This window comes from Arvicanthis niloticus, chromosome 18, assembly GCF_011762505.2.
Source record: "Arvicanthis niloticus isolate mArvNil1 chromosome 18, mArvNil1.pat.X, whole genome shotgun sequence".
In the NCBI taxonomy this organism is placed as follows: Eukaryota; Metazoa; Chordata; class Mammalia; order Rodentia; family Muridae; genus Arvicanthis; species Arvicanthis niloticus.
The window spans coordinates 17,827,221-17,899,309 of NC_047675.1; positions in this window are offsets into that span (position 1 = coordinate 17,827,221).

Sequence of the window (72,089 nt, forward strand, 5' to 3'; positions counted from 1 at the left end):
ATAGGTCTCAGGCATCAGGGTCCTTGGCACGGCTGTGCGCATGTCAACAACTCACTTCATTCAGAACTTCCTCTGCTCTTCATTCACTCAGGGCTTCTTCTGTCCCTCTGCTGAACCTTGAGCTCATTAACTAAACAGAGACTAGTGTGGTGAGTCCTAGGAGCCACCTGTTTCTACCTTCCCAGGGCCAGGATTACAGACATTGCTACCACATCCAGCATTTTACACGGGTACTGAGGACCCGGTACTTATGCTTGTACAGGAAGTATGATACCTGGTGAGTCCTCTCTCCAGCCTCTGTATGTATCATTCCAAATTGCAATCCTCCATGTTTAGTTGCTTTTGAGTAAGAGGATTTTCGAATTACTACCTTTGTTGCCCACACCCTCCTCATCACATAGACACATTCTGTATTTTTATTTGAAGTTGTTCACATAGTCTTTATTCAATTAGCTAATTCAATAAGTATTTATGCGGTGACTTCCTGTGGCAAGTATTGGGTTGGGTGCTAGGGAGGGGTCAAGGAACTGTAGAGCATCTCCTGTTTGTGGATCTCAGACCCTTTGGGAGTGGAATGACCCTTTTATAGGGTCATCTAAGACCATCAGAAGACAGATTCTTATGTTACAATTCATAACAGTAGCAAAATCACAATTATGAAGTAGCAATGAAATTAACTTTATGGTTGGGGGTCACCACAGCATGAGGAACTATATTAGAGGGTCACAGCATTAGGAAGGTTGTGAACCACTGCTGCAGAGCCTTATGGCACCTCAAATCATCACAGAATCCTTAACTGATCAAGATGGGATGCCCTGCAGATGGCCAGGACTCACTGTTTCTCTATGTAACTCAGATTGGGGATGATTTCCTTCTTCTGACTATGAGCCAGGCAGTCTCTTCCTTGGGTCCCACATACCCAAAGTTCCTAGGGATAACTGGCTACTTTCATCCTGAAAGACCTGGGACTGAAATTTTGTAAGTGGCTGGAGCTACTTGGGGAAAGTTCCACCATCAACTTGTATCCGTCCATATTCTTCTCTCTTTTGCTTCTGGGATGCTCTTTCCTCCATTCCCCACCCGAGTCTGTCCATGCCGTGGACTCTATGACTTCCTTCCCTCTCCCTGTGACCTCAAGTGAATGAGGAGGGTGAGGGCTTTGGAGGAGGCAAGAGACTAAATTTGTAGTTGCTGTCCCTCATCTCCATATCTGCAGATATGTGTTGGTGTCTAGACCACTCCAGCAAGGACCAGAAAATCAGGCCCATACTTGAGGAAGCATGCAAGCTAGCAGGATTGGAGGACATGCACACTCTCAGAGCTAAGAGTATTTCCTTAAGCTTTGTGCTCGTCCCAGTCCTGAAGCGTATGTCTTTTGTAAAGGATAGACCATGAATGTCTTCGCTTCATAAGCTGTGTGATCTCTGTTGCTATATTCAGTGCTGCCTTTGAACTATGCACGACGATATTGTAATAAAGCTGTATTTTCACAGACCAGTAGTACACATGATCTGGTGCATGGCCTGCAGGTTGCCATCCCTAACTCTAAGGGAAACAGTTGCTGACTCTGGGGCACAGCATCATCCTCCTTGTTTATTGTAACCTTATACACATCCTCACAAAAAGTCCCTTTGCTAAACTCCTCTCGAATTACTCACACGGAATGTGCCATCTGGTTTTTGCTAGGACTTAATTGATGCACTTGGCTTTGCATTTCTCCAGGCTTTAAATGCAAAGTAACAACAATAACAAAAAAAAAACAAGGAAGACAGACTGCGACCAATTACTGTGTGATAGGGACACAGTGCTTATCATGCATGTATCCACTCCCAGATAGGACAGAACATTTCACCAACCATAACACACTCATAGAGTAGACCAGAGATGAGATGAGCACACCTCCTTTCTTGGAGCCCGTAGTCTCTGCCATCCTGCTGCTCTGTTTGTCTTATAAAGGAAGCAAGGTCTATTCTAATTAAACAAGAAAACACATCTTTTCACAAGGAGAGATGGGGTCCATTGTACTCTGTGCCTCAAAGAAAGCTTGCTTTAATAAGAATTCTTTTGTAATCCCTGCTGTTATTTGTAGCTTCCCCAGGCTTTTGCTGCTAATAAAAGGATTGTAAAGTTGACAAATATAAGCAGGGACAAAGAAGTTTGGGGAGATAATGCCTTGGTGAATGGGCAAGGCTTTGGAAGTATATTGATTCCCCAACACCGAGATGATCATGAGAAGCCAAGGCTGCCATCGGTTAGTGTGATATTTCTATTACAAAGTAAAAGTCTCTCTAGAAAGCATCATGTCTTTATTATATCATGTCAAATTGTGCTCTGTGTTGAGGAAAATAGTTTAGTCCAAACATATCTAAAGATCTGTTTTCACATCTGGATTCATAGCCCCTCCCACAACCTACCATGTTATCACATGTACTTGGCAAATGGAATTCCAGCCACTATTGTGCATTCTTTTATGTGTGCCATGGGTATCTGTTGTCCTTCCACACCTATGACCAGTCACTGTAGCTGCTTCTTCTTCCAGTAAGAGCTCCAAGTCTTACCCGGAGATTTCCTTTAATCCTACACATAAAGCTTTAATATTTCCTGTTGAGACTCCATCTGGGTGCATGTTCTGGACAGTTCATGTACTGTGTGCCCCTGGCTATAGAGATTGGTTTGATCGTGTAGTGTTGTGGGAAATATTTAAAAAAAAAAAAATGTGGCATCATCCTGCACTAACCAGGCTACTCTCTGTCTTGGCAGGCTGGCTAGCCATGCACTGTCAGGCAAAGACCGGCCTGTTCTTACCGAGTGGAAATGCTGACTCAGAGCTCCAAAATCTTCCCACCTAGCTCACTAAGTTTCCACTGAGGTAGCTAATGTGGAGTGAAAAATTATAAAGACTGTTTTATAAAATATATGTAGACTTTTTCTTTGCCCTTAGACCTGGGCAGAAAAATGCAGGTCCCAGAATGCGGAACTGAAAATAAGATTTCAGGCCTTCACTACCCCTGGACACATTCCAGGTGAAGGACATTATGGATTACATTCCTCAAGCCTCAGGCAGTAGGCCCACCTATGGGTGGGAGAGGCCCAAGGCAGGAAGACACATTCCTGACCACAGATCAAGATGCAAGCCACCTAGGTGGGGCTATAGCTGGAAGAAGTGAAGATAGTTAATCTGAAATAGTTGGTAAATGACAGGGTGGGACACAACGACATGGTAAAACCACATTTTTGAGAAAAATGATTGTACTGAGTAATTTACATGGCTATTAACTTTTCAGGGTGGGTTTCTCTGGAATGTTTCGCTATTCTTATGTTATGTATCCTTGGCAACCCCTCACCCCTTTCCCACTCCCGTGGTTTATGGTTTTTCCCTTTAAAACCCTCCTCAGACCGGCGGGTGGGGTCAAACTCTACTCCTGCACGAGTATGTAGTCAGACCACTGGCTGCCAGCTCTCTTCCCCAATAAACCTCTGCTGATTGCATCCAGGTATGGTTTCTTGTGATTCTTGGGTGGTCGTGATTTCATGAGACTTGAGGAAGGGTCTCCCGAGTATGGGGGTCTTCACTACCACACCAGCCCTATGCTTCAAAACTCCCACAGCCTTTTGTGGTGCACATCAGGCAAACCCACACTTTGCCCCTATACCTTTCTCTCTGGAACGAAGTCAAACTGCTGGATGAAGGAAAACACCACACAAACTTAGTTCAGAAACAATGGTAACTCAATCACTGGGCACAACAACTAGAATTCTAATCTTGTAAGCCATATTAAATCTAAATCCTCCAGTGGCAAATCCTGGCATATCTGCCATTGAAACTGGGAGACATTAGTAGCTACATCTTGTACTCTGGCTATCCCTGTCCAAAAGTTCCAATCTCTCCCCTGCTCACTCTTTCTCTTCCCCTGTCCAACCCGGAAGTCCTGCCTACTCGCCCAGTGATTGGCTCCTTTATTCATTATGGGATGGTTCACAAGAAGTCACCTGAGTACGTGACTCTTTCCTCGGTCCAGACAACCCATCCTGGGAAAGAGGAATTAACATCAAAATACAAACAACACCAGGGCCATCCACAACAGTATAGCTATATGATCTAGTTACAGGCAGGAAGGTTCTTAGGGAAGTGAACAGACGGATGTTCCTTCCCTACTAACCTTGACTGTGGGGCTAGAACTGTTGGAGCCATTGTAGTGACACATGAAATCTGAGGCTGAAGTCAACAGAGTATGATAGTGACACTGGTCAAGCTGCAAATACAGATTTGACTAAAATCAGTCATGGGAAATAGATAAACATACAGACACTGTTCTACACTTTCCTCCTGTAAATCCTTGCAGATGCATCTTTTCAGATTCTTTACCAAGAGAACTAAGAGAGGAAAATCATTCCTTGTCCCTTAAATATGTCCAACTCCCAGATATGACAAAACATTTCACCAACCACAACACACTCATAGTGTTGGGCAATGCAGTGAACTGGTGAAATGCATTTTGTTTTTTTCTTGGAATCCAACAACCATACAGAAAAACCTGGACTAACCTTGTAGGAGCCCAAGACAGCATGAAAAAGGAGTAGGTCATGCTGGTAGGCAGCCAGCAAGCTGTAGGAAGTAGGGTTGCCCAGCTTACCCACAGGTTTTTTTTTGGGGGGTGGGGGGTGGGGAGGGATAAAGAGGACCCAGAAGAGATGTTTAAGTGAGTATATCTTAAATTGCTAACTCACAGACTTTGAGAAAAAAATAAAAGAAAGGAAGAAAAGAAAAAGAAAAACCCAGCTGTTTTAAAGTATTTCATGTTTGGCAAACACTATCTGATACCTGCCCCAGCCCTGGCAGTTTTATATCTATGAGCTAACAATGTAGCCTTCGTTTTGGTAGGAATTGGATTTTCTCTCATTTGAATTAAAAAGCATGTTCCCCACCCAGGCAACACTTGAAGGGGTCTTGGTTTGTCTGTATCCCCAAATAAGCGATAAATCAATAAATATTAGGCAATTATATAATATTGGTAGATTCACAGGCCACATGTTGAAGAGCAAGGAATATGTTTATTTGAGTCTCCAAGACTATCTCTTGGAGGATATAGTTCATAAAGCTTAGCTCGTTGTTTTAGACCATTGTCTGTTACTATAACAAAATACCCATGGAAGGGCTAACTTACAAAGGAAAAAATAAGGTTTTAGTTCACAGTTCTAGAGGACCAAGACTACAGCCTCACATTCTGTTTGAGTTTTTGTGATGTCTTCGTTCTCCATTGTTTTGCTGTAGAGCAATAGACAGAGGACCTGGGCATTTATGAAAGAGATATGCTTTGTGAAAAACATCGGGACTTGCTTTCTAGCAATTCTCTGTTCTGAGAACTCTTCCATTCCAACTAGAACTAATCCAGTCTCAAGAGGACTGTGCTAGTCTCAAGAGAAAGACACTAGCCCGGTGTGAGGGTGATGCTCTTGTGAGCTTCCTTCCTCTTACGGGCCCTACCACTGTTCAGGCTCATGAACCTGGGGACTTCATCTCTAGAACAGAGATTGGAGTGGGAGGGGACAAACCAGACACAAGCCATCAAACTTCTAAACAAACTTAGAAGACACAAACCACCTCTCTGATCCACACAATAGCTGAAAACAGGTGCATCTACAATCCATATTCAAGGGAGCACACTCAGCCATCTCCCTTAAGGGAGTCCAGAAAGATCCAAGTCTGGATTTTTAAGGCCTAAAACCTGAAACTAGGAATAATCCTTTTTTTATTTCTAAAATGAAATAGACAAGCAAGAAGCCCAGCTCTGTCTGCCCTCTGGTCTCCCAGACACTAGCTATTTATTGCTGTAACATACAGCTGCGTTCCTATTAATTACATCCTTACTTATTTTTTTTAAAGGCCTGAAGCCAAGTAACCACGGGGTCATGTGCTGTCTGACCTATCTTCTGTATCAGAATGAAAACCAGTAACCTGTTCTCATGAACTGTTGACAAATTGTGTGTTTATGTGTGGGAAAAGGGGAAGGGTATGCACTTTTATTTTTATTCTTAGAGGGTTATTCACGCTGTCTCCACCTGTTGGCTTATACTGTAAGTTCTTAAGTATCTCCTCTCCTCCTCTCCGCAGGTGAAGGTCATTAACCTTTGCGGAAGACTGAAAGGACGGATGTCCTTGGTGGACAGAACACACCCCAATTCTAACCATGCATTTTACAGATATCCTCTGTACATCCTATGTACACTCATCCCTCTCTGGAGAAGATGCCTAGCAACCTGTTAGCAACCAAAGCCCCCCATTCCCCACGTGCATCAGGCTACATGAACACCCTCTCTGAAAAGTGGACCAGTTTCTTTTCCTCTAAGTGACCATCATACTTAGCTTCTATTTAAAGTGTTTCCAATACATCCTGGTACAGGGTAGGGGAGCAGTTCCAGCTAGGACTCGTTTTGTTTACATATGTAATAAAGCAAAAATGTGTTCTCAAAGGAACTTCTAACGAGAATTCCCTATTTAACATTTTCTACTTATGCATAATCGGGTGTACATGTGATTAAAATTAGATTTGTCATGGAAATGATATGTGATGATGGTCTAGTCTATTGATCAAAACAGAAACATTCTCATTGCAACCCTTAGAAACTAAACTCCTTCTCTTGAACCCCATAAGGGGAAGACCCACACAATAATCAGGAGCATTAAGTAGCTTCACTCATGTGACCCTCTGCCCTCCCACAGTGAATTCTGATCATTTTTATTGCTATGCTTGAAACAGAGTTTTCTTGCTTTGTTTGAAAATCTGTGTGGCCCTTTCTGTTGGGGGCCGACTTTTAGCAGAAAGCGGCTATCAGCTTTGCAGCCATCTTGAGCCATATACCCTGACATGAGACTTGGTTTTCAACAGCCTACAACAGCTGAGCACACTCTGATAAATATCTTGTTTATCCCACATATCTTGTTTTGCTGGGTAGTGCCCCCAGCTGCAAGGCGCACATGCTATCCATGCTATACAAGCCTGTGAGGCATATGTCATATCCACACCTGGAAGGCACGTGGTATCCACGCGCCTACAAGGCACGTGACAAAGTGTATAAATACCCCAGACTTCCCTTCAAGGAAGGAGAGCCAATAAATAAGGGAAACAATGAGAGAGAAAAGGAGAGACATGAAGAGACAATAAACGAGAAACGAGACTTGATCAGAACCTCTGTCTTGTCTCCATTCTTCGAGTCTCTCCCCCTTTATCCCCATTCTCTCTCTCACTAGACCCTGACCCGCAGACCAAATCGGCAGAGCGATCCGGGACATTTTGGCCTCCAAGCGTGGAACAGAGAGGGCCACAACACCTTTCATTCTTTAAATTAAAAGCTAAGGATCTGGCAAGACCCAGCCTTCCGACCCCAACCCCAAGACCACAGGTAATACTGCCATTGTCTCTCTTGTATACTATTGGGTACCTGCTACCCTTCCCGACACCTGCTTGCTACATAGTAGACATCCAGGACTTTCTTAATGGAAACAAACGGAACAAAAGCATGTTTGAGAAAAAAAAAACCCAACTGCAAAACTACTAATTTAATGAAATATGATTTTATTTTATTAGCCATTAACTTGTTTCTTAAAATAAAATATTAATTATCCTTATAACAATTACGTCTTTAGTTTTTGAGTTTGTGCCTCATGAATTTTCACATTCCCCAGGACTCATAATAAAAGGTGACAGCGTGAGAAAGCTCATAGGAAGCTACGAGGGTCACTTGCCTGACAGTCCAGCAAATACAGACCCCAGTGTGTCTTCAGTGGCAGAGCTAGGTATGTGGAGTGCCTTGGAATTGCTGCAATATAGATATAAAATAAAAGCCACTGTGATGGTTAATCTTGATTGTCAATTTGATGGGCTTTAAAATCACCATAGCAATAAATCTCCGGACATGTCTGTGACAGATAATCTAGGGTGGTTGACGTGAGAAAACCTACCCTAAGTGTTGGTGGTTGGGTTCCATGGGCTGGGGCCCCAGACTGAACGAAAAGGAGACAGAAGCACATATAGGTCATTTTCCTGTAGCTGTGATGAATCACCATAACCAAGACAAGACAACACGGAGAAGAAAGGACTTATCTGGGTTTATGGTTCCACAGGGAGGGTTCACAATGGCAGGGGAGGCATGGCAGCAGGTAGCTGGGGAAGGAAGCTAGAAACTCACATCTTTAACCACAAATAAGCAAGGGGTGACCTGGAAGTGGGGTGAGACTGTAAACTCTTGAAGCCTGCTCCCACCAAAACACTTCCACCACCAAGGCTGCACCTTCTAAAGGTTCCATAACATCCTCCAAATGGCACCACAATTTAGGGGCCCTGTGTTTAAATACCTGAGCCTACTCAAACCACGGCAGGAGCTAAACTGCAGACATGATACGACCAGCTATCTAAAGCTCCTGCTGCTACCATACCTTCCCAACTGTGATGGACTGTATCACCTGGAATTGTAAGCCCAAGTAAGTCCTTCTCAGCTTACATTGCTTCTGTCAGTTACTTTATCACTGTAACGAGAGAAGGAGCAACTACAAGCACTACAGCTTAGTTGCTGATTTTGCACAAACATTACACCTCTCGCTCCTCCAAGCTGGGCAGGTGGACCGCTTGCTCGCGCCTTCCCTTCATGTCCACGTAGCACTAGATTAATCTCTGTTTTGAGTGCATTTGCTATGAGAGCAGGTATCCTGAAGGCAAGAGAGCCAGCCCCATGCCAGCCAGCAAATGCTCACAAACACATGCAGAGGAGACACAACAATGAGGATCCTCACTCTGATTGCTGTGAATCTGTGTGAGGCCACTGAAGCACCTTGGTAGTTTGTCTACTGACTCCACCTTTTCCTGACTCAGACAGGTGTTCTTCCCCTTGCCCATAACTCTGAAGGGCAGGCAGCTCTGTTAATGTCCAAGAGCCCGGCTAACCCAGAGGGCAGAGCAACCCACTTCCACAGAGTGGACAAGGATGAAGATGGGGTAAGTCACAGAGAGGACATGAGCTAGACTCCATCAGCACTATGAGCCCCATGATGGTGGGACTCCAGTGTTAATAGTATGTTCTTCTCACTTGCGTTTCAGCTCTTTCCACATCGAGCAAACCCGGGCCACCAGTGCATTATAGCAATGCACCGGGGACCTGTCATCTGGCTTCTGACCTTTGCTCACTCATGTTCCAACCCCGATAGCATGTCTTAGTAACAGAAAAAAATTCCCGCTATGTGCTACCATATTTCCTTGGTTTCTTCCTCTATATTCCCCTTCCTTTGACAATAAGCCTTTTAGAAGCTTTGTAAGGACTCACAGGGGCCTGTGCACAGATGCATGTCATGCTTCCCGAGCCTCGGCACTTAATCTATGCTGCTTTGCAAAGACCGTGTTGATCACTTTCATCCTTGGCTACAGTCTTTGTTCTTTAAAGGGCTCACCATATGTACTCAATCCATATTGTCCATTTTCTCAGCCAGAGTGTACAAGAAGCAGAAGGCTCTCATTTGTGGTTGTTGTTGTTGTTGTTCTTCTTCTTCTTTTTGTTTTTTGTGCCAAGTCACCTTGACTCATAGGAGTATATGGCTGCCTTCATTTATTCCACCATAGCCCACCAGACAAAGCGATGGGCCCTTCACTTAAGTGATGAAGTCAACGGAACATCACTTCAACCAGAGGAAGAGATGCTTACAGGGAGTGAAGTTCTTCATGACCCAGAGTCATATTAATGACCTCACATCGGTACTTATCAGTGAATATAATCCCTTTCCCAGAATTACATGCTGGCTGGTTCAGATAAATAACAGAGATCCCTAACACTCATAATCCCAGCTGTTAACAATTAATTTCCAAAATCCATCCTGAAAAACCCAGACAGGCCTTACTTAGTGAGTTTCTCACTAGTCACCATTTAAACCTCAAAACTTGAAACTGTTGTCAAGACACGGCTGACTTGGGCAATCAAGATAACAATATGCAGCAATAACCCGGGTGAAGCAGGGACTAAGTGTGAATTAATACATCGGCTGACACCGGGTCCCAGATGTTTCCAACACAGGCAGTATGCTCGAAGTGATGCTGAGCAGATTTACGTACTTAACTAATATGTTTATTTAAAGGAAATTTCCAAATCCCAAATAGCATCCAGATTTCTTCTTTGGCGGCAGATCAAAAGACAGCCTATCAATAAAGACAGACTCCAGGATAAACCTTTCAACATCTGCTTCAAACCGCTAAACAACAGATTTGAGAGTTTGAAAAACTTAATTGCAGACAAATTTCACTGCCTCTTACATAAATATATATGTTCGTGTCCCTGGGATGGTGCTGACCTCATCCATTTCTGTGTTCGCAGTACTTGACATGGTTCAGTCACCAGCGTCAACAGCTCTGCCCTCACAGAGGATTCTAGAGTCCGGCTCTCCTTTCATAATGAAGGATGGATGAATAGACCATCCACTCTGCCAGACGATGCTACACAAACCTTGGGGAGGAGGGCAAGTATTTGAGCACAGAATATTGTAGAAAAGGAGGCCCCACCCTTTACCAGCACTTGCTTTGTTTGATTGACAGTGGGGATTTGCTTGCCCTGAATGTTCTATACTTCTGGTGGGGAGGAGTGTAGAAACAGCAATGCCTCTGGTTAACAAAACTGTACCTCCGGTGTTGTCGGCAACTCCTCATAACCAAATACAAGTCTGAATAGATCTGTGTGTTCGTGACAAGGATGTGAATAGAAGAATGTTGGGTCCATAATAGCTCTTTTACCTGTAGTATGAATTAATTCATGTCCCCATAGGTATTAACTACCTGAGATTGGACTGTGACTGTTGCACACATGAGGTATCTTCTACACAATAGCCATGGCTGTAAATAATTACTTTGTTCCAAAAACTCCTTTTGACTGGACATCTGTTTAGTGCAGGGACCAATAGCTGTAAGTTTGACCTTGGGTCATGTGGTTTAGAGAGAAAGAAGTTTAACTCATCCATGTTCACTTCTGCTTCACTTTTTTTAACTTGGTCATGTTGAAGTTTGGCAGCCAATCCTGACCCAATTATGATAGGAACAAAATGTCATGGCATTGGGGACATGTTACAGTTAGCCCTAAATGGCTGCCATGACAGTATCTTGTATTGAGCCTGCTTAAACATTTTTCTTGTCATTATCCCCTAAACAACATTTATAGAACTCTGACTGTATCAGATGTGTCAAGTAACTAGACACAGTGTAAAGTCTCCAGAGGTGACAGTTAAGTACTGTGACATTTTAAATGAGAAATTTGAGAATTTTTGGATGTGGTATCCTCAGGGGTCCTTGGAACCAACCCTCCATGGATACAGAATGGCTGCTGTTTTAAGTATGTGAAGCCATGTTTCTTTGCCACAATAGAACAGGGAAATTCCATTAGAAAATGGACTTTGGAGGGATATGCTGTAGAATGATCCTTCTGCGTTGTGGGTCTATGCCTCTGTTGCTCTGGAATGATCTGTCTTCTGTCTAGTACACACCAAAGCTGAGTTCATACATACATTTCCACTGTACCTCTGCATGCTGAGGGCACTTTTTACACATAGTCCTCTTGAACTGATACTAGCTGCCCTAAATGGCATGTCCATGTGTCTTATATCTTGGTGTAAATAGTGCTGTGTTAGTCAAAGAAACAGAACTTATAGAATGGATGCATATATGTAGGAATTATTGGAGTAGCTGATAGTCTAGCTAGTCTAACAATAGCTGACTCAGAAAAGAAAGGCTGAAAATCTAGTAGCCATCCAGTTCACATCCCAATCTGGCACTGGAGTCTATAAGGATTCCTAGAGAGCTGTTGGGTTTCAGTCTATGTTGGAATCCCAAAGATGCTGGATTGAATCCTCACCACAGCAACAGAGTAGATGTACTTGCTAGCAAGAATGGGGGGAAGTGGGGAAAATCAGAGCTTGCTTGTCCCGTGTCTCTTTTTTGTGGAGCTCCACAAGAATGAACCACATTCAGGGCAACGTCTCCTTCTTCTTTGAATAGTTTTATTAAGAAAATCCTTCACAGAAGTGCCCAGTTGCTAGGGCTTTAGTTAATACCCAATGTAGTTGAGGAGTTGACGACCAAGATTAGTCATCACAAGTGCCTAGTAGAGAACAGGCAGAGTAGTGTGTGCCTTCTGGGTGTCTTCATCCATGGATGGATGGATAATTATTTTTTCAGTAAAGGGGAAAGATAACAGTCACCTCACTGGCTCTTGTGAGTTAAATGAACCAACATAGGAGGTCCAGTCATGTCTGGGTCATAGCAAGCATGGTACATACATAGCTCTGATTGCTTCTGTGCTGTGTTTTGTATGACTCATTTCTTGTGGAGCAAGAAGTGCCTCATGTTGCAATGCGTACGTAGATGATGATAGCAATGGTGGTCACGATGATACCATAACTCTCAGACCTGAGGCCCTATGTGCTATACAGTTTTACATCTTCATGATAACATTAATTGACTATTAATATTATCTGCATTATTTATTTTTTAAATCAATGTGTATGCGAGTGCGTCTGCGCATGCTTGGATGGCTTTAGAATCCAGAAGTGGGCATTGGATTCCCTTGAATTGGAGTCACAGTGGTTGGGAGCCACCCAATGAATGCTAGGAACTGAGCTCGGGTCTTCTAAAAGAATACCAAGTACTCAACTTCTGAGCCATCTCTGAGTCCCTACTACCTCTTCTTTCTGGTTAGCACACATGAAGTTATGAAGTCAGCAGGTGATAAATCTGGGAGTCAGACTTAAGCTTACTAGAATCTAAGTTTTTAAGGCCCAGTCATGCTGTCTCTTCCCACACTCGTCCTTTCCACTGTGTGTGGGTGTGTGAGTATGTATATGTCTTTGTGTCTCTCTGTGTGTATATGTGTGTGTATGTGTGTGTGTGGGGGGGTGTGGTATGTATGTGTATTTGTAGGGGTCTAGGGATGTGTATCTGAATTTTTGTATGTATGTCCCTTCAACATTCTGTCCTTTCCACTGGAAAGTCTCTGACTTAGAGGCAAAAACGCAGGAAGCAAAGAAGGAGTTAGAGATCGTATGCACAGGAGGAAGTAGAATACTCAGGTGGAGACAGAAATCAAGCAACTTTGGAGACTATAGTTAGTACTACCCTCCCTCCCTTTCGTTCCTTCCTTCTTACATTTTCCCCTTTTTTCTTTTCTTTTTTTCTTCCTTTCCTTCTTTCCTTCCTTCCTTTCTCAATTAGTAACTACCTTCACATATGACAGAAAATAAAATATTAATGGCTGGAACAAGACAGAAAATTTCCTTTTAGATAAGAAACACAGTGACATTTTACTCAAAGCTGGTATGGTGTATCCTATTCCACAAGAACAGTTTTCTGTGGCCTTTTGCTACCAAAAATAAGTGACAGGCCAGACCCAGACCACTTTTAACACTGTCAACATGTGGAATTAAAGTACTCACTAGTAAATGAATTTGTAAAGAAACTGCTATGCATACACACAATGGAATGCTGCTCACCCATAGAAGACTGGATTATCATTTATGGCAACATGGATAGAAATAGAGTTTATTGTATCAAATTAAGTAAGTTAGGAGCACTGAGATGAAGACCATTTGTTCTCACTTAAATGTAATATAAAATATTGATTTCATAGCGGTAGGAATTAGAACAGAAAATTACCAGAGCCCAGGAAGGGGGAAAGGGTTGGGAAGAGGGTGGTTAATGGGAGCAGGAGTGCAGATGGATAAAGGAATAGCTCTTCACATTCTATTTTTAAAGGCTCTGCATTGGTCAGTAATGGGCATCAGACTCACAGCCCTGCACATTAGGCAAATGCACTACTGCTGACCTACATCCCTAGTCCACTTTAGTTTTTAAAATCTCAAAATAAGGCTGAGTGTGAGAGAGAGAGAGAGAGAGAGAGAGAGAGTGTGTGTGTGTGTGTGTGTGTGTGTGTGTGTTTGTGGGTGGGAGGTATGTGTGTGTCTGTGCAAGTATGTGTCTATTTGTGTCTCTGTGTGTATGTGCATGTGTGTGTATTTTTGTGTGGGGTGGGTGTATGTGTATTTGTGTCTGTCTGTATGTACATGTGTGTAATTGTGGGGGAGTAGGTGTGGGTGTGTACTTATGTTGTGTATGTGTGTGTTCTCTTTACTTACTGTGCTAGAACTTGTTGGAGTCTTTCATCCTGATGATTAATGCCCTGCAGTTCTGGGAAATTTTCATGCACGATTTCTTAAATAATTACCTCCCGTCCGTTCCTAAGTTCTTTCTTTCTGGACTCGCTCCCCTCCCCCGCTTCTAATGTTCTACAGTGCAGTAAAGTAATGATGGCTGACAACAATTAATTGTATATTACAAAAGAGCTAGTAGGGAGGATTTTCCATGTTTCCACACAGAGATGACAGATGTTTAAGGTGGTGGATATACTAATTACTCTGAACTGATCACTACACTTAGTGTCCCTGTATTGAAATACTAGACTGCATGCTTTCTACATATGTACAATTATGTATAATTAAATTTTTAAAAATATGAAAAAAACTAATCAGCTGGGAAACATGCTCTCCCTCTTCACAGAGTTGGGACTGTCCTCCGCCACTACATGTTCCACCTCTACAGGTTAGGGAAACCCTTTCTCCTCTCTTTTAGCTCCCTAGCATTCAGTGGAAGTCCAACGATGCCAGGTGTGCAGTAGATCAAAACAATACTGCATTCACCCTCAAAATTAACTTGCTACTGGAACCATAGACCACAATAGTAAGCAGGACCTCTGAGCTAAAGCTAAAGAGAGTGACTGACTGGGAAAGCAAAAGATTAGAGCAAGCCCAAGAGTGTCCCGACATAATAACCAAGACATCCAAGACACAATCAAAACGTATCCTATCAAAACCCAGGAAAATCACAGTTTGAATGAGCAAAGATAATCAACAAACCTAAGGCTGAATCAGTAGTTGGAGTTGTCTGAGAAGGATTGTAAAGTAGTCATCATTAAAATGCTTCAACGATGCCTTACAAGTGCTCTCGAAACACATAGTAAGAGAGAAATAGAAACTCTCAGCAAAGAAATGGACAATTTTTTTTTAAAAAAGAATCAAATGGAAGTTGTAAAATACATAAACAGAAATAGAAAGAACATGTCCTCAGACAGGGTCAACCTCTTCAATAACCCACAGAAGGTCTATTCGATGATTTTCACCGAATCATATTGTTATTTCCTAGCTGCAAGGGAGGCTGTAAGAGGAAGTCTCAAACGTGGCATACCAGTGGCAGACTGGAGTTTCTACAGTAGATGGAAAAAGTGCCTTATTAATGTCCATATCTGCCATCAGAAGGAAGGTATGGTGAGACTGAGAACAGGTTGTGGGAAGTGTAAACGGGAATATGTACTTACTTGCTCCTTACCAGAGAAATCAAGTGCCCACTAATGAGATCAATGTCACTTTTGATTCAGAGTGGCATGATCCACAGTTACCATGGTTTCTCCATCTTGCATAGAGGCAAGTGGATGTGACCTGATGTCACAAACACTTTGGCAGGGTCACCTTCTGGGAAAAGGCCACTTAATTACCTGATTCATTTTCTCATCTTAATTAACTTGTCCCCATTGTTGATAACCTTATATTGATTGCTCTGCTGGTAGTAATTAGAAAAGTAGTGAAGAAATAAATAGAGAAGTCATGGAAAGAGCCAAGGTGCACAGACTCCTGTCTTCCTGGAATCTACTATCTAGGATTTGAGCTGAACACCTTTGCCTCTCCTGTTTGGTGAACGTATTAGAGACACTGCTAATCACTTCTGTCTATTCCTCATTCCTTTTTGTGGAATATGCTCTCTTTTTTTTTTTTTAATTTTCCAAGTGACTAGTCTAACTACAACATGGCCTAGTCATTCAATCAGCTGTTCAGACAATGGATGAGCCCTTGACCTAAGTTGGGGTACCCATATTCTGTTTTGTTTTGTCTTCTAGACGGTTGGATAAGGTAGATGCATTTAGTGGCAGAGTCAAGCAGTCTGCAGAGCCACAAGGAACCCATTAACCTGCCAGAAGTCAGAGAGGCTCTTTAAGCTCCTCAGACTCAAAGCTTTCCTGCTCCTAGACTCAGTCTTTTATCCTGAGCCACGGTTCTTACTCTAAGGGTTACAGGGTTCACTTAAGTCATCAGCCACTTATGACCTAAAAAAATCCCTGGTATAATAAATAACTCTCGTGATTAACTCCTGTTTTAGCTTTAAACACTTCTAGTGAAAATAAAAATCTAAGCAATCTATTTTTAAAACCAGCAAAGAGCAGGTTGCCTTTTAGACATATTCACTGATAAACTGCTATGATCTCCCTCAAGGGCACTCTGTGTCTACCGTCCTCCCTCCTAGTGAGTCGGGACTCTCCTCCCTGACATTGACTCTTTCCCTGTACTGACTTCAGTCCTGTAAGATCCTTTGGTTCTCATACTCCACACGTTTCCCAGAATCTCCTTCCTTAAGTAATCCCGGACAACTCTTATTGCTAGTTACTTTGGCTTGGGACCATGGTCTTGCAGAGCTGGAACTGAAGGGACAGTCACCTATCTAATGTGACTGAATTGAGTGTTCCTGTAAGGCTGGTGGTGTGTTCTTGCTTTGGTGTCCATAGGAATGAGCAAAGGCTGCCTCGCTTCCATAGGGGGCTGTAAATAAGGGCTTGTAAAGAAAATATTTACAAATACTTCTGGGTGACTCTGAGTTTACACACAGGGTTATACACAGAGATATGCTGGGAAATTCTAAAGTAAACCTGGTTCACCTCTCCATTATGTTTCTCATTTACTGTATGTGGTATTGGGTGTGTACACACAAAAGTGTGCGTGTGTGTGTGTGTGTGTGTGTCTGTGTGTGTGTGTGTGTGTGCGTGTGCACGCGCTTCTCAACCAGAATTGAAATCACCAACTAAAAGCCATGGCCCTCCAGAGTTCTAGACTCATCCCTTGTCTGGAGTCCTCAAAGCACTCCCTGAGTTTTCACAGACCACCTAAAGTAAAACAACCCTCAACTTGGTGGAAAACCAACTTGTTCTCTGCAAAGCAGGAAAAAGCACAGTAGACATCCATGCACACAGCTTTTCATGGTTCCTGGGTGCCAAGGACTCAGCATTTCTCACCAAACAGAATTCTGGAAACTTCATCCTAGAAGGACTAGACCAATGAGAGCTCAGATTCACATCAGAGAGATGTTAGCTTCATCCCTCTCTAGTGGGGCTGTGACAAAATACTACATTAAAAAAAACCAAACATTCACAGTAAACAGAAATAAGTTTATTCCATACAGTCCAGAAACTGGAAAGACCAAGATCAAAGTTCTAAGTCCAAGTATATGATGAGGTTCTATTTGTGCAGCATAGTATGGCAGGACATAGAAGAGCTAAAGGAAGTAAGTGTGAAAGACAAAAGGGGCCCAACATCACTTATTTACAGGGAACCCACTCTCATGAAAATTGCATTGACCTACTGAAAATGGCATTGACCTAGCCATGAAGACCCAAAAGAGGCAGAGTCCTCGCAGCACAATAAGCTCCACAGGCCACATCATGCCTTAGAAGGTTGTTGTCCTTAGATTCAGAGAGTATATTAAATTGAATAGCCTATCTTAACAAATATGTATCTATGGCGACATTTCCATAGCTGCATGGTATTCCAGGCTATGAAAAAGACCCCAATTTATTTGGCCAGCCAAAATTGTGGGATGTTGAAGCTGCTTTCAAAATTTTCTGTCCGTTAAAGTATTAATGCCTACCCCAGCTCTTTTCCTAGAACAAATTCTGAACCTTTTGATGTCCCATTTCAGCCGGACCTTGCTAAACTAATGCACGCATTTACATCTTTTGCTGCTGCTTATCAATCGGCTTCCTCTGACAAATGGTATAAAGTGAAGCTTTTTAGATCTCTAAGGGCTTCGCCTCTTCATGGTCTCAAACACAGGGAAACCTTGTATTGTATCATCGGCAGTTTGATTCATGCTGGGGTTTTGCAACCAGACCCGGAATCATGAATCAAATTATTTCCCTCCTGCCCACTGCCATGGGCTCTACCCATTCCTCTGCCACAGGAATAGCAATGTCAACAACACTCTTACCATATTTACTTCTTTGGGGGCAGAAAAATTGCAACCTTCATCCATCCATCCATTCATTCCGTCAGTGTTCTTGAGCACCCACTTTGATGTAGGTGTTGATATACTGATGGGTGAGACTGACAAGAGGCTTATCTTTCTGGAGCAGGAAGTCTCTGCCACCACCCACAATGCAACCTGCCTTAGGCCCACAGTCTTCTCCCATCTCAGCATAGTAGAAGAAGCTTCAGTTTTTGGCCTTACCTGCTTTTCCGCAGGTGATTACTCCCTGTGCAGAATTACATGGACATTTCCTTCTGTCTTCTTCTGGCCATGATGAGAAACATCCCGTATGACAAACTGACAACTGTAATGGGCTGCTGGTGAATAAGCTGACAGTGAATCGTGTCAGAGTGGTCCTCATATTCCAGAGAAGAGGCTTAGCCAACCATTCCACCTGATATGCTCCCTGTAAAAACTGGGGCGTCTCTGAACTTTGTATAGGACTGGTTAGATTTTGTCAACTTGACACAAAGTCACCAGGGGAGAGGGAACCCTAGTTGAGGAATCACCTCCATTAGATTAGCCTATGGGCATTCTGTGGGTCACTGATGATTTAGATGGAAGAGCCAAGGCCACCAAGAGTAGTGCTACCCCTGGACAGGTAGTCTTGGGAGATATAAAAATTATTACTGAGCAAGCCAGGGGAAATAAGCCAATAAACCCTTTTATCCCCAAATTGGTTTTGATTAGTGTTTACCACAGCAACAGAACAGCAAACCTGGAGAATCATCATGTTTATCATTAGATCTCACTGGTCTATCTGTAGATGTTTACAAGAAAATAAATGTCTACTTTAAGGGCATTCCATGTGCAAAAAGGTGGTATGTGTGCATATGAGTGTAGATTGGGGTGTGTGTGTGTGTGTGTGTGCGTGTGCGCACATGCACGTGCGTATGTGTTTGGAAACCACTCAGAAAATCCGGATGAAAGACTCTCATATCTAATACATGTTTGCAAGTTTCCTCTATTTCGTTATTTTCCACAGGATCAAGAAAAGGGTAGAGAAGGTTGATCTCATAGGCACTGTCACATACTCATTTGGGCTTTTTCCCTATTCTCTGATACAAAAAAAAAAAAAAAAATTCTGTGTGGGCAGAGAGCCAGCCCATCGAGTTTAACAGTACCTCTCAATAGTGTAGGATGATGCCCAGCTCCAAACTATAATGTAAACAAAAACATCACATTTCCTTCAAAGAACTGTTCAATGAGGAAATCTCTACTGTTTGTCTGAACACTTCTTGACACTCCACTATATGCCTGGCTCCACACCACCCCAACACTCCAGAGAATCTTCCACCTTTGCTCAGTCTAACACCTTTGAGGGCCTAAAATATCACAAGACTTGAGTATGGACCTTAGACAGCAAGTTGTAATGACACTTGGAATTCCATTGGCTTCTGCAAATCCTGCCTAGAACTAGAGAGGAGTATTGCCATGAAATCCAACAGAAACAGCTTAAGGGAGGAAAGATTTATCTTAGTGCATGGTTTCAGAGGGTCTCTGTCCAATGTGGCAGGAAAACCAGGATGGAGCAGCTAAAATGATGGCACTAGGAGTGTGTGTAAGGGCTGGTACATCAGGCCAGACAGGAAGCATGGTGAGGTGATAGCCAGAGGCCTGCCCTTAGTGAACCACATCTAACATCTAAGCCCAACCTCCTAAAGCTTCCATAGCCTTCCAAAATGGTATCCCCAGCTGGAGATCAAATGTTCAAACACGGGCTTGTGGTGACATTCCAGATTTAAATACCAGAGGGAAATAAAAACATTTAATTGATCATGGATGGTGTAGGTGACAGGTTATCTCCTTTCTCTACCCATTACACTCACTATAATGTGAGGGAGATATAGAACCAATAGACAGACAGACAGACAGATAAAAATAAAGACAGAGATGTAGATACATAGATGCATAGATACATAGACACATAGCTACATAGATAGATACATATATACATAGACACATAGACATGTAGAAATATAGATACATACATACATAGATACATAGACACATAGATATATAGACACATAGAAACATAGGTAGATACATAGACACATAGACACATAGATACATAGACATGTAGAAACATAGACACATAGACACATAGATACATAGACACATAGATACATAGACACATAGAAACATAGGTAGATACATAGACACATAGACACATAGATAGATACATAGATACATAGACACATAGACACATAGATACATAGATACATAAGTACATATATACATAGACACATAGCTACATAGATAGATACATATATACATAGACACATAGACACATAGATACATAGACACGTAGAAACATAGATACATACATACATAGACACATAGATACATAGACATAGAAACATAGGTAGATACATAGACACATAGACACATAGCTATATAGATACATAGATACATAGATACATAGACACATAGATACATAGACACATAGCTATAGACACATAGCTACATAGACACATAGATACATAGACACATAGCTACATAGATACATAAATACACAGATACATAGACACATAGACACATAGCTACATAGATACATAAATACACAGATACATAGACACATAGACACATAGCTATATAGATACATACACATAGACACATAGATACATAGACACATAGATACATAGATACATAGATACATAGATACATAGATACATAGGTAGATCTATACCCCAGTGCAAGTAGGTAAGATTCTACTCAATTCAAGACTCAATTTTACCATCTCTCTCTTTCCCAAATATTGAGACTCAGCTATAATTGGACTCCAAAGATAAGCTTTTCTCATCCCACACTGAGGATTCCCCAAGGGACAGGAAGATGAAGCTGCTAGTGATCTCATCTTTCCCCAGGGGAGCTGGAGAGAAGGGTCCCCAGAAGGTGCAGTCTACAGCAGGAGCTTGCTCTTGATTGGCAGGAAGGCTTAATGGACCAGGCATGGTGCCATACTGACAGATGGCCACACGAGTAGATGGCCAACAGATAATGTATGAGCAACAAATGTGTTTGCCGAGGGCAGCTTTCCCAGGTAAGAGCTTTAAAGCAACCTCAGCTGGATTCTCCACACCTGTGCTCCTCTCTGTCTGAGAACCTGTGAGACTGTGGGCCCCAGTACCAGACCTGCACAGGGGACACCCGTGTCCTCTAAGAGGAGAGAGTCATTCTGAGGTGCAATGGAGCCATCTGAGGAGCAACAGGAGCTGCTACTGCCTATTGCTAGTGGAGGCAGCAGGAAGAAAATAGAGCCCCATGCACCTGCCAGGGTCTCCTCCCTCTCACAGATGAAAAGTTGGGAAAACCTATTTTGTGGCAATCCTGGAGCCATGATGAACTTTGAGGGAATAAATAAAATTTATAAAGAATTGACTACTGCCCCAAGGTCATTTCCCTCGAAGTAGCCTGCTCCAATTTTATGAGGTATAAATTAGGGCAAGTATCTGAGGTAACCAGTGTCAGCCTAAGGTTACCTTCTTCTATGTGCATGGCAGTCACTGTTCATTGAATACAACATATTCAGGGTTTCCACATGAACCTAAGGGCAGGTTTCAGAACTTTTCAAACGTTGGTGTATTTACAGGGTACCAACTGCATAAACTATGAAAGCATAGACCCAGGAAATATCCCATCCACACAGCTGCCTTCCTACATTGAGAGAGAGAGTGAGCCAACCCAGAATTTGGGGGGGGGGGATCCAATAGATTTGACAGGATTGTCATTCAGGAGATCAAACTGATCAATTTCAGAATCTGCACTATTAATATCAGAAAAGTGACTGGCACGTTAGTACTTTCAACTGTATTTTATTTATATATTCTTTGAGATTTCACATGTGTATAAAATAGATTTCGATCATATCCATTCTCCATTCTCCTTCTCAGACTTCTCCCAGACAGCATCCCTTGCTCTTCTCTCAGCTTCACAGCTCTCTTCTTTTTATCTTTATAGTTAGCATCTATCCATTGGGTCAGAGCAGACCAGCTCTGTAGCAATGCTTTTGGTCCACGAAAACAATTTTGCAAGTATAAGTGCCTCTGTGGCCCTGATGAATCAACTTGGATGCTCCAGGATTGCCAGAGGTCAATATCCACTAAGCAGTGTCAGAACACCTAACCTTTACCAACAAGATTGTGGACTCCTAGAGTTGGGATTGGGGTTCAAGATCAGATGCCATGCTGAGAAATTTCACAGGGCTGTGAATATTGAGGAAGCCTCGAGTAAGCACGGGGCTCCTTTCTCCATTCTAGAATCTCCTAGCTGGTGTATCTAGACCTCTATTTTCTTTTTCTGAAGTAAAACTCCCCATTAAAGGAGACTTACCTTAGAGTTAAGTCTGCTGAACCTGAGACTCATCTTCACTGACCACTAACCTTGTGAGACTCATATGCAAGACATAAAACCATTTCTAACCTGCGTTTTCCCCTAAAATAAAAGGAGGAGCATAGTAAATGGAGTTACTACTGGGAGAGCTGATGGACTCAAGATTAAGCTATATAATACCTAGTGCATAGCACTTGGTACTTTGGCTATTGTTGTTTAATGATTGCTTTCAAGGGGGGCGTAGTAGAGAGTATAAGGAACACACAAAGATGAACCACTTATTTTAGTATCAGTAGTATTATTTTCCTTTGAGTTGTGGTCAAATACATAGAAAGAACACTAGGGAGAAGGGCTTATTTACACTTGAGAAGGAACATAGTCCCAGCATGGTGGGTACATGTCCTAGCATGAATGTGAGGCAGCTGGTCACATGACATCCATATGAGTGGAATGTCGATGTTCAGTTTGTGTCCCTCATTTTATTCACTCTGGGCTTCCAGCCTATAGAACGTTGGTGCCCATATTCAGGTGGGTCTGAAACATCTCAGATACCCTCTCAGAGGTGTGTCTCCTGGGTGATTCTAAAGCCAGTCAAGTTGGTAATCAAGATTAACTATCATTGAAACTGGAGAGATGACTCAGTGACAAAGAGGACTTGCAGCTCTGTCAGAGGACCAGAGTTATGTCACCAACAACTTCATCATGTGCCTTAACCATCTGTAATTCCAGCTCCATGGGATCTAATGCCTTCTGTGGGCATGTACGCACTTGCTTACACACACACACACACACACACACACACACAACCACACACACAAACAAATACATACAGAGACACACAAAGTAAATCTTAAAACAAAAACACCCACCATCACAACTATCGATGACCCTGGTTGCTAAGTTACTAGAAACTCTTCAGTTGGCTGCCACTCACATGCTTCAAAGGCAGGGCTACTGGCTGTCACGTTTGTTGACTTAATCTAAACGTGTTGATAATGTTATATGCTTTTATCAAGATCAAGCTTCCCCTTTAGCATCAAAACACTGCTTTAGCCAATGGAGAAACAAGAAAACGAGGCATTTAACATGAGCTCTTGGCTTTTGTCCTTGGTAGAAAAATGTCAAAGATATGTTTGAAATGTTCTAACATTGGTGAGATCTTAATACTCGTAGTGAGCAGTGTGTTATGCTGGATCTTACTCAGAAGGCATCCCTGTTCATATCAGGCACATAATTCTATATGTTATATACTCTACAAGGCTTTAGACTCTGATATCAAACTTGCATCAAATTTCTTTGCAGTCATCTTCTTGTGATATAATCTTTTATATGAGTTAAACTGTACCACCCTCCCCAAACTGAAATCTGAACTCTGAATACCTGTGAATATGACCCTATTTGGGGAAAGGGTCTTCACAAATCTGACTGAGTTAATTCTTAGTCACTGTGCTATGCAGTCATGCTGACTCAGCATGGGCCATAATCAATATTCCTGGAGGCCTCAGAACAGCAGAGACACAGACACACAGAGAAAACACATGAGCATGGAGACAGATTGTGGTGCTGTGTCTCCAGGCAAAGAGAGAAACAAAAATGTCCAGCGAGTCCTGATGAACATGTGAGACTTGTTTCCCTTCATCCATTTTAGCAGTATAACCCTGCTAGGGACACCTTTATCTCAGACATTGAGCCCATGGAACTGTGAGGACATGCATTGCTCTTGTTGGAAGCCATGGAAGCACCCTAGGAAGTGAATACAATCCAGGATGGAAGTAAATGAGGTATTTGGTTTTAAAGGAATAATAAAGGACTGACAGATAAGGTGTTTAAGAAAATATTTATCTATCCCATATGTACATATTTAAGGAATTATGCATATAAGGGCCATGCCACCTCAACCCACTGTTCCCATTTCTGGAATCATAGCTGTTCCCTCATTCTGGAAAGCCCTGGCCCTGGTGAGATGTTAATAATGAGGGTTGTGTTGTTCTGGTTCCCACCCAGAAGAGAGCCTAGCTCACGATAGACACATAATTCTTTATGTTATGTACTCTATAATGACCTCAGTTGCACCTTTACTCTCTCTCTCTCTCTCTCTCTCTCTCTCTCTCTCTCTCTCTCTCTCTCTCTCTCTCTGTGTGTGTGTGTGTGTGTGTGTGTGTGTGTGTGTGACATTAGGAAAGATTCTGCTAATGTAGCTCTGACTAACGATAAGAGGATAAGAGAGAGCCGCTCCCCAGCCTCAGACATGTGAAACTGAATAGAAAGAAGAGCTTTAGAGGTGGTGAGAAATGGCAAATGTTTGAGTAAAACTGATCCTACATAGTATTCTGGACTATGAAAAATGTCTCCTGATCCTGTGAAAATCAACATGGGAGCTTTAGCACTGACCCCAGACAAGGTCCTAGGACTGTTAAGTCCTATTGTGTACAGAGCAGAGGAGGATGAGGGAATGGGTCAGGCCAGCATGTCTTTACCAGAGAACCTTGTGACCATTTCCAAGGTTCATGACAGTGTCTTTGAACTTCAGAATCCCAGTAGAAGTTAAAGGTCATGTGATCCATTGAGGATTCCAAATTTTTTGGGGGGGTTGCACTTTCAAGGGAGAGCCTTACTTTTCTCTGCTCTTTTGGGGTGCTCTAATGCAGACAGTGAGCGACCCGAGGTTTAGTTAACTGCATTGACCAAGGTCAACAGGTAATTAGTATCATAGCTAGGATCCAGACAAGCTCTCCAATTGACTCCAGTGATAAAGCCAGGCTAATTAAAGAGCTCGTACTTAAACAATTGCTAAACAGAATTAAACCACAGTGACATTCTGTAATGAACATTCTCAAAGATTCCTGAAACTCTGGACCCTCCACCAAGAGACAGCATATCCCCATTCTGAATCCAGAAATTCAGAGTGAACCTTTTTAGATGACTAAGCTATTGAATTAGTGTGTCAGGAGGGGTCTGGGCTCCTTTGTGGGCACATTCTGGAGTAATTTGCTGTTTACTTAAGGCGTGGGAAAGAGTAAGCAGTGATCAATAATGAAATTGGCCTGAATCTTGGAGGCTCGATGGAGGTGGTTTTGAAGTCTATCACAGCACTTGATTTCCTGCTATTTAGTGCTACAAGTTAATACCTCAGCAGTAGCCCAATGCCTAAACGTCTATCAAATTGTTAGCTGAAATCTTTTAACGTTTGTTGGCATCGTCTCAGAATACAGTAAGACCTTACAGTTTGCCTGTTGCAATTGACCAGCTGGTTTAACTCTGTTAGCTTTAAGACTGAGATAAACTAGAGTCTGTGGGAGCCATCCATGGCACCGAGGACCAGGCAGCACAGATGAGGCTCTGGGTAATGGGGATGTTCACTGTTGTAGCTGCTAACTCTCTAGATGAAAGCTTGCACCTGATACTAACAAGATGAGACACCATCCTTAGAATTCAGGAAGCAGTTGTGATATGGTGGGACTCTGCAGACAAAGACACTCCCAGAATGGGGACAATGTCAGTCCACAAGGTGGACATAGTGCCACTTGATGACCTGAAAGATGGAACTGATTTTTCATGATACTTTAGGTTACCCATGATACTTTCATGATACCCAGGTTGCCAACAGAGCTGTGACTTCTCTGCGTCACTTCCAACAGGAGTGAGAAAGAACAATCTAATGTATCAGAGTGGAGCTCTGAGCCTGAGTGCATCCTACCTGTCCTCAGGCCTGGGACCCCGAATCAACCCACAAACACAGGGAAGCATTTAAGAAGGGGCAGAATGAACTGCTGCAATGGAAGCCCAATGCTTGGTTGTTGGTACACTCTGGGGCAGTAAAACCATTGGCCTTAAAGCCTCCCAGATCCTACTGCCTAACGACTTCAGTTGTGGCAAAACTGGCAAAGTTTCCTGGATCTTCTGCAAGCTATGGGGCTTGGAGTGTGAGTGTGGATGTTGAATCCTTAGCATCCAGCAAAGCCAAAGTCCATCCTTTCTACTCAACACTAGTTCCCAATGTTTACCCTTTCTTGGCTCTCTGCAGTTTCAACTATGTCTTCATTTTGGCCCCTGGTTCCTCTAAGTTCTCTTCTGCTCATTACTTTCTCCCAAGTGAAAGGAAACTTTCAAGAGTAAGTGGAACAGGTATTGGTGGTCCTGCAACACATGTTAGAAAGCCTCTCACTTAAAGGCAAAGAACCCCTGTGATGTCACACCATGGAGACCAAAGGCAGTACAACCCCTAGACGCCCAACTGCTGCTCCAAATTTCTCCATGCCCCATTCATATTAATAAAAACAACACTGAGACCCAAAGCTGGGGACTGAGCTTCACTGAGCAAAATTCCCAACAGCTTAAAAGTGCTTGGTTCTGTGCTTGGCTCACAGTAGGTGCTTATTTTGGGGCATCAATATGAATGTGTTGGTGATCCAAGCTATTTGTCCCCATCATGATTTCAGAGGGAAAACTAGAAGCCATGTGAAATGTAAGAGACAACGTGGTATGATGACAGAAAACACTGGACTAGTGCAGCTGCCTGTGATCATTCAACAAGCACATGGAAAGTACACTCCATTCTAAATCAAAGGCAAGCGAACTCTGAGAGAAGCTCCTGAGGCGTTGAGTTGGTAGTGCCTGAGGGTTAGGCAGTCAGGTCTCACTTCCCACACCTTCTGCTAGGAGATAACAGTTGGCCCTTAGCACTGGGCCTCTTCAAGACCCTTGGAACTTGTCTGAACACGCTTGGGATCCTTGGTCTCTAGTCCCTAGCTTCAAACTCCACCGCAATGCTTTTTCTATGTGAAATGATGGGTTTAAGTATGGCGGGTTTTATTACCTCTACTTTATGGCTAAGCAAAAATAATGGACAGAAAGTGAATCCACTAGGAGATCTTCACTTTTTATTACAAGTCTATTTAAATAATTAAATAATCTACTCCACAGTAGCACTCTCCCAGTGTGGGGATGCCATGGCAAAGGCAGTAAGCGATGCCCTGCCCTCCGAGAGAGAACATTCTAGAGAAGAGAGCAAAACAGAAAGATCATCCACATCGTACTACTGAGTTGGAAGTCCAACAAAAAGTGAAGGCAGAGAACAGTGTTCTCAGGGAAATCTAATCGAGATAGCACAATCAGAAAGCTGGTCTGAAATAGTAGATGGGAAAGACGCTTAGGAAATAAAGACTCAGAAAAAAAGATGGAGAAGGAGGAGGGGAAGAAGGAAGAAGAGAAAAAGGAAGAGGAGGAGGAGGGAGGGGGGCAGTAGAAGCCTCCAGAGGAAAATCTGATTTTGTGAAAATGACAAAGTCTGCTGGATGGAAGAAAGAGCTCCTCATAAAATCTGACTCAGGGGAGATGTGGGGCAGTCTGAAGAAACAGAGTGAACACCAGGGGTTCTTCTTGGGGAGTAAGAGAAAGCAAAGTTGTGGGGAATAGAGAGGTAGAAAGACTGGAACGCAGAGCTTGGTAAGTCATTGATTTTTATCATCAGTACAGCTGAAGCCACAGTCAATGAAAGGATGATAATGAGATTAACTTATAACTCAAGGCTGCCTTCTACTTCAGGGCGTGGGGGTGCGGGGCAGGGAGTGGAGAGCAGGGATGGAAGATGGAAAGGACCAAGGAGAGAAGTGGCTGGCTAGCTGGGACCCTTTTCAGCTGGGATAAAGGAAAGATGGTAAGTAGAAGATTTAACCAGAGTCAGAAAGCTAGCTAAGACCAAGACCAGCTGAATAAGATGGCACATACCTGTAGTCTTAGCACTCAGACAGGAGACTTGTCAGTGCTGGGTCAACCTGGGCTACATAGCAAGTTCAAAGCCAGCCTGGGCTAGATAATGAGACCTTGATTTAAGAAAAATAGTGAGAGCTGTGAACGTAGCTCAGTGGAAGAGTACTTGCCTAGTGTTTTCAAGGCCTGGGTTCCATCCTTGGCACTGAAGGAGAAAGATCCTGCAACCAGCACTAGAGCCCACATCTTCTTTGAAATGCACCCATGCTCTGATGGTGCCTAGAATGAAGAAAGAACATTTGAAGGGAATGGGGAAGTCCTTAGGAAAATACACGTAGAACACTGTATTCAAGTTCAAGTCCTTGGGTCTATTCACAGTATCCTCTCAGAAAGAGAATCTCACCATCACTAGAAATGTCAATGGGCAGTGAACAACAATCAGTAGGCATGTATGGGATCACTGAGAGGAGCACCTTCTAATGAGTTCAGACACAGCAACTCAGAATGACCTCTGCTGATCTTCACCCTGTCCTGCAGGCAGCAACCACTCTTCTCTGTGCTTTCTTCAGAAGCAGTCAAAGAACCCATTGCGTAGATTCATAAGTTATGATACATTTTATACCAAATGGTGAGAAATATAGTAGAAAGATAGAAGCCATGTTGGCACACAATTGCCTTGGTTTCGACTCCAAGAAAGCTTCCACCCAAGCCAAAAAACATAGTCCCATCTAAAGAGGGGGCACCACTCATGAGAGCATTGCCTTTTCATGCCTGAAACCAGATACCCGACACACTTAACTCATAGTTTTATTTTTGTTTTTAATTTTTGCATTTATTTCTTTATGAGAGGGGGGAGCGCTTGCATGCACAGGTGCATAGAGTGCATAGAGGCCTAGGGATACACATGGAAGTCAGAGGACAGCTTATAGGATTCAGGTCTCTCCTTCTACTACGTGGGTCTTGAGGATTGAAATCAGGCCAGGCTGAGTCACTTCTGCAGCCCCTAACTCATTCATATTTTGAGGCGTCCGAGTCCAAGATCAGGTAGCACTACTGGTTTGGCTTCTGGGGAGGGTGGGAGATGGCAGAACACCATGGCCGAAACACAGTTCAAATCCAGTGGTCACATCTCAAACAGAAAAGAAAGAGAGAAGCTGGGATCTCACAATCCCAACAGAGAACAGTGATCTAAGAAGTCTCTACTAGGCCTTCAAAAGTCCCAGTACCGTGATTTCTTCAATCACTGTAGCAACACAGTAACTGTGATTATCTGGTAGTATTCATGTCAATTGGTTTGGATCTGCAGCAATGTTTATATTTAACTTTTTCTTTGTTTTGGTTAAGCATAATTAATTTATGATGTCTTCATGTTTATGCATATCACTCTTAATGAAAATCTTTCAGAACCTCATTAGGATCCATTATGATTTTTGTCCGTCCCAAGACTCTATGCATTTTCAAGTTTGAGAAATCCAGCTCTCAATCACATGAAGAACCAATTAATGGGGGTAGGGTTGGGGCCACTCTAGCCTGCATGGCTAAGAGTTTGGGTGGAGTAAGCGGGAAAACAGAACACCATAGGAAGGAGTCATTTTCCTTCCTGGTACAAATATCAGGAGATGTGAAATCTGCTAAAAGCTAAGAAGTAAAGAATGGGCTTCCAGAACGTTAATGTGATGCTAAGCCCCCTTACAACTGAGTATGTCCCCTAGCTCTTCAGACCAAAAGGCAGGTCGTCGTTCTTCAGCTCTCAGCATCAGAAGCTCCCCGGGTCCAACCAGCAGGTCCTTCCTCCTACACTAGAGCAAATGTAGACCCCGAGTCTCACTCCTGAGAAAGAAGTTAGCGTGGACCCAAGCAACATGCTCCTAGGAGACATTCTGTCTTTAAACCTGAACCCTTGCACTCAGCAGTGAGAGTTGCTCGAGGTCTGGAGCCTGCCAGCATCTCAGATCGTAAGTTTTGTTCAAAACACTAACAACTCCTTAGGTGCCTAGGCAAACAATAGCTATAACACCTTGAAAGAATGAAGCCCAGGCAGCAGAGGAACAGTACCAAAAAAGTGGCCCTGGAACACAAGAACAGATGAGGGCTGATGTCTTTATAATGTTCTAAGGCAGAAGAGTCCATCCGAAATTCAAGAGAGCACAAAAGCCTGGTCTGTTAGCCCTTGGGGAGGGACAGGGCAATAAGATAAACTTCCATTGCTTTGCTCTGAGAATTACACTGACCCCTGCCACTCGTCCATCCTAAGGCGTACAGAGCACCTACCTTCCCTGTTGCTGTTTAGAGAACATTAAATACCACTGCACACAGAGAGCAGCCAACACGTTTGATAATTCATTGGCAGCAGCAAAGCCGACCATCTCCTTGCAATGCAAATTGCCTTGGCTTCCATGTGGCTCCTGTCGCTTCAAGTGCTGATGGTAAATAGCCTTCCTCGGCACTGTTATCAAGTATTCATTCGAACAACATTAATTTACAATGTGTTTTCCCGCTTTACATTGTGCTACATGACTTATTCACAGAGCCGGCCCTTTAGTGACACATAGATTCAGTCTATCATTGTTCTTGCCTAATATCTCTCAGTTAATGGAAACTAGAGCAGAAAAGGATCATGGCCGGGCTGTTTCTATGGGAATGACTGGTGCTAAGGGAAAGGCGTCTCTTGGAAAACCTTGCCTGTCTGGCTGGGTATAGAGGAGAGAGGCCATTGGAAGTATCTGAGTCAAATTGGTTTACTCACGGGAGGAGTCCCTGGCACTGGTGCATTGAACTGTCTACTGTGGTAGCACCTGCCAAACCCAGACTCTCTTGGTGGTGCACACTTCCCACATCTCTTCCAAGGTGACCTTGCCATGGTGACCATGTAAGACACATGGACGTGTGACTTGAGTGTGAGACCTGGAGAATGATGGGTTGTAACTTGGATCTACCATTCCCTAGCCAGGTGACCTGGGACAGATGACTCCACTTTTCTGTGACTTAATGGCACCATCCTCATTACTTCCTAGAGTTTGTTAGCCAAGAGATGAGACGTAGTACTTAATAAATGATTCTGACCGCAGGAATTGCCCTGTCACCAGTCAGCTGGACTGTAAGCATGTGACTTGCCTCAGCCAATGAGAGTGAAAGACTACACCCCTGTGTTGTGCCTTCCCTCTGTGGCAGAGGTTATTATGGAAGTGCAGTGTGTGTTATGCTGGAACTTCTGACATCCTTGACAGATGTCACCTGAGATCCTTGACAAAGGAAACAGGAAAACAAGCTCTAAGCCAGATATGATGTTGCAAGAATGAGCAGTAAATAATAATTTGTTCTTATAAGCTTAAAAATAAGCTTACATTAACTCAGCAGAAAGCTGTCTCCAAGCATCAGGCCTCATTCTCTATATTTTCCAGAAGAATTAAAAATTGGGAATAAGGTGCCAACACCACATAGCAGTGGTGTGCTAGAAGTATATTGAAGGCCAAAATCTTGAAGTGGGCCAGAAAAAGGCTGGGAAGAAATATGAACTTACTATGAGGAAGGCTTACTGAATGCCCCCCCCCCTAAAAACTCTTCCTATCTTGAATCAAGAATTGTGCATAAATTAAATTAAATAACACATATAAACCCTACTCGTGGGGCTATCTATAGTCTAGACTGTCCTAAATTCTTAACCATGCTAATTTTTATTTTAAATATTAATATTAAGTATCAATTATTATTATACTATAAAGATTATATGACCTGTTCAATTATTGGATCTAAGCAACTATGTAATATATAAACAATAAATGTAAATCAGGAGATGCCAAGTGCCCTCATGCTTGCTTTATTCCCTTATTCTGCTCCTCTGTGGGTAGCTTCTCTGACTGTTAAACATTTTTGTTACCGGGAAACCTTTTCTGTTGACCTGACCCCAAACTCTTAAGCAGCCCACAGAAGCTATCTACCTTCTTCTTTTTGTTGGTATCTCCAACTATGGATGAAACAACGCACACACACAACAGTGGGTATTATTATTTCTACTGCAAATACAGTGGGAGAACACTCCAAATAGACAGTGGTGATATCTGAGTGTGAGGGCAGCAAAGAGAGTAAGAATTGTCTCCGAATTTTGAGAGATAATTTAGCAATATGTAGTCGGATGCTAAACACGATCTGGCAGGCAATCTCTAGCACTCTGCAGAGAAATAAGAACACTCGAAAGTAAAGGTACATATGCAAGAGTGCTCACTATAGTCTATGAAACTGAACCAGTCTATAATGCACTTCCACGGGGAATTGGTTAAATAAAATTTCTACTTCAATTTGACGGAATATTGCATTACAAGATAAAGTTGTATCATGTGACCCACTTTTCCTTTTTGCTCAGTTTATTCCATGCGGGCTTGACCCCATGGGATGGTGCTGCTCATATCTCCTCTCAGTTAGTCATCTCTAGAAATAACCTCACAAACATACCCACAGGTGTGCTGTGCCAGTCTCCTAGGTGATCCTAAATCCAGCAAATACTTTGTCTTGTTCTTTATTGTGTGTTCCCAAAGCCCAAGCTAGCAGCTGGCGCATAGCTGGTGATTGTTGAGTAATTGTTGAAGAAAGTAATAAATATATGCTAAACTAAATATTTTCATGAGAGAACAATATTCTTGTTTTGAATACATTTAATTTTTTTCTTTAAAATGTATATATACATATATGAATAAATTGATGAAAACTATATATCTGAATAGATGATTGATGGACAGATAATGTTGGATAGAAAGATAGATAGATAGATAGATAGATAGATAGATAGATACATAGATAGATAGATACATAGATAGATAGATACATAGATAGATAGATAGATCTACGCAGTAATGTCTTCCCCCCTAACTGGGCAGCATGTGGATAATGTTTTTCCACCTTACTTTACATAATCATTTAATTGTTAACATTATAGGTTATTTTTCTGTGTTTTTATGTGTTAAAAACTTTAAAATAATGTAATAAATAATAATTGTTTGACTCAATGATCCTAAGAAGGCATATAAGATTAGTAAATAGACTTATCATCAAAGTCTCACCCACTAACTTCCTTTGCTCTCAAAAGAATATTTTCCCTCTGCATCCCACCCCAAACAAACCAAATGTACCAACAGATGTTAGTGGGTTGGAAGAAGATGCCCTACAGTAGTGCTTCCAGGGCTTAGCTCAGCTCAGCAGGTAGATGTGGTCTTTATTGTTTTCAAAGTTTGTTAAGGTCTGGAGAAAATAGTCCATAAGGGGAAGAGAAACTTAAAAACAATTCTCTAAACAATTGCCACTTTGGTGAAACTAAATGTATCATGGAAATTATGGCTCCCGAAAATTATGGCAAGTTAGATAGAGCCTAGTATAAAGCCCGGCCCAATACAAACTGTGAGACTATGATAAAGTTATTAGAATCCTAAACTTTATTCTGTCATCTACAAAAGGACAGTACTGTACCAGCAGGGCACCTAATAGTGCCTCCTATACCCCTAGGTTTCAACACTTAGTATAACCAGGATCTGATTTCTCAGTCACACAGAATTTAGTATGGATGTTCCCAGTTGGATATGTGTACCAGTCAGCTTTGTATGCCGCAGTGTGTCTTAACCTGAGGCCCATACTTCGATGAACCTATGTCAAAGGCTTAATGTGAGTGCTTTGTTTGGAGTTATGACATCAGGCAGTGCCTGAGAATAGTTTCCCATCACTCTGAAAGATGCTTGTCTTAATTTAAGGGAGAAATATTTGTTTTGGCTCATGGTTACAGAGGACTCCCCCTATAGCTACTCTTCCCATGGCCCCACCACCTGTACTTAATAGCACAGCATCATAGTGGTGGATAAGGGCCTTTTTCCTTGTAGACAGGAAACAGAGAAAAACAAAGCCAGTGCTCAGATGGCTTTTTCCTTTTCTCCATTTTTCCCCATAGGATGTTGTGTTAACAACATCTCTCCTTCAGTTAATCATCTCTGTAGTTATTCTCACAGACACACCCAGAGCTGGGCCTCATCTTTCTCCTAGATTATTCAAAATCCAGTCAAGTTGACTGTGAAGATTAACCATCACAGAGAGAGAAGCAGAAGAGAAGGAAAGTTTAATAGAAGAATGCTTTGTTAAGTTTGGTACTGCCCAGTGAACGTGAGATCCCACAGACTGCGAAAACTCATGGAATGAGTCTCATGACTGAGTGCCTTATAGCATCATGGCAAGGCATTTATCTACCAGTTAGCATCCTCATGAATCCAAAGTCTATTTCCCATTGGGACTTTCACACTCCACCTTACCAGAGTTGTCTACGCATGCACATTAAGAGTTATTTGGTTGAACTTTGAGGAGAGCTGGCAACCACAATGGTAGCTGGAATCATGAACACTTGCGACCTTAAGAGTCTAAAGGGTACATTTAAGATACTTCATCCATAAATGAATGCCAACATCCTCATGCATGGATACCACACCATAAGGCAGAAAGAGAAAAAGAAGTTGCCAGGCCGGGAAGCAGAATATGTCACCCTACCCACATTCCAGTGATTAGATTTGGTCATCTAGCCCATCATCTTCCCATTAAAGATGATATAAAATAGAATGTAATATTCCTATGTACCCAGGGGAGAAAAGGAATGACTGGGTGAACATAAAACCTTGTTTCTTCCAAAGGAGACACTGGTTCTTCTGGAAAGTACTTAGATTGAGGTCAGGAACATTCAGGAACCAAGTGTTCTGGGCACATTGTTAATAACAGGCCAATGATATTTCTATTTATCATCTGCAGCAAGAAAACAAATGAAGCTTAAAGGCACTCCCACGGGGAAGTGGGAGTCTATGAGGAAGCAAAGACCTAGTCTGGCAAAGATCTGACAGGGAAGTTCAAAGCCTGGTGGAATATGTTCAAACCATGGATTTATGGTTGCATTCCCTCTTGTATGAAGTTCCCAAAATGGACGGACCGAAGTTTGTACATAGGAAATCATCTCTATTCCTGCTGAATTAAGTCGCCTTTGCTGACCTGTGTATATATCACATTCATACTGATTGTCTCTAATGCCAAGGGATCAATTCCTAATCAGCAAAACAGCTTCTCCCAGGGGTTCAGGAAGAAAGGGGATGCCTTTTAATTTTCTATTTCTGGATTTTCTTATTTTTGTCACTAAACAAAGACAAGGTGGGATTTGTATCTTGGAGACACAGGCTAAGTGTTTAATATCTGGTATTTACATCCGTGAAAGGTACTGTCAGGGACTAGTTTGACCAAATTGGTAAGGCCTTGCCTGTGGATGTACCTATGAGGGTATTTAAATTAATAGATTAAAGCCGGGCGATGGTGGCGCATGCCTTTAATCCCAGCACTTGGGAGGCAGAGGCAGGCGGATTTCTGAGTTCGAGGCCAGCCTGGTCTATAGAGTGAGTTCCAGGACAGCCAGGGCTATACAAAGAAACCCTGTCTCGAAATAAAAACCAAAAAAAAAAAAAAAAAAAAAAAAAAATTTAATAGATTAAAGATCTGGCCACATAGAGTGTAGAATTTCATGTTCAAAAACTTTAAAAGTCAAATGGCTTAATTGCAAAGAGCAAGAAGGCAGCATGGTTCAGTGAAGCAGGTAGGGCTGGTCAGGCATTAACAGCTTTGCAACTGAAGTGTCCATCCTTAAAAACCATTTAACACTTGGGACTTCAGTTTCCATAGCTGTTAAGTGGTGACAAGTAGCTCCATTCTGCTTACAGGACTTCTCTAAAGATAGACTGAAGGTGCAATATAGTGTGACATGTTGACAGGAGCAAGGACATTCCAACCAGGTTCAATCTTGTCTCTACCACTGACTGATCATGTGGTTGGTGGCTATAAAAATGCTTCCATGACTCAGTTTCCCTGTATTGCTAATACAGAGTGTTAGTAGAACCTATTTTACAGGGTTGCTGAGCAAAGAAATGATTAACATTTGTCAGCCTCTTAGACTAAATGTGGATGGATGGATGGATGGATGGATGGATTCTGCATGCATGTATGTATGTATGTATGTATGTATGTATGTATGTATGTATGTATGTATGTTAAATAATAGAAGTGTCTGTGATGAATAGGGGGGCTCACAACTGTAATCTCAGCACTTGGGAGACTAGCAGGAGGATCACCAATGAGTCTGAGGCCAGTCAGGATTACATAGTCAGTGTATGCTAGCCCAGCCTACTGAGTAAGCCCCCCCCCCCGACCCCCACACACACATGCAAAGCAAAGAAGAAAGTGCTTATGGTCTAAGAGGCTCCTATCTCAAACAAAACCTCAGTAATAATCGGGTGATTACTTACTGTTCTCCAGCACCTAAAGATATGCCTTCTCTTGAAACAGTATCATTAAAACTGTCTCTTCAAGCAGGAAATTAAACAAAATGCTTAGGTCATTCTTCACCCCCAACTACTGCAATGAGATGGGTGCCATGACCCTTACACTGCAAAGCTGCTTCCTAAGAAAAACACAATATCTGAGCATAGGTTGTCAAAATTTCTCTAGAAAGGGTAAGGTAGCAAAGATGTTAAGCTTTTTGGGTCAAGCAATTTCGGATGCACACGCTCAGTTCCACCATCTCAGCCCATAAACGTGTGTGGACAGAACTTCCCTAAGGCCAATTGAATGAATGAATGAATGAATGAATATGGATCCATTACTTCCATATAGCCTTACTCCTGGATATTATGACTTGACTTTCATACTTCATGAATTGTGATGTGTTCCCTTGTTTCCTCCCCCCACTCCCACACACGACAATTTTTTTTTTTTTAAGAAAGTCACCTTTAAAAATGTGAAAAATCACTCCAAGTGTACAGGCTACACAGAAAGAAATAATGGAATGGACTTGGTCTAGGGGCCATAGTTGCTCAACCTCTATACATTAATATTAGATACATGCCTACCATATGGTAGGGGCTCAGCAGTGGTTCTTGGTTGATTTCTTTGATAATGACATCAGCTAGAGTGCACCAGGCAGTGACTTTTCCACCCTGCAGTATAGAGCACAAAAAGGCACCCAAAGCCACCCCATCTGAAACTGCACATTTTCCTCTCCTTCTTCAAGCAGCTGGTCTTGACCTAAATTGGGGCCAAGGGTTGGGGATGAGGGTAAAGGAGCAGGGTTGAATGAAGTCAATGCCTTCAATGGCTTCCTAACACTAGTGGCTGGGACCCAAAACTGCCATCGTGGAAGGGACTTAATAAACAGACAGCCTGTAGGGCAGTTCAGAATCTGATTTTGCTATAAAAGCATGATTTTAACAGCTCTGTAGCTATTCCTAACCTTTTAACACTGTCTTCTGTGAGTCAAGAGATTCTGATCTTGTAACTAAATTGACTCCACAACAGGTTTGACATTCTCCTGGGTAACATCTCTGATATGACTGCCATTGGCCTAGCCCCCTCCTCAACACACCCTGCCAAATCTCCTTCTATATAGGTATAGAGACAGACAGACAGACAGACAGACAGACACACAGACAGACAGACGGATCACACACACATCCCATCTCATTCCTCCATATTGAAATGTATATATATTTTTAATTATTCTAATGAATGTCACAATCAGGTCCCTTTTGCCCCACACCTAGAATTTGTTTTCTTTTCTTCTCTTTTTCTTTTTCTTTTTCTTTTTCTCTTTCTTTTTCTTTTTCTTTTCTTTTCTTTTTTTTTTTTGGCAGAAGATATCTTCAGTTTAGTCCTAATGCCAATATTTAAAGAAATAATCACAGATTTTGAATAGTCATTTGAATCATGTCAGAGTTTGAGTGTGTTCTCAGGCCAGTCGATAGTGACATGACAATTAGGCCACTTCTTTTTATTTTCTACTGGTTGTGGTTTTCAGTATTTCTTCCTTGAAACAGCACTGTTATAGACTGTCAGTCATGATCTCAGAAGAAAGGGCCAGGAGTCTCTTGGTTGGGGCTAAAAGCAGTGGCTCTGCGGTGCAAGCCTTTCTGGGTGACACAACATTGTCCAGATCCTACAGAGTGAAGGAAGAGGCACTGTGTTCTGAGACCAGAATCCCCTCTGGGCATGTGCCTGCCCACAGAGCAGTGCTCATGCGTGAGGAACACAGCCCCAGGGGCAGGGCTGATGAAACTGGAGTGTATCTGTCACCTAGAGCCGAGGACAAAATATGACCAAGAGGAACACCCTCTTCCAACAGAAACAGACAGTGGGGGTGGTGGAGGGACTAGAGAGGAGAAAGAACAGAAGAAGCAGGATAGAAGCTGTGGTCTGGGAGGCTCTAGGTTCTGGTCTTTTAGGGGATGGGCATGCTTAGAAAACAGCCCCGATAAGATCTGGAAAGGAGAGCTGTCACAGCAGACTCAGCCAAATAAGTAAATCCTCTTACTAATCTAAAAGTCTTGCGCTTCACAAACAGGTGTGTGGGCGGAGAAAAGAAACACAGGAGGAATAGAGGAGAAAAAAAGGAGGGTGTGTGTGAGGGGTGGGGGGCCCTAAACTCTACTGTTTGAGACTAGAAATCATTCTGGAGTTCTGCTTAAGAGTATTGGTGCCCTAGAACTCCAAGAGCACCTTGAGAATATAAGACTGAGATGAAGAGTCTCCAGGGTAAGTGGACAGCTTACTTGAGCAGTGAGCAGAGGATGCTGTCCTCTGGGAGGACATTCCTTCCCATGACAGTGTTATGGCTGTCTGGAAGGATTCCTAGGTGTGACAGAAAGGTTCCGCAAGTATTCTCAACTTCACAGAAGAAGGAAGTATAATAAAATCATTTCTAAAAAGAAAAAAAGAAGAGAAAAGAAAAGAGGAACTAAAATTCAATTCATTAACCACCATCTTCTTCCTAACCAACATTTTGGTTCGTAAAGAGCATGAAAGAGTTATGCTTGTTGAAGTAGGGTGGGTGGTCTTACAAATTATCAGAAGGCTTCAACGACAATGATGACCAGTATTTGTTAAAACGTACTACGTTACACATGTGGCCATATAAAGTTCCTCATAGCTCTAGCTGATCATCATTTGATAGGTGTGAACACTGAGACTCAGAGAGGGGTGGATGGCTCGCTCAGACTCACAGTCAGTCCAGAATGGAAAGGAGTTTGAAGCCTGGGAAGTCTATCCAACAGCACAGCTCTTGTGCTTCACCCCCAAGCTATGCCATTTTTAATGCAATGATATATATGTGCTTCAGAGGGATAAATTAAGTAAAATATAGGTCACCCTAACAGGATCTAGTAATGGGGGTAATCTATAAATGAATAAAAAGAACCAGCTGTTCGTAGGAGTCCTATGAATACACAGAGGTATCAAGGTTCGGCTTGTGTGTGTTGAGTTAGGTCACCTCTGTGAACCATTCTACAGGGATGTGAATGTACACACATGTATCAGGGTGCATGTAAGGACATGTCAGTTTCAAAGAATGCTTCCTGTACAGAGCTGTACATGGGCCAAGCTTTCACAGGTAAACAGACCACAATGTGGACTGGTGATCAGGACTGTCCTTAGAACAGGAGAACAGAATGTTCTGCAGCACAGAGTCACAAACACCAGGTACTGTTTCAGGGACCAGAAGTTGTTCTAAATGCTTGGGGCATAAAGTACCAGTTAGGGAGTGAGGATGGATGAGAATACAGATACAGGAAGAGGTCAGGTTTACAGTCAGACTTTGGGGTATCAGGTAGAGAGCCTCTGGGAACATCCATGTATTCAATCCATGTTTCTAAGGCAGAATAATAAGCCTGGTGGAAAAATTAACTAATGAATATCAGACAAAATGGACTTGTGTGTACAGTAGAAGTATCTAGAAACATATAGAAACCTTGGTGTGGCCAAAGTTTGAACTCATGCAGGTTTATAAAGCTGTCTGTGGTTGGTCATGTGCAGATCAGTAATGCTTTTCTCATTTTTGGTTTGTTTGTTTCTATGACCTAGCTTTTCCTAAAACAGTCATTCTGAAATTACCTATAGAATGGGTGTTTGAGAAGGGAAATAGTGTCTGTCTGTCTGTCTGTCTGTCTGTCTGTCTGTCTGTCTGTCTGCCTGCCTGCCTGTTTTGAGAGATGGGATGAGTGTATGTGTGTGTGATCTTCCCAGGCTCCTGATTCAAGAACTTACTTTGTGCCTACACGGAATGAGCCACATTACCAGGCATATTCTTAACTATCTGTATATCACAGAAAAACCTGACAAGGCCAAGTAGTCACTTGGCCTAAGATAAACAGATTCTCTTTGACAGAACAGAAAAAGGAAATTTGCAGATAAATGTAGCTAGCCCTCACACTGTATCAAAGAAGCTTCTCTCTCTCTCTCTCTCTCTCTCTCTCTCTCTCTCTCTCTCTCTCTCTCTCTCTCTCTCTTCAGCAGATGGATACCATTACAGAAATCTACAACTGGTCGAAGTACTGACCACGGAGTGTCCAGCCTCAATTGACACATCTACAATACAACCCATATACCTAAGTCTTAGGGAACATCAAGGAAGAGGGGAAGGAGATAATAAGAACCAGGAGGCCAGGACATCTGCTGAGATATAGTGTCTTCTATTTATGACAGGGAAGTTGCCCCTGTGTAATTACAATAATATGGTAGCATTAAAAACTACCCACACAATGACAACATTAGTTGACATACCAGCACGGATGAAGAAATCTCTCCTGGCACCATCCCAAGTGATTCCTCTCTCTGGGTTCTATGAGATTTTTGCATCTTTTTGTAAGCTCATTTTTTTCCTTAACTTGCTTGAGTTTCGGTCACTTAAAATCCACATAAAAAAAAAAAACCAGTATTAGAGCCTACCCAACATGCCAGTGACCACTAAGAGTGTGAAGACCAAGAAGATAAAAGACTGGATAAAAGTATCAGGTGCTATCATCATTATGCCATATTCTTATATCCGAATAGCCCGAAGGCCCTCCATTTTGGGGGCATTCTTTCTAATAAGATGGGTCAGATGCCTAAACCAATGCTGTTTTGATCAAACCAGTACTGAAATCATGGCTAAAGATTCAGTGTAATCACAATAGAGAACCCATGATAGATGGGTTTCCTCCTTTCAGAAGCTTTCTTAATCCCTTGTCCCACATGGATCCCTTCTTTCTTGGCCTGCAATGAACTTTACTTTTGTGTACGTGGCAACATAGCAGCCAGTCCACAGCTGTCACTGAATTTGTGCCACTATCTTCCTCTGCAAACAGTGTCACTTGAGAAAGGGACTCCTTCCTGCACTAAATCACAAAGCTTTTATCAATGAATATCTCTTTTAGATTTTGACTATCTATCTATCTATCTATCTATCTATCTATCTATCTATCATGTATCTATCTATGTATGTTTCTATCATGTATGTATGTATGTATGTATGTATCTATCTATCTATCATGTATCTATCTATGTATGTTTCTATCATGTATGTATGTATGTATGTATCTATCTATCTATCTATCTATCTATCATGTATCTATCTATGTATGTTTCTATCATGTATTTATGTATGTATGTATGTATGTATGTATCTATCTATCATGTATCTATCTATGTATGTTTCTATCATGTATGTATGTATGTATGTATCTATCTATCTATCTATCTATCTATCATGTATCTATCTATGTATGTTTCTATCATGTATTTATGTATGTATGTATGTATGTATGTATCTATCTATCTATCATGTATCTATCTATGTATGTTTCTATCATGTATTTATGTATGTATGTATGTATGTATCTATCTATCTATCTATCTACCTACCTACCTACCTACCTAGTACCCAAAGCAACAGTTTCCTTATGACTTTCCCATGTGGTAGCTTTTGGTGACAGTCCCCATTTTTGCCTTCACCTCCCAGACCCCCAGCCCTCTCTAAACCCCTCATCCCCAATATTTCCCTTCCATTTTTATACCACATGAATATCTTTCAAATGCATTTAAAGAGACATTATCTGCCTCCATATGCCCTTTAAGGCAATCGAATAAAACCCATGGGTATAATCCTTACCACTGATACTGAAGCTTCCCCCCCAAAACAGTGTAGAATTTAGATCCGTGTCATTTCATTCAACAAGGGAAAAGAGACAGAATCACCTCAAACATGATTTAGAATCCACAATGTCTTCTGGACAAACTGTCAATCTTGATGCTGTTTTTCATTCCAGATTGGCCAATACCATATGTCAATGAACTCAATGGGACGGAGATTCTGAGCTTCCAGGGGGGAAAAAAAATGGAGGGATCCACATGTTGCTTGCTTCCCATCTGCTCTCTCTCTCTCTCTCTCTCTCTCTCTCTCTCTCTCTCTCTCTCTCTCCCTTTCTCCCTCCCTTTTTAAAGATAGGTTCTTAGTATGCAACCCAGGCTGCCCACAAACTCAGGATCTTCTTGCCTCTATGTCCCAAGTGCCACTGGCATTGCAGACATGCACCAGCATGCTTGACTACCTCCTGGTCAGCCTCTGCCTAAGGTGGTTGAAAACAAGCATCTGAGTGGCCCTGAGCCTCAGAGCCAGTATAAAGACCTTTAACTAAATTCTTTCTGGCCAACAGTGAAATAAAGGGGAAAAGGGCACTTCCATCCCCGGGGAAATCATTACCTTCTTTAGAATACAAGAGAAAGATTTTTGATGGGGAAATATAAAAACTGGGAAGGTGGGCCAATTGATTTACTAACCAATCGGGCTCCCGTTGAGGTCTTAGTGGCCCCTTGCTGTCACCTCTCCACTGATGGGGGACTCTTACAGGAAGAAATGCCATAACCTCTGGCATATCAAATGGTGCTTCTAACTAGTTGTCATTCTTTTTTTTCCTTAAAAAAGAAAGTACAGGATGGGGGTTGAGGTAATTTTATGGTTTTTTTTTTCTAAAACACCCCATCCAGAATATGCTCTGAGAATCCTCCACAACCATCCAGAATGTGCTCTGAGAATCTTCCAGATCAAATCCTTGAGACTAAGCTTTTAGAAAATTGGAATGGAATGCAGCCCCTGCACCTGAGTCCTCAGGAAAAGAGTAGGCAGAACTTTTTCATTCCTGGGGTCTGCTCTGTCCTTGTATGGGAGTCCTTCTGCAAGCTGAGACCTGAGAGGGACACCCCCAGGTAAGAAGAATGACATACCCCATATTCAATAACTGTATTTGTTGGCTGCCTGATATATACTCAGCTCCTTCGTAGCCACCATGGGAACATGGAATAAATATAAAACCAGAAAAAAAATGGTGTTTTTTAATGTTCTATAGACATTCCAGAACTTTCAGTTTATGAGATGATTTCTTTTAATGCTAAGAAGAACTCTCTTAGGAGACAAGCAATATGAGTAACAGGCCCATTTGTCAGGTAGGGAAATAGAGGCTCAAAATGACACTTGCCATCATCTGAGTAAGTGGTAGAGGGGTGAGTAGACTCCTAGTGTGATTATGCTTAGCACACTGGTCCTTTTATCCCCCATGTCTCCACTCAATAATATACAGTGAGTGGGGGTGGGGAGGGTGGGGAGCCCACATTGGAAGAAACAAGTCAAGGTCACAATCCTTGATGCTATATCACACAACCCAATAAATTACATGAGTAGCTCAAGAAGGAAACAGCAGTGTGAGCCAGAGGCTTAGAGAAGGCCTCACAGAGCACAAGCGCCCGAGGGTGGACCACAAGGAGCGAAGATGGCGGTACAGTGAAGGGAGTGGAAGTCAAGATGAGCTTTCCGAAGGAGCACAGAAGCTACCCAGAGAGCGAGACTTCCAAGAAGAAAACAGAAAACTGCTAAAGCCCAATCAATAAAAACCCTCAGAGAGCAGACAACTTCCAGCATGGTGCCATTGACACCGGAGAGAGGAACCCTGCCATCCCTGCATGAAGTGAAGCACAACAAAGATGGTTGGTACTCCTGAGAGAATGGGCAAATGGAGGCTAGAAAACAATTTGACCTTTGGTGCTGGAAAGAAATTTTGAAGGTAGGTCTTATCCCTGTCTGTGAAACTCCACGCTGGCTTCTATCATGTGTGTGGCTCTCCTAGCAACAAACATTGTTGAGCTAGAATAAAATTTGAGCAATTGGAGGAGTGGCAGGATCACGCCTCAGGGCCTCTAACTCTTGCAGAACAAATCATTCACTGAACCAGATGATCTGTTCCTGAGGTAGCAGGGTGCAGTCACCTATTCCTGAGCTGCCCAGCTGCTAGAGCCCATCTCTAGCCTTCGAAGAGTGAAGAAAAGTCAAGGTCAGGAAAGGAGGCATGTTTTCCTGCCTCCCCCATCTGACCCACTTCTCCATCATCCACCTGCTTCAGCCACCTCTGGCCCAGTCCCAGCTGCCAGCTTCCAACCAAGACACTCCCTCAAACTGCCAGGAGATGGCTATCCAAACTGTCACCCTGTGATCAGAAGAGGAGTCGTGTAACTGACAGCACCTGAGAGAGCTCTCATTTGGATTACATCAAAGTCTTTAAATATTTATAAAGTTCTGGTATCTAAAATAGCTAGTGTCTGCCCTCTGCATAGGCTGTTGAAATAGAGGCCTAGTGAATTGTAAATGAAACACACATCTGAACAGTCATATATTTTGTTTGTAAACGTGTGCCATAGCATGAGAGCCTGTGTGTGTGTGTGTGTGTGTGTGTATGAATGTGTGTGTGTGTTGAAAAAAAAACCCACTGCATTATGTTAAAAATCCCAAGGGCTCAGTATAGAACATGACTGGAATGGATACAGACCGTGAATAACTTTTTTCTATCTCATTAGATGGTCTCAGATTTGAAATCTGTTCTGAGTGTGGTAAAGTGTGCAGCAGAGCTGTAGATTAACGCACTGAATACATTCTGCAGTTCTTGATGTGTTTCATAAAAGGTCCATTTCAAAAGTGTGCTGTATTATAGGTGAACACTCTCAGTAAATAATCTTGTTACAGAAACCTAAGCAATTTTTACAAGGCGTATTTCTGGCTGACTGAACAATTTATTCTCCAGATGTCACATTGTATTTTTCCAATATAAAATGAAACAGCTTTTTTCCCCCTTTTAAGGCCGACTGTGTTGCTTTGTCTGAGTCTAGAACAAAGGATCTCTCCTTAAGGAGGCTGATGCCATGTTAAAGCCCATCCCTTTAAAATATACACCTCACCTGGGAGGGGCCGGCAGCACTATTACTTCCCCATTCTGGGACAGTTCTTGACAACCAAGTAGGATGATCCCCTGGGTCACATGGTCTAAGAAAATGGACTGGTTTCTTTAAAAACAAAACAAAACAAAACAGGACAAGAGGAGGAGCCGAGAGACTGAGCAGGAGCCTAGAGGGGAAGAAGGGAGGAATGGCAGGAGAGGAGGGGACGAAGAGAAGGGAAGGTCAGAACAGGAAGGCAGGGTAGGGTTAGGAGGGAGAGGAGAGGAAGGTGGAGGTAGAAGGGCAAGCAGAACATCGAAGAGGAAGGCAGACAAACGCTGGGCTGGAGATGGTCGGGAAAGGTGGGAATACAGGAGAAACAAGAAAATTATGGTAACCCAGAGGCAACCTCCTCTGTTTCCTCCAAACAAAATGCCCACAGAACGCCCTTAAACTCTGCTTTGCTTTGTTTGGGGGCCCAAGAAGTAGCTTGGTGATAGAACACTTGCCTGGCATGCTGGAGACTCACATAGCACCACAGGAGAGAAAAAGGAGTTCTCAGGAAAATGGACTCACTCTTCTTGTATTCAGCACAGCTCGGTGTATGGGAGGCTCTGGGAGCTTTGGTGATAGAAAACCTGCTCACCTTATCTAGTCAAATGTTCTTCAGCTTTTTTAAACACTAAATGTCTCTGGTTTTGTTTATGGGTTGTTTTTTGTTTGTTTTTGGTTTTGTTTTTGTTTTTTTTTTTTCCCACAAAGCGTCTATAGTTGTGGCATGTTATCCTGACGGTCATGTTATTTCTAGAAGGTGGGCCCTATCACATCATTTTAACCAAAATGCCCATGATGTCGAGTTCACCCAGGAAGGTCTCTGAGAAAGCTATTTCCCAACATGGTCTCTCATGCTGACAAAGACACAGCAGTCAGCTTTGGCTGGATAAAGCTACAGTAGCAGATAGTCCAAAGACTTGTGTTTCTGAAAGTGTGTTTCTCACCTGTGTTGTGTGGCTCAATAGCAAAGCTGAGATGTTAGACTTTGGCTCCTCACATCCCAGGTATAGGTCTCATAGGAAACACAGCCCTATTAGTGAGCAGTGACTTTTTAATAACATATATAAAATATATTTTAATGACATACACCCCACTCTTCCATTCCAACCTTCTTCAGAGCCCATCAATATAACCCCTCTCAGATTCATAGGATGTTTTTCAATAATAACCCACTGAGTACAATTAATGGTGTCCATGCACATATGCAGAGCCATCCACTGGAACACGGGCAACCTATGGATGGATACTCCCCACCCACATGGTACTCATAGTTATCCTATTACTAATGCTGTACCATTTGCTCTCCCTTAAAGCAATGGTTCTTTTGTAAAGCAATGGTCTCTCTCCCCAACATTGGGTCTTTTCTAAATTCTTGGCTTAAATGGGCATTCTTTGTTAAACACACAGAATTAAGAACTCAAGGTTGGGATCCACACACAAGAAAGAACATTGGGGACTTTTCAAACATCTGCCTATGGGTTTCAAAGATCACATTGCACTGGGTTAAGTTAAGCATGTCACATGACCAAATCTGATGTCAGGGGTTGGGGGATATATACATTACCCCTTTGGTTATATACATAACCAAGCTATGAATCAAAAACAGTTTGGGGAAGGATAAGCCTTCTGGGGAGGAGAGGGAACAGTGACTAGAGCAGGTGCTCTGCAGAGTAGAGAGGATGCTGTGTCTAGTGGGATCCATCTGCCTACATTCGGCTGCCTCATGGTCCCTGCAGCTGAAAATACATTAGACAAGAGCTGGTGAATATACCCACTGATGAGCACAAGTGGGTTTCACTTTAAGAAATCTAATACACAAAAAGCTGAGGGTGTGCTAGGGTTTATATGCTTATAGACAACCACAAACGAAAACGAAAACAAAACCAAACAAAAACCAAAAACCTTTCCTCAGCAGAAGACTTCCCAGCAAAGGTGTACTGCACGGGGTTTCAATTAATCCAAAGTACTGCTCTCAACTGGGTCAAACTGCCATTTCTAGGTTAAAAGCTTGCCTATCAGTGATCTCCAGCAGTTCAATCTGATATCAAATATCAACTTATATGCACATTCTAAGGAATTATCACAGGCAGTGTTGGGTTTGACTGTCTGGAAGCACAGAGGATACTGGGGTCCTGTCTAGGCTGCTCAGGACAGAGCACCATGATGAGAGAGCTACCAAAAGCCACAGACCAGTCTCCGACGCTTTGTGTTCACCATGCCTGGCTTCCTGAACCCAGTTACGGTTGGACTGCTTAAACACACCACCACCATACTGCAGCATCCCAAAACCACACCAGGACCTCCACATGCCTAAACTCAAAAACACACCAGGACCCTCAACATGCCTAAATTCACAGGATTTCTGTTACAGTGCAAAACAGGAGCCTACCATGGATCACCCAAATGCCCTCTCTCCCCCTTCCCAGGAAATCACTTTCTTTCTAGGAATTAGATCAAATTCTAACAAAATCAGGTTCTGGGGATGAAAGATGTTTCCAGATGACAGCCATTTCCCTAGGGTTCCACAGTAGACAAGTTTGCTACTGCAGATGGAGCAGGACTCTTGGACTGTCTGTTCTATGCTGAGAAGACTCTCCTGCCTATCCCTCCCTACCCCTGACCACCACTCTGTTTCCCACTCTTGCCTTCTTCAGGTACCTGCTCAAACATTGCCTTGGCAAAAAGGTCAATGTGACCACTTGTTGAAAATCCTCTGTCACTAAGCTCTGTTTTCCTTTAACCCTCTCATGACCATCTGGAACCATCAGTGATAGCAACAGACACTTAGTACATGATGAAGAATAGTGACTGACCGCTGACTGACTGACTGACTGACTGACTGACGGACCAAGCAGATTCAGACCAGTGATCCCAGCACCCAGAAGACAGGAACACATTGGAAAACCAGACTTTTCTCATGCTGAAAAATGGAAAGAAAGTACCAGTTAAAAAAAAATCTGGGTGGTCATCTCAAAAATAAGAACAATGTAGAAGCTGTGAAATCAGGCTAGTCATAAAAAATAAATAAATAACTAAAATTAGGTGCCTTTTCAGGGGAGTGAGCAATAGAACACACAGTGAAGAGAAATACTGAATAACTGAAGAAGATAAAAAATGAAGACGGGGTACTCGGGGGAGCAGCCATCATGTAAGAATTAGCAGGGGAGCAGAGTGGTAGAGTGAAAGAAAAGATTCCTCACACAGCCCAAGTGTACAAACTGGAAGGGATTGCTGAACAACCAAGCAAACAAAAGCGAGTGTTTTGAAAAATTAGCTTGGGCTGGGGTGCGGGTGAGCAGTAGAGCTCTTGGCTTGTATGTACAGATCCCTGGATCCCATGCTCAGCACTTCGATGGAGAGGCAGGGAGGAAACCAAACCAATCTTCATTTGGGGACTCCATGTCTGCTTGTCCATGTTTACCGTAGACTGTGTACTCAACATCTTGGACCTCAGGTGAAGGGGTTCTGGTGCTATGTGCCCTTCACAGATGAGGAACTGGGGCTCTAGACAGCTTAAGTGAGCAGCCTAAGGTCATATCGAAACCTTTGAGCCTCAAGTCAGGTCTTTCTAGCTCCCAGGCCCAACTCCCAACAGTCCTTCCTCTCTGCCTCCAGGTCCCACGCAAAGGGATAGCAGACACTGCCAGGTTTGTACCCCTCCTGGCAGAGATCTCAGAGATCTTCCACTGTTTTTCACTACTCTCTCCTCTCTCCTACCTGCAGCACCTCCAGCACTGCAGCCTTGATAGGCAAGGTTAGAAGGCCAGGGCTTGGTCACAGAGCAATGGAGTCTTAACTAGAGTTACTATTGCTGAACCAAATGCCATGGCCAAAGCAAGTTGGAGAGGAAAGGATTCATTTGGCTTATACTTCTACATGGAATCTATCACTGAAGGAAGCCAGGATAGGAACTCAAGCAGGGCAGGAACCTGGAGGCAGGAACTGATGCAGAGGCCATGAAGGGGGTGCTGCTTTTTGGCTTGCTCACCGTGGCTTGCTCAGCCTGCTTTATTATAGGACTCGGGTCCAGCATCCCAGGGATAGCAGCAGCATAGTGGGTTGCCTGCATCCCCATCAGTCACTAAGAAAATACTCTACAGCCATATCTTATGAGGGTGTTTTCTCAGCTGAGGTTCCCTCCTGTCTGATGAAGCTAGTTTAGGTCAAATTTACATAAACTAGCCAGCACAAGCAGGTATCTATAGGGTCTAGAACCAAAAAGCCTGGGTTTGAATGCTCCTTCTATCACCCACTAGGATATTCTGCCAATTAATTACTTTCTTTGTGCCTCAGTCTCTTTATCAGAAGAGTAGTGATAGCCAGTGCATAGCGTCTGTGTAAGCGTTAGATAAATTCAGGCACATAAAATCCTTAGATCAGTATTTGTGCTTAGAAAGAACCAGATAAATGTGAGCTTTTGCTGGGTGTGACTCCAGTCGCACTCTGGCCTCAGGATCTTACACCCTAAGCCATCTCAAGGCACTGAAGGCCCTGCTGCTACCATGCAGGTGCTGCTGCGTGAAAGAGATTCTAGCTGGGCTTAACTGGTTTCCAGCCAAGTCCACTTGACACCCTCCATCGTGGGCTACAGCAAGCCCTGGGCAGCCAGCTCTCTCTCCTCCAGCCTTCTGCTCGCCTCTCCCCTTCACACCATTTAGTCAATGCCATTAATCAAAATCCTATAGCAGAAAACGCATGCATAAGTCCGACACATTTATTGCTATGGTAACAATTCAGGCACTTGTCCCTGTGTCAAGCTATATCAGTGGAGATAAATTCCATTGTTTCCACACTGGCAGTGGTCTCTGTGTTGGACTTAATCCATGGAAAAATATAGCCTTTCTTTTTAGTTAAGAGAGTGAGAGAGTGCTCCAAAGAAAGAGAAAGTGACCTCTGGGTTTCTTACCCAGTGCATTCAGGACTGAAACCAAATTTTCTCCTTTCTTTTAAAAATGAAGACAGTGATCTGGAGTCCAGGGAGAGGTTGAACGCCTTGAGAGATGTGCAAGAACCGGGCAGAGCCGCAGGCTGTATGGCCTGCATCCGGGCCCAGCCCTTGCAACACCCTGAGGGGGATTCAGCCTGCTCCTCAGCAAACAGAATGGGCCTGCTCATAATGAACCATCCTGGTGAATAGAATCTCTCACCCAGAGAAACCAAAGAGGGAAGATCCTCTCTCCACCTCCCTTAAGGGCACAGCTGCTCAACACCCTGGCTTCTGTATTTTGCATGTGATGGGTTGGTAACACACATCTATCACACCTATACGTCCAGGGAAGTTGATCTGCCTTTTCTAAGCCCTTTCTATACTGAGTTTTTTTTTCATTTCCTTCTTCAAGGAATCAAAACCCAAACGTAGGGGTCAAGCCTTCTAGCATGAGCATCTGTCCAGTATCCTACTAAGAAATGCTGGAGACACACTACACAGGGGAAGCCTATGGACTAGTAGGAAAACTCAAGCAGCCCCTCTTCCGTCCTTGCTGTCAACTCAACTGAGGTTCCCACTACCAAAATGACTTTTACCCAGTATCAAACTGACGTGAAACTAGCCAATAGATCCATTACCTTCTGCCCACCGTCCGTTCTCTGCTTTCTACCTTCCTTCCCCTCAACAGTCCTTCCTAACAATAAACAGTCATTACTGAGCACTGATGATATACATCTCTGAAAGACATGCCCGGTTTGGAGGCCATGCTGACAGAAGCAATATTCCTGTCAGGGAAGCAGGTGATGTATGCAGAGGTCAGGGTTTGATCCCTTTCTCAGAAGAAGAAATGATGAGAACTAAATATCCCAACATGGCTTCCGGGAAGAGGTGGGGCGGGGCTTCACTGAAAGAAGATACAGAAAAACAATAGCTCCATTCTTTCCAGACTCTTGGCTATGTGAAGGTGGGCAAGGATGGCCATTGCTGTGAGGGCAAAAAAAGCCTGAGCCTTTCACATCCTGGAGCTCTGAGTTGTTATCCTAACTCCCACAGAGGCCTCAGCAAATGCAGCCAGCGCTATTTCATCTTGGGTGTAGAATAGACTTTGATGTGAACTCTGTTTCTTAGAAGTTTAAAAGTAATGGAAAGACTTCTATAAGGTCACAAGACAGGGCTAGATTCACCCCTCATAGATGGCGCAATGACTAAAGCCATTCCTGAGTTTGCTGTCCTCCTTCCTGTCTCTCTTTTCTTCCCTCCTCTCTAGAGGTCCCCCTTTCCCCTCTCCTTTTCCTTCACCCCTCGGCATTTCTTCCTTTCTTTTTAAAAGAAGGAGTTAGGGACCATGCGCTGGGCGTTCTGTATCCAGGGGCTCTCATGAATGCATCTGACTCTTGCGAAGCACCAATGATTAGTCCCCTTAGGACCCAGAGTCTCGGTAGGGGTCAAATGCTATAGATCCACTGACTCTCTGCTAGTCCACTGGGCCTAGAATCTGCTGAAGCCCACCCTGAATCTTGAGACTACCTAGGCCCTCTCTCTATGAACAGTCCTGGGGCTGCTGTGGGGTGTTGCCTTTAAAGGATGGGAGGGAAAGGGTCCTTTATTCCTAGGCTCTTTGTCCCATAAACAAAACCAAAATCACGAAGAGGTAGTCTACCTGTAGAAGGTGTGAGTGCCAGGAAAAGAGGTGTTAGAAAGAGTTCTCTGTGATGGGATTTCCTAGGCCTGGAGATTCCTCTCTCCATGAATTACTGAACACAACTTTTAAACAGTAGGTTTTAAGGACAGTAGGTAATCAGGGAGAAAAAAATCCCAGTGAACATGAGAGAAGCAAGCATGGGATAGAAATCTGGAATGAAGGAAGAATGGAAGATGAAGAAAACGAAGAAATGGTGGGATAAGGGAAGGTGGGAGCCACAAAGAAAGGGAGGAAAGACTCTGGAAATGACATAAAGGTATGGATAGGATGAGACCAGGGAAAGCAAGCTGCCAAGGAGGGGATTCTGAAGATGCCGTTCCAGGTTATAGAAGGAGCCTGGGACTACCAGTTAACATCTTAGACCACCATGGGAGCACTGGAGGCATAAGTGGCTTCCCTTTGCAGTAAACCCTGGATATATGGAGATGGAATGGAAGTTCGGGATGGACTGTGAACTGATACATGGCAAGATTGAAGTGACACACCAGCGACCAGAGCAGCCTCAGAGAAACTTTCATGGAGGAAGTGCAACGGGGATGATGGCGGGTTGTGCTTGGGCACTCACATTGTTTGTTTCTTGCAGGACCCACAGTTTTGAACAGCAACAAATGGCATTCTCTCTCTTTACTATGTAAAACACATTGGCAAAGATCTGTGACAAAACTAAGCCCCGAGGAGGAGAGTGAACATGTGGGGAAGTCAGGGACAGGTTGGCGAAGAGCAAAGAAGGTTTTAAAGTTGAGATGGAGGCCCCTTTTTACCTTCTAGCACCAAGAACAGCCTTTGCTCTAAGGCAGATTCCCAGATTTCAATGGATGACAGTTCACCATTCTGGCATGGGCCAAATCTCTGCCCCACATGACATCCAGTGTGTACATTTCTACAGTGTTCTGATCACACCCCTGTGTTGCTTGCCTATTATTGTTGCTATCGTTTAACTTCTGGAAAAGGGTCTCAGTAGGTAGACCAGGCTGGCCCCAGGCTTACAATCCTGCCTCAACCTCCGGAGTGCTGGGATTGCAGGTCCATGCCATTGTGCCTGGCTCTTCACTAATTAAAAAACCTAAAATAGCTTTCATTGGAAATACTAGGTCCAATATGGCTCACTGTGATTTTGTTAAATGTATTTGTGTGTGCACGTGTACCACAACACACGTGGCTATAAGAGAAGAACTTGAGGGGTTGGTTCTCTCCTCCCATGTGAACTGTGTGGAGTAAATTTAGGCTGTCAGGCTTTGGGGCTGATTGATACCTTTACCTGCTGAGCCATCTCACCAGCCCTGTCACTATGTTTTCGGTTTTGCTTGTTTATTCCTTTATTTGTTGTTGCTGTTATTGCTGTGGTTGAAACAGTTTCTCACTATATATACTATAGTACACTATAACTTACTATATACTAGTATACTATAGCTTACTATATAGAGGGGGCTGACTTCCCCTCTGTCACCCAAGTGATGGGAATAAAAGCAGGCCCCACCATGTGGTTTTAAAAAATGTTTTATTTGAGATAATCTTAAACTTTCAGAAGAGTTCCCAATATAGTACAGAGACTTTGCATGAATCCATTATCTATCCTGTGTTAGAACCTCACATAAATCCACTCTAAACTCCTGTTAACAGTATCACACCAAGGTTAATTAAGTGTTCTGTAGTTATGTAAGGTCCTCATTAAATTTTAATTGACTTATTTTTATAGTTAAATTTATTTAAAGAAAAGATGTATACTACTCTTGTTACTGGAAAATGAGTGTCACCGCAAAGGGAAGCGGGACACAAAATAAACACCGTGGAAATGAAACGGAATGATTGCTCAGAGCTCATGAATTCCAATACTGGCTTTGTGGGAGAACTGGTATCTGTTTGATGGGGGGAGGGGCTTTATTAAAAGCAGTGGGGATTAAGTTAAGAAAGAGATTCTTCAAACAGGAACTTTCTACACAAGCCATTGAAGAACTGGAGAATGGGTTGGCATAGAAGCAGCTACCACAAGGCTCACTCAGATTCAATGGTTTACTTTGGATGAGGTATCTAAAAGACTCTCTCAGAGAGCTGAGGTGGCACAAAAATGTAATACCAGCACTTGGGGGGCTAACACAGGAGGATTGTGAGTTCTAGGCCAGAAGGAGCATACAGCAAGACACTGTCTCAAAGAGCTATACTCACTAAAGGCCAGGAACTACATTGAGTGGTGTTGGCATATCACTGTCCTTTAGGAAATAGCACAGCTCAAAGATTGGAGTTTGCCTGGGGTATGCAACACTGAGTATCAGGAATGAGGACAAAAATAAGGAAACAACAACAACAAAAAGAACCCTCTACTGGGCTTGCCATGACCTTGAAAGAAACAGCTGTTTCCTAGACCATGCAGGCCCTCTCCAGGGGACTTAAAACTGTGTGAAGAAGAAAGGATGAAGTGCCTTCCTGTTTCTTTTCAGGCAATGGAGTTTGGATACACTCCTCCACACTTCTGGTTTGTGCTGTCCATGGATCGGATTTGTTAGGGTTGGGGATGGGATCTACGAAGGCAAACATCATGCAGGTCATGCTGAAATGACTTTTCCCAGAAGGCTGAATGGTGTTCTTTTTAGGACATGTGGTGGTAGTGGTGGTGTTGGTGGAAGAGACACTTTTACTTTCTTGCTGAAATTATGAATATAAAAGAGATCCCTGCATGCTGAAACTCTATGGACTTAGCCATCCTCCACTGCTCTCTGCGAGAGACCAGGGATTCTGGCTCCCTTGTGCAGGCAGGACCAAGCCAACCTAACAGGAACCTGTGCCTGTAGTGGTGTCAGTGAAGGTCTACAACCTACTGAGATGATATGGCAACCAGAAGCAACGGGAAATGAGGAGAAAGAGAGTTAAGATTCTCTTTCTTGTGGAATGTGGAAGATTGTAACCCAAATCAGGAGGTGGGAAAACACACTCACTTTTCCAGTTTACTGTGAAATCAGAATCAGAGAACGATTTCAAAGCTGGAAGGAGCTGCCAACGTCACGTCATCTAACCTTCTCATTTTTACAGTAGGGGAAACTGAGTCCTCAAAAAGCAAAACACCTATGTCTGCAGAACAGGCGAAGCTAAAACTTGAGCCAACCCCACCCAAAGTCAGGTGTATCAGCTTTCCTGGTTCCCAGCAAATTCAAGGACCTTCTTCCACCCTTCCCTGGAATGAAGAGACAGCCAACAGAATTATGGCTCAAGCTTATTAGATTTCTTTAATGTGCTTAATGTGGATGTAATGCTAAAGATTCATGGCAGTGAAGCAAGAAATTGAAGCAATCAACTTGTATTTGCTGTTTCTGGTATCACATCTTGGCCAGAATATCCTCAAACAATATGCACTGTTTAGAATTATAGATTTAAATTGTGTGTGTGTGTGTGTGTGTGATATGTAACCCTGTGTAAGAACACACACACACTCACACACCATCCAGTTTTTAAAATGTCACAATGTTCTTGGTCAGGGGTCATTCTGTTTCACTTCCCTTGATGGCCTTGGGGAAAAAACTCACTCTTTAGGCAACTTGGCATTATCCTGGCAGGTGTGCATTGCTTTTATTGTTTTGCTTTGTTCTCCATTTCTTAAGTGACATTTTGAAATATGCATTTATTTTGCTTTCTGTGAGATGCTCTTTTGTGAAAAATGAAACTATGTTTGCATACCAACTAAGATCTTTGCTTTTAAATGCTTAGGGGTGTTGCTAACACCCCTAACTTTCATCTCTGAGAGGGCTGCATGAAGTTGAGAGACAAGTCTGACAGCTGAAATGGGGAGCTGAGTCAAAAGGGGTGCTGCACAGAGAGGGGAGTCAGAGTAGGTTTTAAGTATTTCAAATGGAGGCAGGCTTTGCAACTGAGTGGGGGTCTGCTTGGGCACCACTGTGAACTTCTTGCTTTGTTGTGTCATGTAAAATACATTTTCTTGGACATCCAATGACCTGATGGGCAGCCTCTGCCCTCTACTAATCTACAGATTTTCCAGGTGCAAATTTGGGCTAACTGTGCCTTTTCAGCCTCGCTGGTAACTTCAGGTCAGAAATCAATTGTTGAGGAGTGATATATTAGAAAATTCTTTTGCTAAAATGTCTTTGTCACCAAAAAAGTGATGCGCCCCTTAAAAACCCCACAGCAGAGTTTTACCCGTTGGAGAGGTCAGCTGCTAGCTTTCCTTCTGTTGCAGTGAAGGCTAGTCTGATCTCCAAAGGTTCACGCTTCCTTCCCTGGCTCACAGTGTTGGGGAGAAACAACCAGCCTGGCTGAGGTTCTAGTTCCCAATCTCCTTTGCAAGTCTCTGGTGCCACGTGACTGAGTTCCAGCCAATTGGAATGAGAGCAGAAATAACATCGCTCTAAAAAGGCCAAGGGAAAAGTTACACGCCTCTTTGGGATATGAGAGACACACAGAATGGGTTTGGGGAAATCTTCATCAACACACAGACCTATAATGGAAAGAATTTGAATTCCAGAGTCCTTTAAGCAAGCTTCCTAATTAGGATCAACCGAAGAGGACGATTATGTAAGTGAGAGGCAAATGTTCCCCATGTTAAGCCAATAAGGAGAACTGGGCATATTATCTATTACAGCAGCTGACAGTCCCTTAATTAAGATCACTTTTGAACAGCTCAGTGACTTCCTTTTGGGAAATTACCTCTCCCATTATGTGCCATCTATATTGGATAGCAAATTGCACGCCCCTTTCCCAACATGAGAAGCAGAGATCCTGTCTCTCTCCCTCCTCCCTTTCTCATACCATGTGGTCAGGGAGCAAGCACATGACTTGGGCTGGAGCAAGCAGGCTGTCTGTCTGCCTTGAAGGAGAAATATATATATATTGAATGAATCAGGACCAAGGAGGTGAGAGCAGCATCCTGTTCACTGCCCTGCTATAGAACACTTGTTACCTTCCTATTTTCTTGCTCCCACAGCCTTCCTGGTTCCTGCCTGTCCCTGGCAAAGTTCAAAGCATTCCTCAATTCTATGGGTTTCTGAGATCCTGCAGGTAAATTTTCCTTTCTTTGCTTGGTAGACTTAGGCTTTCTTGCCTGTGACCAGAAAATCCTAATAGGGGCCTCTTGAAAGAACAAACCAGAAATAAAATAGAGTCTGTGTTCCATAGATACTTTGAAGACTAAGTCTGGTAAATAACATAGAGAGCAAATACATGTCTCTTGAAATATGAATTTGTTGTACCTCAATATCTCCTTGAACTCTGCAGGGATGTGGGGGTGGGGGTGGAAAGGATTAGCCGTGGCTTTCTATAAGCTGCAATAAATATGAAGATGGTGCAGTCAAGGCAGGGGAGTGTGATTGATTTATTACATTATAGTTCATTAAAAGTGTTCCATTGCCTTTTTAAAAACCATCCAGTCATTAAAAAATCTTTGCGGACACAGTTTCCAACATCGTTATAAGGGATTCTTGACAGCTCCTCATTTTTAATGGCACTGTTATAAACAGGCTCCATAATGGTCCTGCTTGGTAGGAGGCTAGTTTAGAAGCCAGTGACTAAAGCAGTCCAGGCTGCTGTGACGGCCCTGTGCAGAGACAGAGTCTGAAGTTAATTTGTGTGGAGTAATTGAAAAACCTGGGTTTGGCAGTATGACGTTAAAGGTACTTTCTAGAAGGGTCTCAAATTCCAACACAGGCCTTTCAGATGTGTTTTCTCTTGTAAACCCAAAGGATGAGAAATATCTGAAGAGTCAGATTATCCTCAAACATCTAACGGAAGAAATACCGCTGATGTGCAATTCAAATTGGTAAGACTGTGCCTCGGGCCAACTGAAGGAAAATGCCAGCTTTCTCATTTGTAGCAGATGGATATGAGCTCTCAGCTGGTTTGGCTAGGGTCCCCATGAGATCGGGCAGCAGGGGAAATATATGGGAGTTTGGGCAGGCTGCATTCGGAGCAGAGCTACCAGCCTCCTCTACCCATCATCTTCCATAGGGAAATAGAGATATAGTGGCAGTCTCAATCATGGGAAATGCCAGGTGGACCCTTGAAATAAATGTCTAGTGTGACTGTTCACATCTAATTCCACTCCACAAACATTTCCCAGCTGCTCGTTAGGTTGACATCAGAAAGCTGGACTTTGCTGAATGTATGGATAAATACGACAATATATGGACCACGGGACTCAGTGTGGGTGGTTATGACCACAGGGAAACGGGAAGAAGGTTGTAATAAAGGTATCTGGTGACAGACAGGTTAGAAAACGCACCTAGTATTTCACCTGCCTGTCGGCTGCTCTTTTGAGAAAAGAGCTTTATTTTTCTTTGGACAAACTGCCTTTCCATTCAAATTAGACTCACTCATGTACCCTAGTTCACGGCCTGGCTCCATCAAAGTGCACCTGCAAACAGCTCTGAGCAAGGAGAAGATTCTACTTTACTTCAGTGGTCCTTAGCAATAGATAGTTAAACCAAGCCAGGATAATGAAAGTCAGCCTTGGACTTCATTTGGAGCTCCTGAGAAAGTGATACTGGGTTTTCCTGGGGTTACCCAGCCAATAAATATGAGCCTTGAGCCACCACCAGCTTCAATGCCTTTCCCTGTAAAGCATCTCCTTGAGAATAATGTCAGATTCAGGAGAGCAGAGGTGAGAGATGGACAGAGAGACAGCTACCTGCTGACAGAGTCAACCATCTTCATCCATCGTTGCCCGAAGCTTTTTAACCCTGGATATTTCAGAAAAGTGATCCATTTGCTACTAAAACAAGTCCTGTTTGCTATCGGAAGAATAGCTTTCTGTGGAAAGAATGAGGGCATCCCACCATCCAGGGTTATCAGGTACCTTTGAGAAATGCTGCGTGCCATTCCCGTGCTTTATTCTGAGCCAAGATAGCAGAGTGGTTCTGCTGCCAGCCTTGGCTTTCCTGTGTCACCGGACCATATACTGGCCACTTTGCCCACCTGCCCTTAGACTCACTGCCTTCCCTTGCCCTGACCTCTGTAACTAAGAACACTGGCCTCTCTGCAAAAGATACTGCCCATGCTCCTTAGACTCTGGAAAGGAGTGTCAGGGATGCCCAGTGAGGGGCCGGGCAATGAGAGAAAGAGAGAAACTGAAGCACTTATGAACATGCCTCTCTAGGCTCATATTTTCTATGGTATGGTTTTGGGGTTCCTGCTCTCTGCCATGGCTCCCTCTCCTGCCAGGTAGCCCTGGTTCTTGGACATGTATTTGTATTGTTGCTGTTTCTCTGTCTCTGCCTCCCCTTCTCTCTCTCTCTCTCTTCCACTCTGCTCCCTCGCCATCCTTTCTCTTTCTCCCCATCTTAGCAGCAGATCAACTCCCATCAGCGCTGGCTCTAAGTCGCCTTGCTCTCCTCTGCTCATCCTTAGCACTCTTGCAGCATCTTCCTAAATGGATCTCTACATTAATGCCTGTCTATTGAATTAGCTGCTGTGGGTTCTGTTCCCCTTGCCCACTACCATGAGTCAAATCATCTGGTGGCTGGCTATAAACAACATTTTAATAACGTTCATGGTTTCTCTGGGTGACAAGTCAGATTCACTCACCGTTAGGAAGTATGCTCAAATTAAATGCAAAATTAATATGATTAAATTCTAGCCCAACAATGTTGATTGCTAAGACCTAAGTTCTAACTTCCCTTTGTTGAAAAAAAAAAAAAAAAAAAGGAATTGCCAGTGCTAAGGTGCTAAACAAACTAAGATAATCAAGAGAACAGAAAGGAAGTTGCTCAGAGAGGCACTCAATGGAGATGTTTTAAAAGGCTGGGCCCCTGCACTACATAACACTATCTCTCACATAGTCTAAGTCAGCTTGCGTACCTCAGAGGCACCAATTCCACATGAGCCACAATGGCTAGCTGAAACTAGAAGGGTTTTATCTGCAGAAGGTACAGACTGAACCACCACCACCACCACTACCACCACCCCACACACAAACCTTTTCTCCTAAAGAATATCTCTGCTGGGACTGGAGAGATGGCTCAGCCGTTAAAGGCTAGGCTCACAACCAAAAATATAAGAATATCTCTGCTGTACCCCCAGACCCCAGACTTGAGCTCTTATCCCTCCCATATAAAGGGATGGCAAGGTCCAAGGACAACTACCAGAGATGCAACTATGTAATACTTAATGTGGGACAAGAAAGCTGATTGGCTTAGCTTAGATAAAGCATCCAGCTCTGACTCAGGAAGCCACAACTGAGCAGGCGTATGACTCTTGCAGGTAGACACCAGGAAGGATTAAGGGAGTGGAGTCTTGGGAAGAGTTTTGATTGGCGCAGGAGCCACTGTCAATCAGGAAACCAGCTCTGCCTAGGTTTTGAGACCACTGGCTGGATCATGCGTACTCAAGAGCCCTACCAGTTCTGTGGGTTTCTAAAGAAGCTTTGCTGGAGCATCTGGACTCAGGCTAGCAGCCCTGCCTCATGTGTCCTCAGCTGTGGCGGTGTCATGGTTTCACAAAGGGTTGCCCATTTCTGCACAAACGTCCTATTAGGAGTGTCAATGCTCTCGTCTGCAGCCTTAAATGTGTGATGCTTTTTGTTTGGTTGGTTTTGCATCTTTCTTTCTTTGTCTTGTTTTGTTTAATCCCAATTTCCTGGACACCAAGTTGTTACATTCCCAATTTCCTAAATTCTATGGAGCAAAAAGTAGAAAAGACTGGCTCTCTCTGTGTCCTGCATTGGCTACTCAGACTTTCTGTTTTAGCCTCAAATCCTGAGACTCTTCAGAAGAACTAATTAGAGTGATCGTTGATAACGCTCCTCGTCTCTGCTTCTAATGATAACAAAGACACAGATACAGGCCAGTGAAATGCTTTCTCTTAAATCAGAAGTTCTTGTTTTCGTTACGCTACTTGTCCCTCCCATAGCAACATGTCACTACATCGTTATCCTTCTCCTGTGATCACTTAGGACTTTGATCCCCATCCTATGACACAAACACAATCTATTCAAGGACCAAGTTCAGGGGCTGACAGCTGGTGTCATCTTACATGGTGATGCTGATCTAAGCTGGAGGCTGCATGGAGACTTGTGCTAAACAAAATTGTAAAGTTGAGCCAAGAAGATGTCATCCAGACTAAGGCGAGACAAAGAGATGGCGGCATGTGCCACACCCTCACTCCCAGCAGAATTACTTTGTGTCAAGAAGGCGTATTAGTTGACTTGAGTATAGGAATTTTCAAATGACAGGGGCAGAGCCCAAGAAGCATCCATAGCTAATGATGTGCCGTGAGCTGGCTCTTATGATGTCTTGCTCACTGCTGCTTTTATCTGGACTGTGGGCCTGAGTCTCTCCTGATGCAGAGGGTTATAGCACATGGCAGGGTCATAGCTGAACCTTCACACCATCCAGCAGAGAGGGATGTGAGTAGGAACATTGCCTCCCCTTCCAATAGAACTGGAAAGTTCCCAGAAAAGGATTCTCATTGGTCCAGCCTGGGTCAGGGACTCATCACTTACCCATTGTAACCAGGATGGTGATGAATGGGGCAAACATCTCAGCAGTCTCTTTTTGGTAGTTTCTGTCATCAAAAGGGACAATGACCTCTATAGAAGTGGTTATAAATCATGTTCTTGTCCTTCGAGTCCCCCTGACAAACAGATCTACTCCAAAAAAAGGAAGAAAATCACGTCCACAGATGTGTGTAGTTCTTCACATGGAGTCTGAGGGAACTGCTTGATCTCGAATATCTTCCTGGTCCTAGTATTAGCCTGTCTATACAAAGGATGTATTTAGGTATTTATTTCCAATTTCAATTATGTGTATGCACTGCATAAGTGTCTGGTGCCCAAAGGAGCAGGAGAGGGAAATGGGAAACCCTGGAACTAGAGTTACAAAAGTTTGTTAGATGTAATGTGGGTGCTGGGAACTGAACTCAGGTCTTCTACAAAGTGCTCTTAGCCTCTGAGCCACTTCTCCAGGCTCCCAGATGATTTGAATGTTAGTGGGAGAATTCCTAATAGCTGATCATTTTCAGAGGTACAGTACCTACTTGTAGCACCTCAAATCACACCCAGCTCCATTCTCCTTAGGCCCATCTCAAATGTGCATGCAACGCCCTCTCTTCCTTTGCTCATCACACTCAGCTCCACTCACTGCTAGGAAGGTAGAGACCATTTATATTCCGGCAGAGTAGGGAGGTGGGAAACTGCATGATGTCAGCCAACTTTGAGCATCAAGAGGAAAGTAAAAACAATGGCACCAAATGGCAGATTTCAAGATGCAGAGATGCAGTTCTGTTCTGAGAAGAGGAAGGCATCTTTTCTTCAAAAACCGGGTAGAGGAATATTTCAAATGGAAAGCTTCCCTAGAGCAAATTGAAAATCAGCATGATGCCTGGACATTCACTTGTTTAAGCCTGGGAGAATGCATGGCCAAGTTTACACACACACACACACACACACACACACACACACACACACACACACACACTCACACACACACTCCATTCTTTATGCATACATATTTACACACAATATACATAAAGAATGACCTTCTCCCACTCCACCCTCCTGCTGCCTGCGACGGTAACATTTACTGAAGGTTTTATTACAAAAGCCACAAAATGAAATTCTAATCAATAATAGTTTCCAGGATGGTGGGGGGGGGGAAGGAATTGAATACATTCATAGGTAAAAGATGCCATTATCTCAGTTCAGTAACTATGAAAGAGAAATAGATGAAAAAATCCGGGTTTTATATTAAAACCCAGCACAGCTGTAGAGTTACATAATAAAGCATTGCCTGTATCCATGGCAATGAAAGTAATTGATGCAGCACAAGTTATTTTTATAAACCCAAACAAAAAAATTCAATCAGAAATGTCTCTCCCCATTTTGGGGGCATTGTATATTTTGTATCTGTACATAATGCCCACATTTAGAGTCTGAATGCACCCTCTATTGATCAGCCTTGGTGAATAGGACGTGCTGCCTTCCCTGAATATTCAGGATTAGAATCCTGCGGCCTAGTTCCCACTTCTTCTTGCCAGACTTCCTCTGAATACATTACGCCATGCTTTAAAATCCAGGCAGTGCCGACTTGAGAGGGAGTGAAGGAGCCGGGCTCCTGGTTTTGGAGGGGTCGGAGGGGCCAAATTTGAAGATATCTGCAGAATGCATGGTCTTGAATGGCATCACTACTCCCAAAGCCAGCAACCCTCATTTACACACACGCACACACACACACACACACCTAGAACAGAGCTAAGCACACAGTAGACCTTCCAAAACAATCAGGGCACATGGCTCATTAATCACTCCAGTTTGCTTGGCAAAGAATAACTGAAGACACCTGTTACGGTCATATTCTAGGGCCACACTCCAACCCTGTACTGGGTCTGCAGAGGAGACACATAGAACTCTGTAGAATGAATTTGTCTTTCCAAGAGAGTTCTTGCCATTAAGAACTATAGCAAAGCTGGGTGATCTAGGCAGGGGAGCAGGTCATTTTCTCTTTGATATCAGCTCTCTCTCCTTTGAAATTTTTAATATTTTTTTTTAGCAAAGAGCCTTTTTCTGTTTTCATTTTGCAGTGGGTACAACCTTGGTATTGATAGATGATCCTGCAAAGATATGAAAGTCAAGGGCATGCACTTAGCAAATAGGCTTGGGTAAAAATTACAGCTTCATCGCTTACCTGGTTAGAAGATCTTAGCAAGTGAAAGCTCTGGGCCTCTGTGTACTCATCTATGAAAAGAAGATAATGGCAATATTGACATGGCGACTCACGATGAAAAGCTCATGGCAGGATATTTGTAATGTGATCATGGTTTGATGAAGAGCGAAGATTTGCTCAGTGAACACTGAATGCCCAAGTTACTCTGAGTAAAAGGACTGAAGAAGAGAGGAGGCTGCAGATGAAGGCTGGGGAGGGCTACCTAGGCTCTTGCTGTACCAACACCGAGTGACTGTACAAATTGCATTAAACAAAACAGCCATCTGGCAGATTGGTCTTAGAAGCCTCTCAGTGAGCTCTTTCCCCCCACATCATATCATTCTAGAATCTGCTCGGTGGAAGGCTGTGTGAGGTGGATATAGAGAAGCTGCCAGTATGAAGCTCCCATCCCTGCCACTGTTAGTCAGATCTACTGGCCATGGTGGGGACTTGAGCTATGTTGGGACAGGTGACAAGACAGAGAAGGGAGAGTCTCATGAGCAGCTTTCCATCAGCTGTCTCATCCACAGGGATACATACTCAGAGACACCCATCTCTCTTGATCCGTTACCTACAGCGTCACAAAATCATACAGTAATTCTGCCGTTAACCTTTTGACTAACTGCTAAATTCTTTCTTTGCTGCGGTTGGACCATTTTTACAATCCCACCTCCAGAATTGTTGGACTTTTAGATTTGGTCATTGTAATAGACAACAATAGCTAATCAGTAGGTAATGGTAACTCATTAGGGTACTGGTTTCTGCTTTCTTAGTGACTGATGAAAAAATTTTCCAGGCAGTTATTGGCCACTTTTAAAAATCTTTCAAAGGAAAAATTTATTCATCTCTATCATTGATTTTTAAAAGCTCGATACCAAATGCTGAAAAACAGTTCTTTAGCTAGTGGATGACCTTGGCACCCAAATCAGAAGTTAATTGGTTACAATGCAGGAGAGTGTCTGAACTCCGAATTCCATCTTCTCTGTGTGTGTCCTTCCTTGTGCTAATACCACAATGTCTTGATTATTGCCACTTCAGAGTAAGTTTTGAAATGTGGGAACATACGTCCACAAACTTCTCTTTTCTCAGAATTACTTTTACTATTCTAGTCTCGTTTGAGTTTCTAAACAAATTTCAGGATCATCTGTGAATTTTCAATAGTGGTAACCTGAATATTGATAAAAATTTCATTGCAATTTTAAACTGTTTTGCATAGTATTGCCTGGAAACAATAAACCTTCTATGAACATGAAAAATCCATGAACATGGTATGGATTTTTGTTGATTCACATATTAATTTCTTCAGTAATGTTTGCAGTTTCCTCAATACAATGATTGTTATTTTGTTTGTCTTATTCTTAAGTAGTTCATGACTTCGAACTGTGTAAATTTGGATTGTTATTTTATTGCTGTTTTCAGATTGTTCATTTTTCATATACAAAAGAAAGCTGATTTTAGATTTTTATTATTTGTGTGTGTGTGCGTGCGTGCGTGTGTGTGTGTGTGTGTGTGTCTGTGAATATAAATACAGTTTCCCACAGAGGTCAGAGGAATTGGATACTCTGGAGTAGGAATGGTTGGCAGAAGCCTGAGGAGGTCCCTGGGGATGGAACTCATGTCCTCTGAAGTATGTGCTCTCAACTGTTGAACCATTTCTTCAATTTTTAAAAAGGCACATAGAATGTGTGCGTGTGTGCACTGTGTGTGTGTTGAGGGTTATGCTCATGTCATGAAAAGCATGTGACAATAGGGGAACAACTTCACAGAGAAGTTCTGTCCCTTCCGCGGGTCAGTCTCAACTCCCTGGGCTTGATGGCAGGCCCCTTCTCATTTGTTGAGTCTGGTTTATCCATCTTCACACCACCACCTATTGTTAGGAGCCATGCTGCATTTGCTGAAGTAGCTATACGCTCGCCATTAGAAGACGGCGCTGGCTTCCTGTTCCTGGTTCTTCTTGGCCTTGGTGTCTGCAGCTGTGCGCACGAGTAGGCGCAAATTTTCTCCTCTGATAGTACTATCAGTGGATATGTAAATGAGACCCCAGTCTATAAGCCAATGAGGACAGATCATGTCTCTTTGATAGTATATAAGTCAGTACATTCTGGGGCTTGAGGTCCTTCCTTTGTTCTCCATTTTGCATCCTTCCAACTAAAAGAGCTGTAACAATAAAAGACGCTGTCAGAAGAATCTTGAGTGTGACGTGCTCCTTATTGGTGAGGTAGCGTGTCGCAACCTATAAACTTTGTAAGCACATATATTCCTTCTAATGGCTTCTTTGTGACCCCTTAGGACCTCTATTGCAGGTCAGCTTTGCCTGTGATTGGACAGCTTTCCTCCTTCTTTCCAGTGTAGACACCTTTTATTGCCTTTTCTTGTCTGCTGGTTCTGGCTGGAACCAGGACAATGTGGAATGCAAGTGGAAAAGCATCTCTGTCTTTAGGAGCAAGATTTTGGTAAAAACAAACGCACATATAATTTTACATCAAGCACAGTGTTAAACATAGATCTTTGGTATTTCCGTCTTCCTTTTAACCAGTTTATAATAACCTATTTATTTTTGCATCCAGACCCAGCCAGATAGCTACGTTCTCAGAGCTCTTTTTTCTCCTTGGTGGTTTGTTGCTGCAGATGCATGTGGTTATCTGACCCACATCTGCTATCCACTGAGCATACACTGTATGAGGGCCAAGGTGCTGCCTGTGACCATTTCATCCCCAACTCCTGGCACAGGGTCCATGGAATAATTGACGAGTGATGAATCAAGCCAGCCAACATACATGGAATTAGAATAGGAGGCTATGAAAAACTTTAGCACTCCCTTCTTCCTGGTTTGTTTGTTTAGGTTTTAGTTTACTTTTAAATTTTATGTATGTTAGTCCACTGTTGCTGTCCTCAGACACACCAGAAGAGGGCATCGAATCCCATTACAGATGGTTGTGAGCCACCATGTGGTTGCTGGGAACTGCATTCAAGACCTCTGAAAGAGCAGTCAGTGCTTTTACCTGCTGATCCGTCTCTCTAGGCCCTGCTCCTGATTTTAAACCAGTGTAAAAACAAAACAAAATGAAAACTAAAAAACCCAAAAGTAAACCAAAACCAAAACAAACAAAAACTTTGCTATACTTTGGAAGAAAACATCCACTTTAGCTCTTGAAGTGACAGGGAAGCTCCCATTTTAGAAATGACTCTTAAGTAGGAAGGACATACTAAATTCTTGCCAATTCCCATTAAATCCACCTTCTCCCCACTAACATGTCTGTAGCTCTCTGTTCACATTCATCCTAAGAGCATATGTGATGTTCATTGTGATCATGTCACATACATGTTATTCTTCTCTCTCATGTTCCCTTGGTTGAAGGAAAAGCCATGCACTGTCTGTATTGGTCATCAGAAATTTATTGAATAAGGAAGACGGCTGGCCATCATTGAATAAATAGTATAAGGACTTAATCCAAAGTAAAGTTCTGTTTAATGTGTATTCATTTAAAAAAAATTGGGAGCTCTTTTTGTTCTTTTAACATGAGAAATATTGTTGCATTTTAATTCTTAGCAAATCAATCAATCATTTATTATTATTTTTATTGGATATTTTATTTATTTACATTTCAGAGGTTGTCCCCTCTCCCCATTTCCCCTCCCTAGACTCCCCTATCCCATCCTCCCTCCTCCTTTTTACTTTTATACCATTTAATTACATGCAAGTATTAAGGTCAGTTCTAGGTTGAGGGACTAGCAATACAATAGATGCAAATAGTCAAGGAACAAGCAAGACAATAAACACAAATAGTCAAAGAACAAGCAAGGCAATAAACAAAGTTCTGTGAACACTCCCGTGATCATTGTTTCTAAGAGCTTAGAAGGATGACCAAAATATCTGAGCCAACTTCCCTGTCCTAGCCCAAAGTCATTTTCATGTCTGAAGCCTACTTCCTTGTTCTAGCCTAAAATTTAGATTCTGACACTGTAGCCAAAATCCCTACCCAAGCACAACTAGAGTAGATCTTGTAGTCCAGTCAACAGGGACCACACATCCTCTCGGGACAAAATCATAGTAAGCATTTTCTTCATATTTCTTCTTTAAGCCCTGCCCAGATGACTGTCTTTCTCCCTATATCTTCAAGGGGCTGTTAAAATTTTACCTGATTCCTGAAGACATTTTGCCACCACTCTTCCAGCCAGAGACTAGTTAAGTTTCCATGCTTGCTACTGACTTAGTGTTGACCTCCTGCATGCCTGACAGCTGCTCCAGCTAACTGCAAGCTCCTTGAGTCTCCATAAACTGGCTGGATTAGTTACTGCTCTGCTGTTGCTGCTCTCATTGCTATAACAAAATGCCAGACACAAACAGGAAGACCTTTCCTCAATTCTAAGATAATAGCCTTAATTGTAACAATCCTCTAGCTATATGTCCTTTTCTATTTCACCTGTGCCACTTGCAAATTTTCTATTTCACCTGTGCCAGATGCAAATTTATGTGCATAAATTGGTATTAAAGTTACAAGTGTATCTTATCTTTCTTATACACTAGAAGATACATTTTCTGGTACCGTAGAACTTGCCATATGCACCTATATCCCTTTATATTAATTTCCTCTTGCCATATGATATACTCTTATGCTCATTTTGTCTTGACACAAAGCTACGTCATGGTTCCTAGTCCTCACGAGCCTTCACTTGGGATCATTTTCTAAGATGGCTGGCTACTGGCTGAATTCGGTTCCTTGCATTTGAAGGTCTGATGTCACATTATCCTGCTAGTTGTTGGCCAGCAACTACAGCTGCTAGGGGCTGCTTAGTCAGTGGCTGTATTGCTTCTGGGCCATGGTGAGGCAGATCATCATGGTTCTGACAACACATGTAGAAGAAGGGTGTTCTTCATAATGAGCAGCAAAACAGAGATTGAAGCAGGGATCAGGGAACACATACTGCCTTCAAAGTCAGGCCCCCAAATACCTAGTTCTTCTAGAAAGGCTGTACCTCCAATAGTTCAGAAGCCTTCAGTGCCATCAGCTTGGGACATGAGACTATCTGGGACGTTTCATATAGAAAACCCTAACAGTTCCTTTCAACCAGCCTCAGCATATTTAAAACTACAATTGCCAAGAGTGGAAAAAATTATCTACACACACACACACACACACACACACACAGGCTTCATTATAAAACTATCACTGCCCACTCTTCATAGTCTTGATTACTCAGGCTGGACTCCCTACAATACACACATACCTAGATCTACAACTTACTTGACTTTACCTTGGTCCACCATTCTCATTCTGTTGCTACCAAATAAATGTGCTGGATAGGTTTGTGTCACCTTGGCACAAACCCAGTCATCTGGGAAGAATTTTTTTATTATCTCCATGTAATTTTGTAATGTCTTGAACAGACTAAGGTAGAAATCATTACAATTTCCCAAGTCTACAATATGTTTATATTGTAGGTCATATCCACATTATGAAATATTTCAAACTTTATTGTGTCTTAAACTCTTTTCATCCAGTCTTCTGTCTTTAGTGCCAATACTCTGATGCTTCTTCATTGCTATCAATTCTTTGATGTCAAGTGTACTTTAAGGAGGACTAAAGGATACTCAACATGACTATGAGCTAGCTCAAGTTGTCTACTATTCCTCTTATGGGAGAAGGGAGGAAGGGAATAACACAGGATACCTGGTGTGGCTCTGCAGTCTTGTTACTGTAATACATGGAGTCAGTGTCTATAGGAATTGATAGATTAGAGTCAAGTTTACTCATTGTATTTGTTTGCTTTTCTCTTATGACAAACACCATGACCAAAAGCAACTTGCATAGGAAAAGCTTTACTTCATCTTGTAGCTTACTGTCCATCCTGAAGGAAAGACAGGGGAGGATCTCAAGGCAGGGACCTGGAGACAAGAACCTAAGCAGAAGTTATGAGGGATTGCTTCTTACTGGCTTGTCCCTCATGGGTTTTTTTTAATCTTGCTTTTCTATACAACTCAGGACCACATCCCCAGGGATGGCACCAGCCCCAGTGTGCTAGCCCTGCCACAGCAATCATTAATCAAAAAGATTCCCCATAGATTTGCCTACTAGCCCATGGAATGGAGGCATTTTCTTAATTGAAGTTCTTTCTTCCCAGATGACTGTGGTTTGTGCCAAGGTGACACAAACCTAGCCAGCACATTTATTTGGTAGCAACAGAATGAGAATGGTGGAACAAGGTAAAGTCAAGTAAGTTGTAGACCTAAGTATGTGTGTATTGTAGGGAGTCCAGCCTAGGTAATCAAGACCATGAAGAGTGGGCAGTGATAGTTTTATAATGAAGCCTGTGTGTGTGTGTGTGTGTGTGTGTGTGTGTGTGTGTGTGTGTGTGAAGATAATTTTTCCACTCTTGGCAATTGTAATTTTAAATATGCTGAGGCTGGTTGAAAGAAACTGTTAGGTTTTCTAATAAAAAAGAAAAAGCCTTTCAGATAAAAAATATCCAACTCAACTGGTCTTAAATATTTGCTTAATATGTGTTGTTGTTTCCCCAAAATAGAAGCTTCTAAAGTCCAGATGAGGAACATTGCCTCAGGACCGGATCATGTGCTGTCATGTGTTAGGTAGCCAGCTCTCAAAGCAAACACACCACAACACACAAACCCTCACACACACAAAACCCCTAGTCTGCAGTACCTGTCCTTTTCTGTCCAATCAATATCTCTACAAGGACCATTTCTAAGCTACCACAGGTTCTATAGCCAGCTTGCTAAATCCCTATATATTGTATAAACTGCTACATAGCAGCACCACCCCAGTATCTCACCACACGGGATAGAGTGAGAGCTACATCAGCCTCCCTCTCCCTAACCCCAGTAAGTCTCTGGTCTAGTGTTGACATAGACATTCATGCTCTGACTAATTGCTCTAATTTTTTTTTCCAATAGAAATCTGGTAGTTAGGGTGACTTGGAGCCCATAAAGATAAAAACCTTGTTTCCCAAAGGTTTAATTCTCAAGGATTGATAGGTAATAATGCCCTAACCATAGCATCTACTCTAAAGTTCCACCTTAATACACTTTCAAGACCCACACACTAATAGGGTTCTTGAGTAATTTTTTTTGAACATTAAGGCATTTGTGGCTAGACACAACTAGTCTTTCAAGATAGTTAAAGACCATTAGCAAAAAAAAAAAAAAAAAAAAAAAAAGATTTTCACCCCCACAAAAATTCTTTTGATAGAACAAGATGAAATTGCTCACAAATTTTGTATTATTTATGAGTAAATCACAAATCACAGAGGGAGAGGTCAGTGAAGGGAGATGAAAGCGGGGTGTGGGAACATGGGCTCGGGTTACGGACAGTGTGTACTGAGAATGCTCGCCTCTTCCTGACCCAGTGTGGAAAGAGCTCTGTGATGTACCTCATTTGGTAGTGAGACCTGTCACGCTCTGCAGAGATTTCTGCCTTTGGGGATGGGTGAAGTCCTTAAGGCTTAGTTATCTTTCACAAGCAAATTGTAGGAGAAAACCTTGACTAAAGGCAAGAAGGAGTAAGAGGCAGCTTCAGTTAAAGTTTTTTTTTGAAGAGGGAGCCACTTTCTAATATCAGGTCTTCCAAGGACTCATAAGTTCTAAAGGTTAAAATCAGAGGACATCATTCTCTGTGCAGCTTCTTGAATTTGACCACGGAAGTTTTTTTCAAACTGGGTTCAACTGTCTGCCTATGGCCCCATATTCCTAATTATATTCGTTCTCTCTCTTTCTCTCTCTGTCTCCCTCCTTCCCCCATTCTTCACTGTGGTACCTCTTTCCCACTTTGTCTGGATTTCTCAGAGTCTAAAATCCTGAAACCATAGAGGGCTAAACCTTAGCTTTCTGCAGCCTCCTCACACGCATACCTAAAGATGGCTGCCACGGTCATCCTCACACTTCTCTAACTTCTGTCTGTTTTGAGAAACCTCCCAACACCTTTAGGAATCTTGTTGGGAAAGTACACAAGTCTACGGTGTGACTGTGTCCAAGAACGTGTACCTGGGCTCAAGCCCTCTCCTGCCACCTCTCCATCGATTGCATTCTATAACCTAGAGAACCTCAAGTGACTTCTCTAACCTTCTGAAGTCTTCCCATCTCTAAACTGGGCACAAGATAACATTAAGCATTCTCTTTATCCACTTCAAATGCGGTTGTAATGGGGTTTGAGGTTTCCCCAACCAGAAGGCATTTCCCTCTTGTCTTCCATTAGACTTGATTAGATTCATCCCTCATCTCATCATCCTCACTAAATTGGAGCCTATTTGAAGGATCCAATTTATCATATTCATGGTCATTCATCACAGCCACAGAGTGCCTGACAGCACCTAGCAGGATGCCCTGCATGCTGGGACCTCTTAGGGGCAGGTCACACAGCTGCCTTCTTCCTGGCACCTCTGCTTTACTACACCGTGCTTGATAAAATCTCAATGTGCTATATATATTGGTTGAATATAAAGTTGGGACATCAGTAGCAGGTTAATATGTTTCATAAGAAGCGATGCATAAATCAACTGGACAACAGAGTTCTTGA